Genomic DNA, 72,089 nt, shown 5'->3' with positions numbered 1-72,089 from the left:
TTTCCTAATGCTTTCAACTATTTTGCTTTTAGTGGTAGCCTTGCCAAAGTATATGTTTGAATAATATTTTGTGTATTTCCAGTGTGTTTTTTCACTGTTTGTGCTCTGCTTACTGTTAGTAGTTCCTCTGTGATTTAATAAAACCGTCCTTTTTCAGTTTTGCTGTAATTTGTGGTTTCTAACATTTTATCTGAGTGTTTTCCAGTATAAAAGATATATATTATTGAAAAAAACCAATATGTGATGTTATATTTATTTGAATGTTGTCTTTACTTCATTTTAGTTGTAGATTTTTCCTTTGGAGGTTGGTATTGTGTAGGGCACAGCTTTGTTTGTTGCAGTCTGTTAAGAGGAAACATTTGACCTTGGTCACGGGATACAATGTATTTCTGGCCGATCTATGTTTAAAAAAAAAAGTCTGTCTCTTACGCTCAAACGCACATGGTGGTTTTGAGAAGTGTAGTTTTTCAAGGGCATATATGCACTAAAATATGAAAAAATATCTGTGAAAATTCATGAATTCTAAAACCCAATGCTGTAAAACTAGGTATTTGTTATATCTATTTATAGTTCTTTGTCATTTTATAAACAAGCAGTTACCTATGACATTTAGCACTATTAAATTGATTCCAGTGGCATTCTGGGATCAGTGGTGCTTTCTTAATTAATTCATCAATATCCTTTATTAAATATCAGTTTTTTACAATAAAGTTTTTAATCGATTCCACTAGACATTTATGTCAGCATTTTTGCCCACCAGTGGGCTTATTGTGATGAGGGGTGGGCGGAATATGCGAAATTCACTTTCGCAAATTATCGCGAAAATTTTAAAAATCTCCGCAAACACTCGGAAATATCGCGAAGATGCAGAAGATTTTTTCCCGCCCGTTCGCTGTATTTTCGGCGTGGTCGCGGCTTGCCAACCTACCCATGCGGTTGCTCGCAGGCGCGGCCATCTTGTTTTCACTTGTCTTGCAGTGCATAATCGCGAGAAGAAAGACGTGATCGCGCGACGCATGACTTTACTGCGGGCGCGAACTGTCACGAGACAGCGCAAATGGCTACCAACAATCCAACATCTCGTGGAGAACGTGACCGCATCGGAAAAGCTTGTCGGCGAACGCGGGGATTCAGGTAAGGCGATCGCGCGCACACGAGAATGTATTATTTTACAGCGCGAGCAAGAAACAAATTATCGCCAAGCTGCGGAATGCGGAAATTTTGACATTTTAGCCCTTTCCGCGGAATGCGAATATGCCAAATTATCGCAATTTCTGCGAACGGAACGGAATTTTGGCCCAGGCCTAATTGTGATCTGATATCCATGTAACTAACAACTGTTCTTAATTATAAAAGTTTTGATGTTCTTATAGTATACGTGATTATTTCCTTTGATTTCATCAATCAAGTCAGCTTTGGATCTATAAACTAAACTAAAGTGCTCAGTGTTTGTGCAAAACACGCACATTTTTACAATAAAACCCTACATTTATCCAAACCCTATTATAAATATCAAAGTCCATTGATCAAAGCAAACATAATTATTTTTTCTTTTATTTAAACATGTATATACAACTCCTCATCCTGATTTAATCCATTAGGTGCTAATTTTCTTAAGTTTAGTACGCGGCAAGATTCTCTTTGTCATAGCTTTTGTTCCTGATCTCCTCCTCATTAATTTTGTTCAATTTGCTCGATTGCATAACATTTTAATTTCTTCTAGTCCCTTTCATGATATATCACCATATGTTTTGCCACTGTGTTGCTCCGATCATTATTTGTGGTAGCTGTTACATGTTCTAATATTTGTTTCTTCAATTTACAGATAGTGCTTCCCACATGTTTGAGATTATATGGCCATTCTATTACATATATCACAAATTGACTTTCACAAGTGATGTGTTGTTTGATTTTCCATTTTTGCTTTGTTGCCATGATGCTTTTTAGTTTTTCTACTGCAATTTGGCACACTTTGCATTTATTGCATTTGCGGAAATCCTAAATGTGTGAGCCAATTCATTGAATTTTTTTCTTTTTAAAGTGTCTTTTAGATTCTTTGCTCTTTGAAAGTTAATATTTGGATGACTGCCCATTATTTTTTCCACTGTCTGGTCCAATTGGAAGATGTTCCAATGTTTCCTTTGAGGTTTTTTAACTTTTTTTTGCCTCAACTGAATATGTATTAATTAAACGTATAGGTCTTTCCTTTTTTAATTCCTATTCCTTATTTTTTAACGTCGATGATCTGGACATTTGTTTCATTTTAGTTAGTCCTGTTTTAATTACATGTTGCTTGTATCCTCTCATTTGGAATCTTTGTTTTGTTTCCTGGGTACAATTTCCATTTCTTTTTCCTGAGCACAGATTCTTCATATTCTTAGAATTTACCATATTGAATGCTGTTTATTAGACATTGTATAATGGAAACGTTTTGCATGTAAAATTGCATTTGTTGCAGTTTTCTTTCTGTGTACAGTTGTTTGAATTTTGTTGTCCTCAATGTAGATTGCATTATCTAGGAATGTTGCTTTTTAATTGCTTATTTCATACAAGAATCTCAGATTAGTTGATGTATTGTTCAGGATGTTAAAATATTGTCGAAATTTCTCTGCACTCTCAAATCATAAATGCATTGTCAATATATTGTAACCATATAATGGTCTTATTGAAATATTCTTCATTGCCTGGTATTCACGCCCCCTTCTGTTCGTACTGGCCCATTGTTAGACATGCATAACTAGGGTTAAGGAAAAGCACAGCACTCTGCCTTTTGTTTGTTTATACAATTCCTTTACAAACATGAATACATTTTGGGTTAAACACATCTTTATAATCGCAAGTAACATCTCATTTTAACGGAAAAATTGAATGTTTCTCTTCTTTAAAAAGTATTCATAAGCTTGTAATCCAATTCATTATCAATATTGGTGTATAGTGCTGTCACATCCATGGTTATTAATGTATATGTCAATTTCTGTGGAATTTACTGTGGATGTTTCAAAAGATCACTTGAATCTCTTAAGCATGGTGCTGAGGAGAAATTGATGTAATTTGCACTAAAGGAATTGTAGCTAAAGAAATGTCAAGTCTTACTGAAACGTCTATACAGTCAAATTCACCCAACAGCCATGGGAACAAGTCTGAATACTTTGAACCCCAAACCGAGGAATGCTTCCAAACTATTGCCATGTCTACTTCAACAGGACCACCACTTGACCCTCTACCTCATAGGATTTAGTAGCAGCCGGTAGATACATTATTCCTGCCTCTATTGCAAATATGCAATGAGTTGCTTGAATCTGGCAGTGTACCCCAGGCTTAGAAAAAGGTCATAGTTACCTCTATGTAAAAAAAATCCTCCCTGGACCCATTGATCCATTGTAATTATAGGTCTATATCTCTCCCGCCTACCCAATTAAGCTATTGGAATGTTTTGTTAGTAAAAAACTGTCTCAATATGTTGAAGACCACATCCTTCTAGAGGAGGAGTAGTTTGGTTTTAGAGCTGGACACAGGACTGAATCTGCCCTGCTCCTGGCCATGGACAAACTTAGGAAACTGGTAGATGGAGTACATTCATCATTTGATACGGTTAACCACAAAACACTCCTGGATAGATTTGCCTCAATCAGAGTATGTGGCACCATATTTACCTGGATTTGCTCTTTTTTTTTGGGAAGGTGTCAAGCAGTTGCTCCTTCACCTTGCCACTCTGACTTCAAGATTATGAAACATGGAGTTCCGCGAGGATAAGCATTTAGCCCAATTCTTTCCAGCATATAAATGAGGCCACTAGGGACTTTCATCAAAACCCATAATATTAGATTAGTCAATTATGCTAATGACACTCAAATAATCTTGTCATTCAACAGCAACCAGCAGGCTGCCCTCAATACCTTTCATAATTGCATGAATTACATCATCAGCTGGCTGACCCATAGCTCCCTCAAATTTAACAAGAACAAAACCAAGGTTTTGTGCAGCTCAGCAAATAAAGTCAGTGTTATACTTCTGTTGAGCTTCCAGCCAGTGCCAACTGATCAAGAGCCGAAACAATCCAATTGGTCGGCAACTTGTATGTCACCTTTGACCGCAAGCTGTCCATGCAATTTCATGTGAACAAAGTTGCTGGCACATGCTTTTCGGTACTCTGGTACCTCCAGAAGCTACTTCTTCTGTTGCTTCCCACTGCTGCCAACACTCTAATTGTATTCTCTTAAGAAAGTTGGATTACTGCAATGCCATCCTGCTAGCAGCACTGGTTAAAAAGACTACATAGAGTCCATCTCTGCTGCAAAACGGACACTGAACAGACCATGGAGATTGTCAGCGTCTAATGCACTGAAGAATTGTCATTGGTTAACACTGCAAAAGAGAATAATTTTTAAACTACTATGCATAGTTTTTAAAGCACTTCAGGGTCATGGCCCAGTGCCCCTGCGAAACAGAAAAAAAGGATTCTCCCCAGGGAGCTGTCTCCCTTCCAAAACAGCCAATTTTATCTGTATTTCTGAATTAAGGAAAACAAGCCAAGATGGGCAAGCTTCTATGTCCATAGCAGTCCGCTTTGGAATAAGTTACCTGCCTTCCTCTGGTCCCTGTCTGATCTTTTGCACTTTAGAAAAACTTTTAAACCTTGGCTCTTCCCTAAATAATCCCCTTTGATTGTTAGTAGTCTTTAGTTGCAGCAGTCTTCTGTGTTAGTCCCGGTATAGGTTTTAGTGCCAAGATACCAGTATAGTGACAGTGTGAGCTGCAGCGCGGAAACCTGGGTAACAGGAATCAAGATGAAAACCCCGTACCTAATATTTATCCTCCCTTCGTCACAGACCAAATATCACATTAATACATTCACTAGTACAATCGTTTGGTGGGGCCAATAACACCAACATTCACACTCCACTTTCTTTTTGGCCTGTACTTACAGGAGGAATAACTGTTTCCAAGCGCTGACATGAAAGGAATACCTTATTACCTATAGTAAGAGAACTTATTTTCACTTAATACTCTTATTACTACACATCTTAATCTTAAACATCAAGATACTCCTTTCACATAGTCGACAGATCCAATTAGTTGTTTTGTATTTAGTGATTTAATCCAACTAAGCATTCTAAAATTCCTAATCTGTTCCCTTTCAATAGATGACAAAACACGTTTTCTTGTTAATCAATAATTTCATTTATCTAAATAATGTAAAATGTATTGAATCGTAATTCAAACCACAGAACACCATATTTACCTAATCTGTCAATTAGTCATCCTCTAAGTCAATCAAGTCGTCATACAGCACGCTACAGTCCCAAAGATTGGTTTGAGACCATAAGCGTGTATGCATCAATCAATGCCCATCAATTCAAAGAGTCTTCAGTTCATCAAGAAATTGGGCAGCAATTCAGTCTGTCAAAGATTTAGGGCAGCTGTCCTGCAGTGTCACCGTCCTCTCCGTCAGCATAACGTCAGGAAAAAGAAAAAGGTTCACGCAACTCGCTATTGTACCATCATTTTATAATGAAAGTAATGTCAAAATGTAATGAAAGTCAGTTTTGGCCACTTCTGATTGGTCGGCTGGGGTCGTCCGGTGAGGTTTCTCAGAGTTCGTAAGGTTAGCTCATCACACTTGCTTGTTCCGGATTTCATAACTGTCTTTTGTTTAAAGTTCTGGTTGTCATCCATCGCGACCTTGTATGGGTACAGAGAGTGTAGGTCATCTTGAGGCCACTGGTACAGGAGCCTGGGACATGCGCACTTGGTCTGAAACCTCGTGGAATGGTAGCCGTCCTGTCGTGTGTGTGGGTCGGCCCTCTTGTCTTAGGCGCTATCGGTCAACTTAAGCAAAACAAACACAAAAAGTAATTAAAACATAGAAATAACGAATAAAATGTTTAACCCTCACTAATTCCCCTATTTGTATGTAATTATCTAGCATAATAGCGACATTTAAAGCGTTCATATTCACCCAATGATGTCATCTGGTGCAACATACAATAACATCACAAGAGCAACATATATCATGCAATATTCTATTTTTCTAGTATTAGTATGCGTACGTATATTAGTTTACACATTATTTTAGCCATGCAAAATGCATATCCCACGTGTATTTCGTAAATTAGTAAAGTTGATTAAGTATCACTCAAACACATTAATATTATTACAATTAATAGATTATTTGAATTAGTATATACATGCAGAAATGGGGGGGTATGCAACATTTTGTACTACCCGCTCCATCATGTGCACAATAAATATTTAAAATAAATGTTACCTTATTATGTTTAGGAAATATTTCTTTCTTTTTTGTTAAGATATTGTTGTGTTTTAGATATTCTTTGCAATATTTTAGTCATCCATATTTGTTTATTGTTTAAGTATACGTTTTCAATAATATTGTTTCCAATATTTTATGTGTATGTATGTGTAGGTCTATATATTTCTGGACATAGTTTCATACAAATGAATAATGTAATGAAAATAATAAGTTATTACTTTATCAGACAGGTCTGATTTGTCTCCTTATATATTTTTCATATTGAGCATAAGCCTAAGTTTTCATTCTGTGTAATATCATATTACATAGATGAACTGATGCTTCTCCTATCCAAAAAACAAAACAATAGTGCTCCATTTCAATGTAAGCCTCTAAATAACCATGCCGATAACCTGCCAAATGTTGTGACAAAATGCCACATTTTTTTGCAATTGTTTCAAAATTAACTTGAGGGTGGGTGGTCAACACCCAGGAGCAAAATCATTCTCAGAAGGCAAGCACACAATTGGCTGCCTTGTACCACGCACATGCCCTTGAATCATATTGAAAAGGTGTCTGCATGATGTCTAGGGATTTTTTCTGGAAGGGTACATTTCTAGTGCACAATATTATGCTTAGAAATTATTAAAACGTATTTTAGTTTTGTATGTGTGCTGTACATTATAGGACACATGCAATAAGCAAACAGAAATATTTTGAGAAAAGAATGTTTTCTCATGTTACGCCTACCTCAAAGAGGTTTCATTTTCAAACACAAATCCCTTTCACCTTTCTAGTAGATGTGTCCCTTCCTGCACATAAACAATCATAAATGGTGATTTGAAACGTCTGTGTGTGCTGCACAATGTTGTACACATAGAAACAGCAAAAACAGGGAGAAATAAAGCATTTCTCATTTTTCAATGTTAAGACAAGGTTTTCCCTGGTCTTAATTTCGGTCCTGCCTCCTATTTACGCTCCTCTTGTAAATAGGGGGCAGTGTCAAAATCAATGGGTGCATTGTAAATAAAGCAAAACCCCTATCGCTACAGGAACATCGTTGAAAGTGATGTCCCTGTGGGGATATGGGCTTGCAATTATGCCCCGTCATTTTTGATCATCTTTCCCTTATATTTTTATTTAATAACAGCGATGAAAGGAAACACATTTTAATAGTTCAGTCGACCACTTACATGTGAACACTACTCTTTTGTTCCTACACTCAGCAGTCAGCTGAAGAAGACCTTGAGAGCATGTTTTTCTTTTAATAAAAAAAAGCAAACTCAGCTGCAAGGTTAAATGTTACATCAGCCTTCAGAAACTACTTTTTTGATGTGCTTCACTCTAGAAGCCAGAGACGAGTCTGCCCTGCATTGCATTATTTAAATCTTACTCAGAGCCAAGGCCTTCTGATGGTATCTGTAAGGCAGCAATATACTGATTGTTGGTCTCTCTTGCACCCAGGGATTGTTTTTTCACAAAATGTTCAATCAAACTGCAGTAGGATGTACTGCTGGTGATGAGCACTGCTGTGCTATCTGTAGGATTTTATAGCAGTGCTTGTGAACTCTGATACAGCATTTCTCCGCATATTTCACAAGCAGGACTCTAAAACACTAACTTGTAGGAGATTTACAGATATACATTCACTAGAAATTTTTCAAGTAAACAAAATCAAACTTCAGTTATTAAAACACATTGCTGATATCTACCTCATGAATAAATTTACCAGAAAGAGAAGGCTGAATGATGTCAAATGTTTTCCCTATGAATTTTCAGGCATCTATTTTTTTGACTTTTGATGAAAATTGATAAAAACTGCATTTTGTACTACTCAATAATTGAGAGACAGATAAAGTGTACAGTTTATTTTCCATTGCAAGGATGTGTCATGCTTCACTCTAGATTGGCCTTTTGACTATGTGTGAAATAATTGACTCCCTTGGTGATATAGTTTTGCTGCCTCATATACATATTTAAAGTGACATAGCTGGGCTTTTAGTACATGCATCAGCTGTAGGCACCTCAAGGCGGACACCTCTTTGATATCAACAGTTTTCAGTTGCAAATTTCCCTATAAATTCTCTTCTCTTCCCTTGCTGGGACAAGAGGTGCAGAGGTAGAGATGTCCGGGGAGATCAATGCACAACATGGCCCTGTCTGCTTAGGCATTCCTTAAAGTTCCTGGAGTGATGAAACCCTCAACAAACAGCTTCAGCTAATGCTGCCAATAAACAATTTTGGTGTTCTTATCACCACTATTAGGTTTACCCTCCCATTTTTCAATCTTAAAGAAAATACTTGCATCCTGCCTCCATCCATATCCTTCCTCACCAATACTCTCTTCTCACCCTTTCCCCCAATACAAACAAGGATTAGCAATGCCAGCTGGTCTACCTTATAACTGAAAGGTCTACGCAGTCACTGATGAGTTAGGTACTCTTACCTGTCCCTGCATTCTCCCCATGTGATGTTTTCCATCCTTCTTTCCTCTTTGTGTGTCCCTGTCTTCGTCTTGGTCAATATCTTATGAATATACTGGTGGGCCCCACCAGTAACTACTGTCTTAAATTAACTACTGCATATATCCATTCATTCACCCACTGACTCATTCTTGCGGCCACCCATGTACTCATCATAATAAAAGTGTCACAAAAACTTTACAAGCTATTGCAAGATACATGAAAAGCTGAAGGAAAAAAATCAAGCCAGCATTTAAACCTGGCAGGCATATATTTGCAATTTGAAAATCAAATCAAATATAGTACCCAGCCACCGTCTTGTAATAGTATTGTCCATTGCATAAATGTAATATAAATTTAACAACATAACTGCCGATTATTACAACAAAGTTTTGGCCATCTTGGATTGGTCAACAATGATACACTATGCACATTACCATTACAGGATGGCGGCCCAGTAAACATTGCACTAAACTTCAAATGGTAAATTATATAGTTTATCAATGCTATACTGACACAAGGTGGCCAACCTATTGATTCGTGTCATGGTGACCATTTTGGAACACCAAAACTATGATACACTGTTGTGAGAAATTGAGTTGTTGTTTGAATGAGGGGGGTGACCCCTGTTTAAGCAACAGCTACAATCCCTGTCAGGGGGAACCACAAAAGTCACTGTAGTGAACCCTCTGTAGCTTGGCACAAAAGCAGGTCAGGCTTTACTTAGAGGAAGTATTTATTCACCACACAAACAGTAATGAAGTGAAACAACAAAAGAAATATCATACACTAATTAGAGCAATAGAGTACATTTTAATACAGTTTTTAAACACCAAAATGACAAAAATCCAATCAAGAGAACTAAAGACAACGTCAAAGCACCAACCGCAGACTTCTAGTCGCATGACACAGGGTCAAAGTCGAAAAATATGGCCTACTGAGCTGGAACACTGGTCGTATGCAAAGAGTGGATTGGGCCCAATCAGCGCTTACCTTAAGACATAGGTGACATGTTTAAGAAAATGTTCTGAGAAGTTAAAGTTGAGCGGGGCAAGGCTGCAGGCAGTGTCTGAGGATGGATAGTTGCCATCAGGGAGCCGCTGGACGAAGTCACACTGAAGATTTCTACGTTCAGACTTAATCTCTATTTTGGAAGTGGAAAATCTCAAGTAGGACGAGGCTGGAGGCTGTAGCCACAGAGAATTCCACAAGGACAGATACTCCTTTGGCAAAGGACTGCTGAACAGTAGTTGCTACTGCAGAGAAGGACATAGCTGGAGCTGCCGTGAAGTCATGCCGACCGTCGATGTGCCTTGGATGGATTGATGAGAAGATTAGTCCCATTCTTTTCTTGGTTCTCAGAGAAGTTTTTAGCCAAAAATATTTTAATTCCCGAATTTTGCATTTTGGCTATGTGGGCACCTTTAGCACCATCACCAAGGGTCTAGGACAGGGGAGGCACCACCTGCGGGGCTTAGGACTCACTCAGGCTAGGTCTAGGTGCGGGCTCAAGATGGTTGGAGCTTTTTATGTCCCTGAAGCTCTGATCAGGAGGCCAGTCAACTAGCCCTTGGAGTCACTCTGGTAGTCGTGGGTTCAACAGCAGAAACAGGGCTCAATAGCAGGGCAGGACTCTGAGAGTTCATGGCAGCCACCAGGCAGCAAATAAGTCCTTCAAAGTGCAGCAAAGCAATTGTATGGAGTACACAGCAGACCATGCTCCTACAGATCCAGAAAGTGACCTGAAAAGTGAGTGTGAGGGTCCTACTTTTATATCTGGTGGCTTCTTTGACGTTGACATTTCTAGAGAATTCCCTATGAAGTGCTTAAAATGTCTTGAGTCCTGACTCCCCTTGCCTGGTTCAAAGCTGCCTCCATGAACAATTCAGGAGTGATAAGTCCTTTGTGTGAATCCTGACAGTTGAAGGCTCATCCAGGCACACCTAATCCCTTTATTATTTGGTTGTCTGAGAGCAATAAACAAAGTCCAACTGCCAACTACACCCAGCCACGTGACCCACGAACAGGCTACAGGCACCAAATGGTTAGGACAGGAAAATACCAACTTTATAAAAGTGGAATTTTCAGAATTGATACTGAACATATGACATTACCATTAAAGAAGATTTTAATAAAATATTTATCAGACACCTAACACAAAATGTTTACCTGTTCCCAATCAAAGTTTACCAATTATTAAATGTAATAATGTGACCCAATGTTATCTTACGGGAGATATAGGCCTCGTTTTTTACTACCACAACATGTAACAAGTTCAGCCTTTGAAGTACAATGCATACTGCCCTATAAGCTACTTAGGGTCTACCTTATGGGGTGACTTACATACAATAAAAGGGCAGTTTCAGGTTTTGCAAGGGGGATATAGGGCCAAGTCAAACTGACGGTTTAATACTGCATTCAGGCATGCAAAGTCAAGCCTGGGAAATGTTTTTAAGGGGCTACTGAAGTGAGTGGCACAATAGGTGCTGCAGGAACACTGGAAGCATTACATTTACAGGTACTAAATATATGGTATATCACTTCACAAGAAACTTCTCAGTAAACTAAATTTGCCAATCAGGTTTAAGCCAATTTTACAATGTTTAAGGAAGTGAGTCTTAAAACCAACAAAACAAATTTCACCAAAGTTGAGGGCAAAGGCAGAACGTTTAGGGCGAGAACCACCCTAAGGCTGATAGGACTAACAACAATGGACAATACCATTCAAAGATAGCTGCCTAGCTTAAAATAGTGGATGCAAAGGAAAAATACACTGCGGACAAAACAAATGACATGCAAGAGCTAGAAAGGACTGCCTGGGGACATCTAGGATGTTTTAGAAAAAGAGAGATTAGGAAAGAATTGGAAGGGTATCTATAAAAGACAAAAATGGACAAACTAATGAGCTGGTGATCTGCTCAGACACTCACGAGTATTACGTTTTCAGGCAGCTGTGTACAAGTGATGACAGCTACTCAGAAGGCAGAAATGGGCTAACTCATTGCCCCATACAGTATGCTGACATGGGGTGAGCAGAATGTGAATGAATCCTGAACAGACAGACGTGTGATTACCTAGCAGTCCTCTATATATGTACAGTGGTAGCAGGAGCGGGAATGATGGAGCCTTCAGGAGTGCACTCTTGGAAAAATTAAATTGATGAGGATGTCTGCATTAGAGGAGAAGGTCTAAAAAATGTTTTGGTGCCCAGAAACTGCAAGACTCAGGAGTTATTATGTGATGGACACATATTTGAAAAGGAGCTGTCCTATGCACCTGTTACACCCCTGAAGTAGACAGAGAATGAAAAGAAAAAGGACGTAACTAAAAAACAGAAAGCTTACCAAGAGTAGCAGAATTAAGGGAAGGGTGCTTAAAGTTCTGGAGATATCTCGGGCAGTACTTCTATTACCTCCTCTGCATGAACAGAAGTCCCTGATCACACAGAAAATATGACTGGGAAAACTATTCTCAGTGATGGCCAAATAAATGACTTCAATGATCAGAAGTAAAGGCAGAAATGCAATGACGAAAACCACAGCAAAAATTGGCTTGATACTTCTCAAAAGCAGCAAAAGTGAAAGTATTTACTTAAGAACCTGATAAATTGGTCTTGTAAGAGAAGTTCATTGCTACCCATACAGCACAGATTGTGTTGTGGGCATCACTCAGAAGGGTCATAGCGTATTAGGATAATCCTCTGCAGCAGACAAAATCAGCCACCCAGGAAGTAGCTGTTGACTTCTGTTAGAAAGGACTATCTTTTGTGTGATATTTAGTACAGATTTGTACCTTCACTACTCTTGTTCGTTGGCTATAAGACTACATATACATTACTCCTGCTAACCAATGGTAAAGTGATTGTGCTCTTCTTTCCAAAAACATGGTAAAGCTGGCAAACAGCTTAATGGTACCTTTAATTTACTCATAGGTCAATAGTTTATGGTACTACATGCACCCAGGGCCTGTATATTGAATGCTACTATTGGGCTGTGTTAGAAATTGGATCTCTAGTTGTCAGAGGTATACTTACTGTCCAAGTAGGGGCCACAATCATAGTCAGGATATGTCAGTTACACACCATAAATTAACCTCTGCTCCCCTGCTCGTAGCTTGGCACAGAGCAGGCATTCTTAACTTAGGAGGCAATGTGTAAAGTATTTGTGCAACACAACATGCAGTGATACAACAAAGACACTACATAAATATTTCACACAGGTTAGAACAATAGACACGATTTTTTAAAATACAATAAGACCAAAACAACAAAAATCCAATGAGTAGAAGTTGAGATATGAATTTTTAAAGAATAAAAATGCCTCCTAGCCCTTAGAAGCAATAAGAGCCATTAGGGTCGTCCTGGACCAGGGCAAAGTCAAGAGTTCAGGCAGACCATATGGAGCGAAGGCTGGATACAGGAGCCACGCAGGCCTGCTGAAACAGCATCTTGATCCTGGTTGCAACAGCAAGATGCAGGGTGCAGCAGAGCGATGTGTCATCGTCAATCCCTCAGTTGAGGTGATACTTCTATTTTCTTCATGCAGTGGTGGCAAGGCATTGGCTCCGAAGGCAATGCACCGAACTGAGTGGTGTTGGTTCCATAGAAGATGCAACGGGTTTCACCATGCAGTTGAGGAGATGTATCTATCTTCCCACACTGCAGCAGCGGAGATGTGTAGGTTCCAATGCATCAGTGTTTTAAGGCGATACGCTTGTTCTGACTGCAATGCACTAATTCTTCTCCTGCAACATGGTTGATGCACTGATTCGGCCACACATAGACTGGAGATGTGTCAATTTTACCAGAGCAAGCACCAGGGTCCACTTCTAATGGCCCAGGCACAGGAGCAGGTGATGAGACTTTGAGTTCCCTGAGTCTCAGGAACCAGGAGGCAGCTCAACAAGTCCTTGGAGATCACTCTTGGTTCAAGGCAGAGTCCAGCTCTCCCTAAGCAGGGTCAGAGAGTAGCAGGCAGAAGAGCAGCACAGTAGAAAAGCAGTTATTATAGAGCAGCAATCTAGCAGAGTGACAGTCCTTGTAGCAGCACAGCATTTTCTCTGACAGAGGATCTTTCAGGTCCAGAAGTGTCTTATTTGGTCTGACAGAGACTCAAAACGTATACCCACATGTGCCTTTGAAGTGGGGGTGACTTCAAAGAAGGGTCTTTGAAGTGCACAGAGGTCCTTCTTTTTCAGCCCATGCTCCAGACTCACTACAGGTGGTAAGGCAACCCTTTGTGTGGAAACAGGACACTGCCTATTCAGGTGTGTCAGGCCCTCCCTCCCATCCTGCCCAGGATGAGCCATCAGGATGCATTTGGGCGCTCAGGCACAACTCACCTTCCTTTGTGTTTGGCTTTGTAGAGGGAATGCACAAAGTCAAGCTGTGATCCACCCAAAACGTGTATTGGAGACAGGTTGCAGGCACACAGAGCTTTAAGAGCAGAGAAAAGCCCACTTTCCAAAAGTGGTGTTTCTAAAATAGTAATGTCAAATTCAACTTTACCGATAAAGAGGATTTGTCATTCCTATTCCAAAAACATAGAACATGACAGAGCTACTCCTTTCTAGTCAAGAATTACAACTTACAAGTGTAAGAATGAATTCCCAATATAACCATATGAGAAGAGTAGGCCTCACAGTAGTAAAAAACTATATTTTGAATTGTTTACTACCAGGAGATGCAAAATGTAAAACTACATGTACTACCTTGTACTTATACAGCACCCTGCCCAATGGGCTACCCAGGGCCTATCTTAGGGGTAACGTATGTGCAATAAAAGGTGAGCTTAAAGCTTGGCAAAAGGTTTTAAAGGGCAAGTCAAAAGTACAAGTACAGTTCCTACAGTGGCAGGCCTGAGACATGTTTAAAGGGTTACTTGTGTGGGTGGTACAATCAGTGATGCAGGCCTACTAGTAGCATTTAATTTACAGGCCATGGGCACAGGTAGTACACTCCGCTAGGGGTTCACAGATAAATTAAATATCCCCATTGTGGATAAACCAATGTAACAATGTTTAGGGGAGAAGCACATGCACGTTAGCACTGGTCAGCGGTGTTAAAGTGCTCATATTCCTAAGGCCAACAAAAAGAATCAGAAAAAAGAAGAGGTAAGCTTGCAAAAGGTTAATGGGGAGACCACCCCAAGTCTGACTGGTCTAACAGGCTGCATTACTCATTGTGCTTCCCACTAAAGTAACACTGTAAAAGATGTCTCAAGCAATGCAGCCTGGTGTACAGTTTTAAAATTGCCATTTCTAACTGGCAAAAACACTTTTACAAGGCCCAAATCTTACTTTTAATACCTACAAGTGACCCCTAAGGTAGACCCAAAAGGTTGATAGGGTAGGGAGCTTGGTATTTAAAAATAAGGACATGTGCACTTACGTTTCATAGGGCCTTGCAGTGGAAACTCCTCAAAGTCATTTTTCAATGTGACTAGTACAGGGTAACTTTAATATGTGATAGATTCTTTTTGGGAACAGCTAGAGAACTACTTATTCCACTTACTTTAATCATAATTTAGAATATTCTTTGAGAGTAAAGTCACATTTTAACTCATCATTTGGAAAAGGCAACTTTTAGAAAGTTTATACCAAGGGTTGGGCCTATTGAATCAGCAAGTTTAGACCACTGGAAAACCTTCATATACATATACAACAATATACCTTGTCTTGTCTGAAATTATTTGACACTATTAGTAATTCATTAGTGTTCCAGAAATGCAATTAACTCAACCACAGTCTCCAAACATAATACATTTCCAACCTTTTTTCTAACATGTTTTGCATATCACAGTCAGTCAATGCGGCTGACTGACATATCACAATCATAAACATTGGATAACATCCAGTGAGCTTGATTAGCCCACAGTTTATTCCTAGATGCTTTAAACATAAGCATGAATTATAAACATACGATTGTTTTAACAATGCGTGACACATTAAGTGTACCAGTACCCAACTTTCTTAGCAGTAGGAGTTGCAAATTTGTCTAGGTTGACCAATCTTTAAAAGCAACTAATTGATTACGCAGAAACAAGTCACCTTTTTTTCAGTGGGGTTGCCTTTGTTTGTAGTTGAAAGTCCAATAACTCCCAAATGCGTGGCTGTCGACGCGTTTCGCTCCCTGTTGGTTTGAATTCTCCTCAGTACCAAATACCGGATAACAACTGCGAAAAATTAAATACATTTTCATACATTCATCATTTGACTTAAAAACCCCTCAGGATCTTGCAAAATTTATCTCCATCCTCCTGTGTGTTCCGTCGGTGATATTATTTTTTACCAGGATGAAGCTGTGGTATCACAAACTAAAATGAACAAAACAACTTGTGGTACCAGTCGAATCTCTGTCTTAATGAAGCTCTTTAATTTGCAGGTTTTGTAGAAATGCGATTTACTTGGTTTGTTGGAGGATTTGCTGTAGTGTAGAACCTCATTTTTCTTGTGGGCAGAAACCATGGTTGGCTAAGGCTGTATATAAACAAGCCTTCAATCACTGTTTTTTACAAACAAAAGTCATTATTAGGAATTCCTGTCTTCTAATTAATGTTTTTGTAACTTAAAGATGAATTGGAGACTTACTTCCTCAGATTTAACAGTGTATCACAAGCACTAAAAAGTTAGATTAGTTTCTGTACTCCTTTGGCAACCTCCAATTAAGGGCCCGATTATGATGTCGGACGGACCGGAGTTTATCCGACATCATTTGGGAATTAGAACCTAACTGGTTCAAGCCCAGCAAGTAGGGTTCGGTCGTAATCCTATTCTTAACAATGGGAGCATGCATTCCGAACAGAATGCATGCTCTCATTATTAAGAGCAGAGGTGCAGTTCATCCCTGCTCCCCGTGGCAAGCACCTCAAGGTGCCTTCCACCGGACCCAAGGATCAACAGGGGGGCACGGCCACCATTTAGCGGCTTTGCACCCATGGGGCCCCTGCTGGGGGCCCCCAAAAACCGATTCCCACAGCCATTCTTTGTCGGATGGCTGGCACAGAAAGGCTGTGAAAATCTGCCATCATAATCCCTCAGCCGGAAAGAGCCGGCCGAGGGATTACTGAAGGCATTCCGAATGGCGGACAGGCTCTTCGAGCCCATCAGAGGCAATTCGGAAAACTGATTTGGATTCCCTCTTGACCGACCCCATCAAAATGGGTCGATCGGAAAAGAATTTGAATAGCAAATTTATGATGCGGTCTAAATGGCTCCGACCGATGGTCGGAGCTGTTTCAGACTGCATCGTAATTGGCCCCTAAGTCTGAAACACTGTTGTCACCTGAGAAAATTATTTCAAAAAGGAAAGTGGCATTCCAATCACCGTTTGTGGTGCGGCCGCAAGCATTTACTTTATCCGCTCATGTTGACATTCAAAATACTGCATGGTTAATTGTTTAGAAACTTTGGAAATGACTGATTAGCTGTTGGTTGCAAGTGAGGGTTTACAAATCACTCCATTTGGTAAATTGCATTAGTATGTGTATAATGTATGCTTATGTTTACAGAATCTAGGAATAAAAAGTGGGTTATTCCAGCCCACTGAATATTAAATGAATGTTACCCACCATTTATGATTTTGATACGCAAAATGTGTTAGGAAAAAAAGTTTGAAAATGTACTGTTTGAAGACTGAGGTCAAGTTAAGCAAATTCCTTGAATATGAATGAATGACTAATTGTGTTAAATAATTCCAGACAACGTACATTTTTGTACATGAAGAAATTTTAGAAGCTTTACACTTTCCTGCAAAAACTGAATGTGCCCTCCTGTCAGTGTCCAGGGTCTCTTGACTTTTAATGGTTCTCTTGTGGTGTGAAGCGCATTCCTTCCAGACAAGGGATAAATGGGCCTCGGTAGGGGGAAGGTTGTTCCTCTCCTGAGCAGGATAGCCTAGAGGGTTGTACCTAGCCCATTTTGTTGCTTCAAAAGATAACCTAAGGGCTGTACCCAACACCTTCCTGACTTCAGGAGATACATGCCCTGTCACTGAAAAAAATGCAGCTTTGCCCATTGTTTCCTTAGTCTGGCTGGAGTCAACCCAGGGGAAAAGGAGGAACTAACCATAACCAGTTTAAAGGTAGTCAAAGGGGGTGCCCTCCACTTACATGATGGCACTGAACCAAAAATGGTCAGTCCCAGAACCTCTCATCAGAAATCTCCTGGATCTCAGAAGATTCAGAAGAAGGACTGCCATGTATTTTAAAGAAGGAAAACATGACATGCTTGGTTTGAACCCAGAACCCCAAATATGACTCCAATGATCAGTTGACAGAATTTCTATTTGGGTTACATGGACACAACATGTTTTCAGGGGCATTGCCTACTTTCTAGCTAACCATACCCAACTGGACCTGACTTGGCCCTTTCTGCTAGCCTCTGTGTTGGTGTGTCCTAAATTCCCAAGTGCTGCCCTAAAGTTCCTAGATACCCGGATGGAGTCATAGTATGCTCCGCCCTGATCAACTGAATGTTTTACCAGATCTGACCAACAATCGTACTAGATCCAACATGGATGGATGGATTGAGATGCACCCGAGAGATTGCTACTGGCTGAGATTAACTCAAGCATTCCATCCATCACCTTTTTGTTTTTGCATTTGATACCGTAAGTGCGCAGGGTATGCCAGACGTGGGTCACAGGCTCACTGTGCCACTGAAACCAAGCTATACCTGGCTGAAGAGTCTGAACTAGGGCAAAACTGGTCCTAGATTGCTTGTGTACTGGTTCAGGGAGGACTTGGTTTGGCAGTTAGGGCATGGATGTTGTTATATAAGGAGCAGGGTCAACTGATTTGCATATAGCTTGGTCCAAACTGAGGTGGCATGGTGAGTGAAAACAATGGATTAGGATACAACTCTGCGCGATTGCCAATGGTTGATATTAATTCAAGCATTCTTATGGGGCACAGGCTGGGGCAGGACCTCAAAACACAGCACCTTGCAGCTCCTAAATGGCAGCTTCACTAGAACTAACAAAGAAGAGTGTAGACTGACAAAGGGCCTCTCATCACGGCTCTTCATAGCTCCTGATTGGTGACTTCAATGGATCAGACACAGAATTGCATAGGGCAATGCAGGGCATCACATTGCTGCACCTTGCAGATCCTGATCAGTCTCTCAATGGACTCGATGCACCGCAATGCAAAGGCTCACATCATAGGACTGCACAGTCTGTGCACCAAGGACTAAAGGTACACCCCATGTTGGAACACTTGGTCCCATACATGGACTACACTCCATCATGGTCAGCCTAAACTTTAGACTTTAGGCCTGATTTATATGTTGATGGAACCATGACGAAATTATGTTTTTGGCGGTATACCCACCCGCCACTCTGGCGGTCCGCTCACCCAATTTAGATGCTGGCTGCCAATGGGAGAGAAGACCAATGCGGTCCTATCGACTCCACCAGGACTTCACTCCCCACCCCTAGGGGGTATGGCCTGCAGCAGGCTGTGGCTGGACTCCAGCCTGGATTCCAGCCTTTCAGATTTGGATGTAGGTTGGTTTGAAGGAAATTCATCCCCCTCGCCTTTGCCGAGGTGCCCTCTTGGGGGGACCTGGGCCCGAAGGTAAGTGGACCTGAAGTGAAATGCTCGTGGTGTATGCAGCTATACATTACATGGTGTGTGTAGGTTGGTGGGGTGCAATGCAGAATGTACAAAATATGCTTACTACACATGAACTACATACACATATTGACACATGCACAACATATGTGTGTTTTACATTAATAAAAAAAATTCCCTTACCTGTCTCTACCACCACGGTCACCCCGTCAGTACTCCACTGACAGGACACCGCCAGTCCAACTGGAACATCCAAATCAAGTCAGCGGGGCCCCACCATCGAGACGACAACAGTGGGCGGTTTGCCAGCACAGAAGACCGCAGCTGTGGCGGTTTTCTGTGTGTTGCATGTAGGACTTACTGCAGGTAACAGGAGGGCTTGTTGGCCACCAAGGACACTCTAGAGCCAAGGGGACTTTATCCCCAACCAGTACTGTGACAGGAGGCACATTTGCACAGTGGGGGAGAAAGGGGGCATGGCCTCCAAAATCCTCTCAGCAATTGAGCCATGTTAGACTTACTGGAGGTAACAGAAGGACTTGTGGCCCCTAAGGACCCTCTGGAGCCAGTAGTGCACTGGGAGGCATGTTTGCAGAGTAGTGGAGAAAGAAGGTGTTGCCTCCGACAACCTCTCAGGAATCCCACTGGGTAGGAGGAGGGGTAGTTGGCCCGGAAGGACCCTCTGAAGGCAAGGGGACTTCATTCCCCAGCTAGTACTGCACCAGGAGGCGTGTTTGCAGAGTGGTGGTAAAGGTGGTGGGGCCTCCAGTTGCAGAGTAGTGGTAAAAGGGGGTGGAACTCCGATGACAGGTCTCTTTTTTGGGTGCCCTGGTCCGACTCGGGGCACCCAGTTATTTTTGTTGGGACTGATGGAGGAGCCTGAAGGCATCACTGTACTTGCTTGCTCTCTGCCTCCTCAGCATTGCTTTTACAGAGAAGGAGCTGCTTAATTGCTTGCTGAAAGGGGAGTACAGTTTGCTATTGCTTGGTGGGAGAGGTAAAGCTCCTGCCAAGCCATAGCAAGCAGCTATGTTCCAGGGGTGGGCACCCGGTAACATAGCAGGAGCTGGCCCTGGGTAGTGGCGGTCTACAGGGCCATCTTTGGCTCCAGGAGACAGGCTGTGCACCCCCTCTTTTCTTACAATTTTCCCCAGGGAGGTGGGGGCACTTGGGCTTGTGGGGGGGGGCATGCAGCCCCCGTATTCAAATTGACAAAATCCCCAGGGAGGTGCCGGTCCCTGGGGGTGCGAGGGGGTCTGGGTGGCCCCCCTGCATTCTTTAAGCAAAATGCCCCAGGAAGGTGGCACTCACCAGGGCTGGGGGGGTCCAAGTTGCCTCCCATTTTTAAATTAATAAGCCCTGTGGGGGTGGTCCCCAGGGCAGCAGACCACATTTTTTACTAAACAATCCCCAGGGAGGTGGTGGTCCCCAGATCATCAATAAACCCCCCTCCTTATTAAAATACCCCCAGGACCTGGTCTGCCCAGGGACTGATAATTAACGAAGCGCTGGAGACCGCGCTTCATATTTTTAAAAGTTTTGGTGGGATTCGCAGATCCAGAGCCGCTCCTGACCAAAAATGTAAAAAAAATGCTTAGTGACCCCTCAAGAGCTAAGGGTTGTCAGGGTGTTTCTACCCTGCCCCGTTTTCTTTTTAAAAATCTTTTTTCTGTGACTCGGTTCAAGCCGTGTCTCAAGATGTTTCCTGGTTTTCACATTCAGATCTCAGAACAAGATCAAGAGGGGTCGCGGATCCTCTTTGTCCCTGGATATACAACTGGAAATGTCTTTAAATAACTCTGCAACTACTGAACAAATTTATGCCAAATTACAAAATAGCGCTTCCCCGAACCACAAGATAACTTTTTGTCAATCTGCAGTTCGGGACATAGCTGTGTCTAAACTTCCTATGGAAATTAACATGTGGAAAACCTGTTTTGGGACCCCCTCCCCCCCCACTCGGCCCCCGCTTGAAAGGTCACCCAGAAATTTTCAAGACTGTAGCTGAAGTCAGTGGCAAACTATTTTTGAATATATTGTGAGGAATTGTCAAACTATGCCAAAGTTATTAGCAAATAAAAACACACTCTTCCTATGTACATTAGATCCCAACTATACCTAGCTACAGGCGACTGCATCCAAGCGAACAGAGTATTGATTTCCTGGATTGTAGACTAACGATACACAATGGGACCATTTGTACTGAACTAAATAGAAAGGAAACAGCAGGTGACTCCATACTGCATGCTTCTAGCTGCCATCCACTGAGGTTCAGGTAAAGTATTCCATATAGTGAGTTCCTCCGAGTCAAACACAACTGTAGCTCAGAGGAGAAGTACCAGAAAAGCAAAAGTGAGATGATGAGTAGGCTACAGGCCAGAAATTACCCATGCGGAGCACTGCAACAGGCAAACAAAAGAGAAGAATCTATAAGTGGAGAAGATGCCCTTGTACAGCCACCTTGTCCCAAGGCCCGGAATGAAGGTCAAGATTAACAAATCAGATTTGTGAACAGCCAAGCAGGACAGTTTAGGAAGATCTTAAAAGAAACATGGGGAATTCTTAGACAAGACACAAGTCATAGGAATACAATAGGAATGGCTCCCTCCCTAACTTATCAAGGGAATCTCTCACTTAGGGATATGTTGGTTCAGAGCCACCTTCCCCACCAGGAAACAAATTAGTTAAGACAAGGGAAGGGCTTTCGCAAATGTGAATGCTGTAAAGTTTGCAAACACAGTGATAATGTTAATGATGTTGCAATGCAGAGAATCCAGAAAAAATTGAAGATTTCAAACTTAATCACCTGTGGCAATGAATTTGAAAGCTATGCCATCACATGCCTGTGTGGTAAATAGTATATAGGTTCTATGAAGTTTCCTGTCAAAAGAAATATTCTGCAACTATCGAGCTATCACAAATAGAGACTTCTGGTACAGTACAGCAAAACATTTTCATGACAGCCACAGAGGTAAATGGATACAAGCCAAGTATTTTGGCTTTGCTATGGTCACCAAACACCAAAGAGGTGTTCCCTTACGGGGACAAGAATCACATTTGATTCTACAGGCTGACACAATCTTCCCACAAGGGATGAACAATGATGAGGAATTGTACTCACATTTTTAAATTAACATGAGGGTCTCCCTAAATCTATGATATAGAGTTTTCCATTTTTTTAATGAGTTTGTGACACATGTGGTTAAATAATTTTGGGTCAATCAAAAATTATAGTAGCTGCGAATCGATTGATATGACAATGTCCAAAGATAATCGTAAGTTGCCAGAATATATTAACATGTTGTAGATTGTATTTACCCTTATTCCAGATCACAAATGAACTGACTATTCTCTGTTCTAATTGCAGGATCAATGTGACATGTGTAACCTAAATAACAATAGTCACCATCGTAATGTATAACTTACTGGAGTTGAGGGATGTTTCAGACAACAGTCACCTCTCCCTAGTAACTGATCAAGTGACCAAGACTGTGTGCGGTCAAAACGCTTTATCCCTGTCAGCTGAATTAATACCTGTGAAACTGCTGATCGGTGTGGTTTGTGATTTTCAGACCAAAAAGTGAAGCTCTTTCAATAAAATGTGTGCATGTATACCGTCCTTCCATTTTGCACTAATGGTGTAGAGAAAAAATAAAAAATACCTCAAAGAAACTACTGTGGGCTCTCTGTGCCGTGGATACGTTGGTGTTGATTGCGCCAAATTTGTTCTGAAGATATATATATATATATATATATATATATATATATATATATATATATATATATATATATATATATATATATATATATATATATATATCTTCAGAACACCGTACGCGCATTAAAAAAAAAAACAAAAAAAAATCTATGTTATACTAATATATGTTACCTGTTTGGTAAAAAAAAAAAAAAAATTGATATATTGCAGATTTTTATTATAAAAAAACATAGTGTTTTAAGAGAATAAAAAGTAAAAAAAAAAAAATTGCTTTTTTTAAAAAAAAACACATTTAATATAAGAATTTATAATATAAAAAATCATACAAAATCAAAAAAAAACCATGGGAATCACATATGTTATAGGTAAGAATTAGCATTTAAAAATAATACAAATTCACTGAAAAAACCATGGGTTTCACACACGTGATAGTTAGAAATTAGCATTTAAAAAACCTTGCAAATTCACTGAAAAAACCATGGGTTTCACACACGTTATAGTTAGGAATTAGCATTTAAAAAACCTTGCAAATTCAATGAAGAAACCATAGGTTTCACACACGTTATAGTTAGGAATTAGCATTTAAAAAACCTTGCAAATTCAGTGAAAAAACCATAGGTTTCACACACGTTATAGTTAGGATTTAGCATTTAAAAAACCTTGCAAATTCAGTGAAAAAACCATAGGTTTCACACATGTTATAGTTAGCGGACATTTTACTCATAAAAAACCATTGAAATTCCCCCGTTATAGTTAGTTAAGCTAACTATAACTCGCGCACCCGCAATCCACTGCTGATGACGTAACATATTACATCACTCATGACATGGTCAGTGACATCACTCATGACATCACTGATGACATCTCAAATGACATCACTGATGACATCATCCTTGTGACAGAGTGGTAGACCTCCTCTCACCCTAATATAACCTTTTGATACAAACATTCAAAAATAGAGACTGAAATTTTCAAAAAAAAGGACATACCAATACCAATTACAACAACCTCTTCAATAATTATAAGATCCACATACACATCCACTCATTCACCAACAGTCCTGTACAGTCACTCATACGTGTACTCACTCATCATATGTACTCATACACCTATACATCCTGTTACACAATGCCTCTCATCCATAGAGTTACTCACCCACATAGTCACTCATGCTAATAAAGAATCAAACATACATTAACTTGCATATACAGTTATACACACACCACCACACTTACTCCTATGGAAACTTACACATACTTACTCTTTTAAACAATCACTTATAAAAACACATACTTATTCATACAGGAACTATTTCAATCTCTCACTCTCACACATATACACACTTATATACACCAATAGTCAAATATACTTATTTAAAACATATTTAGAAACTCATAAAGACACTATTGAGACAGTCATTCACTCACTAACACACCCATACACACACTCATCCAACCATACAGTCATGCACACATGCTGTCTTCAAAACATACAACCAGACAGACAATCATTCATGCACCTATGCACTACGTAATACCCCCCACCGAACCATGCAGACACTCACACTGAGACACAAAAAACAACCTAATATCCTATATAAATAGCCATGTAGCTACTCACCAACCCATGCAGACACTTATACACAAAGTAAGAGACTGATACAGATAATTACATATTTAAACATTACTCAGTAAGCCATGTATTCACTAAGATACACTTAATCAGTCAGTTACACAATCAATTTTTCAAAAACAAATCATCCTTTTAGACACTTATATACCTATTTATTCTTCCATCGACCTTGAGATATACATATATAAAACATATTTAATTTTTATAAAAACACACATTCACTGGATGATGTCATCAGTGATGTCATTTGAGATGTCATCAGTGATGTCATGAGTGATGTCACTGACCATGTCATGAGTGATGTAATATGTTACGTCATCAGCAGTGGATTGCGGGTGCGCGAGTTATAGTTAGCTTAACTAACTATAACGGGGGAATTTCAATGGTTTTTTATGTGTAAAATGTCCGCTAACTATAACATGTGTGAAACCTATGGTTTTTTCCCTGAATTTGCAAGGTTTTTTAAATGCTAAATCCTAACTATAACGTGTGTGAAACCTATGGTTTTTTCACTGAATATATATATATATATATATATGATTGTTATGCGCATGCGCGCGAGCGCGTGTCTTTTTTACGCGCATGCGCACTTTTACCGTAAGCGCACCGTAAGCGCACCGTAAGCGTAACGTAAGCGTAACGTACGCGCACGGTGGGTCATGTGATCATGAAACAAAACTTTTGATTGGTTCAAAGTAGTTTCAGTTCTAGAACTCTCCTACACCACACCCATTCCCCTCATTTCTGCTTGTGATCCCTTAGGTGAAGGAGCTGACTTGTCTTTGTGATACGATGGCAGACCAGCACTCTTCTGCTGAGAGTGAGTCTAGCAGCACCACCATCAGGCAGAGAAAGAGGAAACAGAAGAGCTCTTTTATATGGGAGTATTTTACTTTTCCTGAGGGTGAGAAAAAAGTCAATGCTGCCTTGGTGACTTGCAAGCTTGTGCAAGCGTGTACTTTCACGAGGTAATCCCAACAAGAAGTATTCCTTCGGGAATCACACTATGTTGAGACACCTTGAGGATGTACATCCTAGGACAAATGCCCGACATACTGGAGGAAACCCTTCTGTAAGTCAACCAAGCACATCCACAGCAGCTCAGCCGAGTCCTTCTTCGGAAGCTCAGCAGAGCCCTTCATCTGTGGGGGCAGATTCACCTTTTCTGATCCTGTGGAAACGAACCATCGGTTTGCGAGGGTTACTATGCGGTGTTCATTTTGCCATGGTCTAATTGTTCATAGGGAGACCAGTCTTCCCCTCATTATCAACAAAATAGACCAGCACATTTGTCCTACCAGCTAATGTTCCCATTGTTCCTTTCCTCTGTCCCTGCATGAACACAACGGCTCTTTTAAGAGCCAACCTTACCTCTCAACTTTTTTTTATTTTTTCTTTAAAACTTTTTTTTTTTTTTACCGTACGCGTACGGTAAGCGTATTTTTTTTTTTTTTTTAAATAAAAAAATAAAAATCAATTACCACATCTCAAGATCCTTGAGGAATTAATAACTAAATACTAAAATTCTGTTTGAGATAAAGTTGTAGAAAGGGACCATCTAATTTCTGACTTACCTGACCCACCCAACAATTTAATTTTTAAATAAAATGTAATTGAAATTACTTGAAAAAATGGTTGGTTTTTTTCGAAAATTTTCTTTCACAATCTGAAAAAAAAGAAAAAAGTATTAATATTTAATAAATCATTTTACAATACAGTACACGTATTTACATATTTTCCCCCCAAAAAATGTTGCCTTTTTTTTGCTGTTTTCAGAATATATTGCATTTCACTATAAATTGTGAAAACAATTGCATTCATCACTTAACAGCGGGCAAAAAAAAAATAACATTCTCAAAGATTGTTTTAAAAAAGGCCACAATCTCTTTTTGCTTAAACATAACATTATAGAAATGCTTAATATTCTAATAAAATATCATCTAATAACAATAATTATTTCTTTAAAATACCGTCTGACAATTTTGTTTCGGAAGCATAATCACAAAAATATTATATCTCAAATAACTCCACAATACATCTGGTTCCATTTCCTTTAGGCCAAATAGTAATTTTAAAATTCTTTTTTGATTAAATTTCCAATGGTAATCTAATAAAATTCCAAAATTTAAATTGTACAGATCTTACCGATTCTCTCTAACATTTTGGTTTCCGAAAGATTAATTAATAATTAAATAAGTCCACAATACAATTGTTTACCTTTCCTTATGGCCAAAAAGTAATAATAAAAATCTTTTTTGAATAAATTTCCAATGGTAATCCAATGACATTCCAAAATTTAAATTATGCAGATGTTACCGATTTTCTCTAAATTTTTGGTTTTCTAAAGTTTCATTAAGAATGAAAAAAGTCCACATTACAATTGGTTACCTTTCCATTAGGCCAAATTAGGAAAAATCTTTTTTTTTGAAAATTCCAATGGTAATCCAATAAAATTGTAAAATTGTTTTGTACAGATCTTGCCAAGTTTCTCTAAAATTTTGGTTTCAGGAAGATTAGATAGGAATTTGCTAAATCAAAAGGCAAACGTTGCTTGAAAATCAATTGGGAGTCATTACACCGTGTCCAGCCTTTTTCACATTTAAGATAAACTGTGTAATGTCCAGAAGTTACAGTAGGTCCTTCATGGAAAATTATTGCAACTGTTACAAAAGTTTTTCCTGAAATTGATAATTGCTGTCCTATAAACTTCTTTATTAAAGTATCCAATTTTGAACCATCTGTTCTACATCGTTGCATCATTAAAATTACATACTGTCCGTATTCCTTTAAAATTAACGTTGAAAACATGTCAGATTTACACTCACCGCATTCCATGCTATGATTAGCATCTTTAACTAATTTAGCAAAAGTGACTGTTTTACTGTCTGGCAATGTTAAATAAATAAACCTTTCAGAATCAACATTAGAGCCACATGTATTGAAACAGTTTTCACAACTATGTTCCCATTTATAAGAGACACCAAACATATTTTCAATGTGTACCCCTTCTTCTTCCAGTACCTGAAGAAAATTCATCAAGAATTCCTGTGCGTCTTGCTGTACATTTTGAGAAAACTGTGTTCGTCCTGAACATACATCTAAAAGTTTTCTAATTTCAGTAGCACTTTCTATTTGAGTTTTATCATTACTCAGCTTTTGAAAAATGAGACTCAACTCAGAACAGAATCTTTTTCCCTGATTTACTATTATCTGCTCTTGCAAATTTTCCAGATAAAATGCAACATTCAGCACTACATTAGCGTAGCAGTTGACACCAGAGCTATTTTCAAAATGACAACCTAAACCTCTTCAACATTTTCCTTCTACTTTTTGCTTGCAATTACATCACTCCTCTTTTTTTTTCTCATCTCTACATCCTCATTACAGATATTCTCAATTCTCCTTTTACGAGAAACTACACGTTTCTCTAACACAGGATACTGACCTAAATGAGGAGCATAGGTTCTTCTTAATCTATTATACTCCTTTACACAATTTGTATCAGCACTAACTTTTGAATCATCAAAGTCTATCATGAATAAACCAGATAATGTTTTCACTCGTGACAAAGCTACATAAGCCATACCTTCTTTGAACACAGTTGAACCAATGTTTACAAATGCACAATCTACAGTCAATCCTTGAGACTTGTGAATAGTTACAGCATATGCTAGAGAAAACGGAAACTGTTTCCTTTGTACATATAAGTCTTTCACAAGCATGAAACGAACTGTACAACGACAAATGTCTATAACTTCTTCTATCTGATCAAATTTTATTTTTAAACATTCAATTCCATCTTTTTTCTGATAATTAATAAAACCCACAACTCTTCCCATAGCTCCATTAACTAAACCTTTTTCAACATCCAAATTTCTCCTTAAAAATACTCTACAGTTCATGCAAACATATAGATTTTTTTCTAATCCAGCAGTTTTGGAAATGTTCTTCTCTAGTGAATCCAATTTATTTTTCAGTTTGCCTGTTAATGTGATAGTAATTCTTCCATCTTGAATTTTGTCCACTGCTTCCAATTTCAAGATATCTTCCTTTTCCAATTTCAAAAGCTCCTCATTGAATATTGAGCATTCACGTAGAGTTGGCATTAAGCAGATGACACTTTTCTTTTCTGCAATGTTCTTGTATATCTTCTCTGCAACTATTTCTTCCTTTGGAAATAAATTATGTAGCAACCGACTCTGTAATGCTTTTGTGCCAGCTTCAGTGAGTAGTCCAATTCTGATATCTTTCAGAATACTTCCATATTCTTCATCGTTTGCTTGCCTCATATTAATAGTAAGTTCCTTGTACTCAAAGAAGGACCAAACATTTGCATTACCAATGCTTCCCAATGACTTCTTTGTGTCTTCATGTGTCACAGTATTAAACACTGGTTGTGCTTTAACTGGAGTAAGCTGTAGAAGATCCCCAAAAACTATGACATGTTTTCCACCAAATAACACGTCATAGTCTGTCCTTAGAATTTGCTGCATTCTTAAATGCACAAAGGCAAGCATTAAGTTTGACACCATGCTCACCTCATCAATAATGAGAACTTGCATCTTCTTCAATACTCTTGAAACTTCCAAGCATGCTTCTCCAGTTAGCTTGTGGTATTGTATTTTGTTCTCATGCTCCACTGGTAACATTAGCAAACGATGTAAGGTGATTCCTTTTATGTTATATGCTGCTAACCCAGTTGGAGCAGTAACCACACAAGACAAAGTAGAATCCGTTTTTTGCTGTAGGTAGCTTCTGATGACTTTTATTAAGAAACTTTTTCCAGTTCCAGCTTGTCCGCTTACATACATCCTGATTGGATGAAATGATGTGCATGAGCACTCTTTTTTTTCATGTAGTAATCCGTGATCAATTTTGTTTCTGATCTCTTCATAAATTTGTTGCTGCTCTTCATTCAGTTGTCTTTCCAAATTTGGTAAGTCTATAAATTCTTCTTGAGCTTGATTCATAGCCGTTTCCACTTCATTCATGGCTATTGCAGCTTCATTTTCAACGATTGGTTGTCCTAGAGGATCTTGACTGAGTGTTCCTGAACTTTGGCTGTCTTGAGAACTGTCTCTAGCTACTTCAGCTGCAATTGTAGTTTCCTGTTCAATTTCTTCATTTAACATTTGCACATAAGTTGTGAATGTACTGCATTTTATGCTGTCTTTGCAAGCATTAAATGAATCTTCATAGCTTTGAAATTCTCCCAGTAGTTCATCCTCTGTACGCCATGGTTTAAACAGCTGTAAAAGAGCCAAGTAGTGAAATTCCTTTTTGTCAGTAGTGTCGCAACTCAGCTTCCTGTGATTTATCAAACTTCCTTTTGTTTGCTTCACCAAACATCCTTCCTCACCAATGACTTTATATTTTCCATTGTTGATGTCTTCTGCGGCTTTTCATGAATAAATGTAGTTCTGCAGCACTTCATAGAGACACATGTTCTCCAGATGATGACTTCTCTTGGGATAATATGTGTCCAACATGTTTGATTTCAAAATATCTGTACTTTCTGGGTCATTCTCGGCCAAATATTCAATTTCTCCAACAGATTTCAGTACCCGATTTATCATTGCTGCAAGGCCTAAACTTGCCCAAATTATTCTTCTTGATTTCGAGTAGAGACTTGCAGAAGATAACCTATCTGAACATTCGTAGGATCCAATTTCTCGATGCGATAACATCTTTAAACTGAAACTGTACAGCTTCTTACTGACAGTCTTCTCGTGAGAAATCTCTTCCCACATTTCCTTCAATTCAGTTTTTTCAGATTTAGTAATGTAAGACGTTACATATCGAGCAATGGAATTGTCAGCAACATACTGTATATCCATGTTAGCATTCCACATGGATAAAATGACTGGGTTGTAGTCATTTATATTTTTTGATTCTTCTTTTCTTTTAAGGTTGTAGGTATTCTTAGGTGATTTTCTTGTAATAGTATGTCTCACAGATGACATAAAACTGTTTACTCTTCCATTTGAAAGAACAGGTCTAGGAAATCCAAATCGAAATTTAGTGTAGTATTTATCTTTGCTCTTGTATTTCCGTCGACAGTATTTTCCACACCGATGACTTTGGAAACGTAAAACTTGCTCCTTTAACTTTTTCTCTTCTGTGCTTTTTGGTATAGCACATGTTGCATATTCTTCAATGAAAGATAACACTGCTTCATCAGTATCTGTTCCAAACTTTGGGGCATCCTTGATCCACAACAGCATATGAATATGAGGAGCACCTCTTGCCTGGTACTCTTTTCTCCAAAAGAAATCCTCTACTTCTCCAAGAGGTGGATTTTTTTTATTGCAGATGAAGGACATCATAGCCTCAAATCTATGATTGAAATATCTGCAAACATTAACCGGATCCAATGAGCACAGTTCTCCTGCTGTCTTGTATTCGATGTTTTTAATGTTTGAATTTGCCTCTCGTAGAAAATCCAGTAAATCATCCCAAGCGTACTCAGCACAGCTTAGGGTAAGGAACCATGTTGGTGTTCCTAAATTTCGTAACATGCATTTTAATTCACCATGGCGTCGGTACCAATATTCATTTGTCCCACGCTGACAAGCCATCAGATTGATCAGTTGTGTTTCCAAATGATCATCTCGGTGCTGCACTTTCTCCATAAAATCCTTAGCAGACACATTTTGTAAATGTACTCCACTTTTTAAAATGTGATTTACTGCATATGATAATGCAGACAAGTCGCTTTCAAATAAAAGATGGAATAAATAAGGAATACTTTGTCGAAATCTTGGATCTTCTGCATATAGTCTTGTAGTCCGATACTCAGAAGCTGAAATCTGTTCTGGACGTTCATCGTATCGTCCTCCTTTTCCTGTAGGAAACAGCTGGGGAAAACATCGAGCTTCCAAGCTCTCCTCCCATACACTCACGGGAGTTCCTTTTGCTTTCTTCATCTAAAACAGATCAATATTGTCTCCCATAACTTCTTTGGAATGAAGAGGATGTATGCTAAAATGTTCATAAATTTCTTCTTCCTTTGACTTGTCCACTTTTTCAATTTGTCCAGTTGGTGTTTCTGTGTCTTCTTCTAAATCTTCTTCTTCTTCTTCTATATAAATTGATTCATACCATTTGTTATTCCTTTTCAAATACAAATTTGCTATTTGTACTTTCCGTACATCTACCAGCTCCTGCCAAATCTTCTTATTCTTTGTAGGTACACCATTAACCAGAATAACTAATGGTTCAGTTTCCAAAGTATCTGCATCAATAGTTTCCATATTTTTTTTCAAATCCAAGGGCAAATACACCACTCTTCCTTTTAAACCTCTCAGTAAATCTGAAGGAGGTAATTTACCAGTTTTTGGCTCCATACGCACTATGGTCTGGAACGGATGAACACATTGAATAAGTATAGACTCATATGTATTTAATTCAGAAAGTTCGGCAGGAATAACATCCAATTCTAAATTATTATGTACAGCTCTGGTCGGCATTCTATTTTCCTCTAACTTGTTGTAACAGTATTTACAAATACGCTGATCTTCACCCAATTCAAAACAATTTTCAAGAAATATATATGTGGCAAAATCCTTCCACTTATAATTATCTTCATTTTCACTTTTTCTGTAGAGATCAACATTCCTAGTTTGTTTTCTATAATGAGTTCTGCGGCAACAAATACAAGTAATATTTGGTCTTTCATTAGAGATTATTGCAAATTTTGTTATGTGATCATTAAATGTCTTACTTACAGAGGGTTCTACATTCTCTTCCACTTCTTCCTCATTTACTGTGTCCTTTTCTGCACTGTCTTGTTCAGGACCAAAGTAACAAAACTGAATTTCATCACTAACCTTCTCTACATCTGATACCGATCCATGGAACGGAGCCCTATTCATTTCATCTAACTTTATTGCTGGACTTTTAGCAAAATACAACCGTCTCACAAACTTTCTCATTTCAGTATGATGAACAGCCAGCATCCTAAAATGATGAAAAACACTTTTACACACTTTTCTAGATAGACAAGCCAGAGAATGACCCTGCAAACCAGTATTCTCTCTCACTCTACATGGATCTAGACTTTGAAGCACCTTAATCTTATGTTTTACACTTTTTTTACTATATTCTCTTAGAAACTCACGAAATGTATCAATAGATTCCTGACGCACAGTGCAAATACTACTACAATTCCAAGTGTACACTGGGGCTTTAGGACGTCTCCCCATAGCCTCATCCGCCATCACTTGTACCTCATCTCTTGGAACCATTTTCTCCTTCTCCATTATACAACCATTTTTCACTTCATAAGCACGACCTCTGGTGTCAACTGCATGCAGCAAACTATTACTTTGAAAATAACTCTCTTCATTAAAAAAAGGTTCACTACTTGAACTATGCATCCATTCTCCTAAAAACACTTTACAAAAGTTTGTTCTTTTCACTTCTCTTTTCCTTTTGGTTTGTGATTTCAGTACATTAACCATTTTATCTAATGTACGCATCCTATTCAAAATTAAAATGAATAGTTTCCTTTTTAATTCTAATGCCTTTGCTGCAATGGCTTCAATTTCTTTTTTTCTCTTATAAAATTTAGCCTTTTGCTTATATTTCTTCACATCCTTTATCAAATTGAACATTACTCTTCTCTGAAACATTTTTCTACGTATCTCTTTAAACGCTGTTTTTCTGTTTAAGTTAATCTTTATTGTTTCTGAAGGTATATTTGCATTAACTAAATGCTCAATTTTTTCCTGTTCTTTTCTATTTAAAACATTCTTTCCAGTACAGACATTTTGTACATTTTTCCTTTTTTTGAAGATGTGCTTTAAAAAATCTTTTGTCTGCTTACCAGAAGACTTTCTCTTTTTCCCAACATGAGCATCTCCAACTAACTTAGGTCCTCCACTTGTCTTCAAATATAGTTTTGTTTTGTGGTTTTTCCTTAGTCTGGATTTTGTAGGCATCTTAAATTTTGTTCGCTGCTCTTCAGCAATTCCTGAAAAAAACTAAAAAAAAATTTCTTTATTTTATTTAAATATATTACTACATTTTTTATGATCTTTTCAAATCTTAAAATACTAATTACCCCTTTCCTACAAGTGAAAATCACAATAACACCTTCACAAATTAAATATCTAAAAACAATTCCTGTGTGCACACAGAGTCATGGTTTGAAATTAGGCAAAAAACGAAATTTCTTTGCCAATTGGAAAGCACACTTCCTACTGCTTTTTTGGCAAGTGATACGTACTTTTACAATCTGACACATTTCTAATCCACTTTTCAGATTCTCAAAAAAGCACATGTCCAAACAGCTTTTTGAGACCAGCAACATGTGTAACCTGGGTGACTGACTACACTCCAGCAAGGGCAACCAGCCTTAGTGATGCTGAATGTATTTGCATTACTGACTGCAACCTCAAACCCCACTCGGTTGTGAATACTGTGCATGATTCCACAGGATAAGCAGCTGGCTGTGTGCTAAGAGTCTGCATCTGCACAATAAAATAGCTCCCCCTTTCCTACTAATGCAACTGTAAAATTACCAGAGCAATACGCAATAAATCTCTGCCTGTAATTCCTCTTTGCACACAGAGTCATGTTTTCGTATTAGTCAGAAAACGAAATTTCTTTGCCAATTTGAAAGCACACTTACTACTCTTTTTTTTGGCAAGTGATAAGTACTTTTACAATCTGACACATTTCTAATCCACTTTTCAGATTCTCAAAAAAGCACATGTCCAAACAGCTTTTTGAGACCAGCAAATGTGTAACCTGGGTGACTGACTACACTCCAGCAAGGGCAACCAGCCTTAGTGATGCTGAATGTATTTGCATTACTGACTGCAACCTCAAACCCCACTCGGTTGTGAATACTGTGCATGATTCCACAGGATAAGCAGCTGGCTGTGTGCTAAGAGTCTGCTTCTGCACAAAAAAATAGCTCCCCCTTTCCTACTAATGCAACTGTAAAATTACCAGAGCAATACGCAATAAATCTCTGCCTGTAATTCCTCTTTGCACACAGAGTCATGTTTTCATATTAGTCAGAAAACGAAATTTCTTTGCCAATTTGAAAGCACACTTACTACTCTTTTTTTTGGCAAGTGATAAGTACTTTTACAGTCTGACACATTTTGAATCCACTTTTCAGATTCTTAAAAAAGCACATGTCCAAACAGCTTTTTGAGACCAGCAACATGTGTAACCTGGGTGACTGACTACACTCCAGCAAGGGCAACCAGCCTTAGTGATGCTGAATGTATTTGCATTACTGACTGCAACCTCATACCCCACTCGGTTGTGAATACTGTGCATGATTCCACAGGATAAGCAGCTGGGTGTGTGCTAAGAGTCTGCTTCTGCACAAAAAAATAGCTCCCCCTTTCCTACTAATGCAACTGTAAAATTACCAGAGCAATACGCAATAAATCTCTGCCTGTAATTCCTCTTTGCACACAGAGTCATGTTTTCATATTAGTCAGAAAACGAAATTTATTTGCCAATTTGAAAGCACACTTACTACTCTTTTTTTTGGCAAGTGATAAGTACTTTTACAGTCTGACACATTTTGAATCCACTTTTCAGATTCTTAAAAAAGCACATGTCCAAACAGCTTTTTGAGACCAGCAACATGTGTAACCTAGGTGACTGACTACACTCCAGCAAGGGCAACCAGTCTTAGTGATGCTGAATGTATTTGCATTACTGACTGCAACCTCAAACCCCCCTCGGTTGTGAATACTGTGCATGATTCCACAGGATAAGCAGCTGGGTGTGTGCTAAGAGTCTGCTTCTGCACAAAAAAATAGCTCCCCCTTTCCAACTAATGCAACTGTAAAATTACCAGAGCAATACGCAATAAATCTCTGCCTGTAATTCCTCTTTGCACACAGAGTCATGGTTTCATATTAGTCAGAAAACGAAATTTCTTTGCCAATTTGAAAGCACACTTACTACTCTTTTTTTTGGCAAGTGATAAGTACTTTTACAGTCTGACACATTTTGAATCCACTTTTCAGATTCTTAAAAAAGCACATGTCCAAACAGCTTTTTGAGACCAAGAACATGTATAACCTAGGTGACTGACTACACTCCAGCAAGGGCAACCAGCCTTAGTGATGCTGAATGTATTTGCATTACTAACTGCAACCTCAAACCCCACTCGGTTGTGAATACTGTGCATGATTCCACAGGATAAGCAGCTGGGTGTGTGCTAAGAGTGTGCTTCTGCATAAAAAAATAGCTCCCCCTTTCCATGTAATGCAAATGTAAAATCACCAGAGCAATACCAAACAGCTTTCTGAGACCAGCAACATGTGTAACCTGGGTGACTGACTACACTCCAGCAAGGGCAACCAGCCTTAGTGATGCTGAATGTATTTGCATTACTGACTGGAACCTCAAACCCTAAAAGTATTCCTTATTTATACCAGTACACCTTAATTTATGATGAAAACATAGTCCATATTATTTTACATGTTCCTCACATTTAAATTTCTCCCAAAACACAAAATGATAAACACAACTTCAACAAAAGGAATTCCAATTCTATTATTCATTTCTTAATTTACCATATACATCCCTTCTCAAACTCTTAACTCACCTTTAAAATTAGTTAGTTGTGAAAGAAATGTGGCACTCAAACAGCAGATTATCAGAGCCAGGATCTCTGTTCTGTACAGCTCTCTCCTCTCAGCAGAACCAGATAATGGCAAACTTTCCCTCTCTTTGTCCACACATATACATGTTAGTTTCAAATCTCAGTGCTTCCCCCTTTTTTCAAATGTAATCACACATTTCTATTGGTTGAAAACCAACCCTTTTCAAACAGTACCCTTCCCCCAACTTGACTTCAGCCTAGTACCCTTCCCCCAACTTGACTTCTGCCTGCTACCATAGCAACTGCTCTTGAAACACTGCTGTGTAGAGTTAGGTCAGAAGTTCACCACACAATGTTTCATTTCCAAAGAGCAGGAGTGCTTGACTTTTCAAACCTAACAGCAAATCCATAGTACTGTTCTTTGGTAACACATTTTTCTGTACCAATACAAAACATGCTTCTATAAATTTACACATACAGCCTAGTTTTTAGTTTAGAATGGTATGAAACAGCCAATCAGTTCTTTTAAAAAAAAAAATATGTATGCCTCCATTTCCAAACTGTCTTTCATTTCTTTTTACCATTCTACTGAATTACACCTCCTGAGTGCACCCCGATCTCCTTGGAAGATGTTCACAGTGTGGATTGTAGGACACAGCTATGTCTTCTGGAGTGAAAAGTATGCAGAGAAAACAGGTATGGTGAGAGACCTTGCTTTGCCAAATGTAGACATTAAATGGATTGGTCAGAGAGGGTTAAAGTGGCACCAATTGATGCCATTGGTGAAATCCTTCATGCAAATCCAACACCCTGACCTCATAATAGTGCACTGTGGTGGCAATGACCTAGGCACTTTGACTGGGGTAGGTCTGGAAATGCTTATGAAGGACACCTTTGCACAACTGTTTTCACTTTTCCCTAAAACTGCCTTTGTGTATTCTAACATATGCCAAAGGCAAAAATGGAACTGGTCCAATCAATTTTGTCCGCAGATTGACAAAGCAAGAAAGCACGTCAACAAATCTGTTTCTGCTTTCCTCCGAGACTATGGTATGGGTTCCATTTACAACAACAACTTGCGTTACGACATGCAAGACATTTATAGAGGAGATGGTGTACACTTCACTGATGAAGGGAACAGAGTCTTCCTCTAGAACCTTAGACTCTGCGTCAGTACTTACTTGTAGGTACCACTAAAAAATCAAATCACTTCATAAACACAACGGCTCTTTTTAGAGCCCCCTAATATCTAAACACTAAAATCTGAATTTTATTTATTTTTTTATTTTTTTTTCTACCGTACGCGTACGGTAAGCTTACCGTAAGCTTACCGTACGCGTACCCCGCGATTTTTTTTTAAAATCAATAAATGTTTTTTTTGTACTTTTCTGTCCTTCTTTGACCCCCTTTCAAATGTTAGGGGGTCTGTAACTCTCTTCCTTGCCCCCTTTTCAAGTTATCACCCTTTTTTTTCTGAGTGAAACACACAAAATGGCGGCCGCTGCTTCCTGGTTTCGACCGATTCGAATGTTTACTAAGATCTAACAGCCAATCAGAATCGCGCTCGCGCTCGCGCACGTCACCGTACGCGTACAGTAAGCTTACCGTAAGCGCACCGTAAGCGCACCGTAAGCTGCCACAGATATATATATTGATTTAAATGCTATTTTCTCAGGAACTACTGAACAGATTTACACCAGACCTACAAAAGGCACTTCCTTGACCTGAGGACTACCTCTCTGCCAAATTTCAAGTAACTCTGTTCAGCCGTTCGGGCTGTAGCTGTGTCTAAAGGTCCTATGGAAAAATGCATGGGAAAAACACGTTTTGGGACCCCCCTTTTATCTCAGCCCCCGCTTGACGAATCCCCCCGAGACTTTTAGGGTAGGAGCGGACCGTAGAGCCCCATTAGTTTTGAAAATTTCGCGAGGATTCGTCAACCGGCGCCAAAGTTATTCAAAATAGAATGTTGCGGATTTCCTATGGAAATAGGGTCCTAACTATAACTACCTACTGGCGTCTGCCAGTAGGTAATATATATATATATATATATATATATATATATATCACCCAAAGTTCGTCCACGAACGAAAGTGCACTCCAGACCAGAATACTTTACAAAAGCTTTTATGGTTGCAGGAGCAAAGATTGAACATTCATGTCAAGAATCATTTTCTGCGCCTTACGCGTTTCAAGCCTCCTGGCTCTTGATACGGCCACATCAGAACGGGTTTAAATGGATTGTGCATTCATGTGAGAGGCCCACTGGAGGGCTGAAATATTAATCTTTAAAATTGGCTCACGGAACAAACCCACTGAAGGGTGAAATTTAATTAGAAGCACTACAAATCCCAGAGTGCCCAGCGCAAATAAACTCACTGACGAGATCCCACTGGAGGGAATAAAATGCTGAGACTTTGTATATTCCGGTTTGCCAAGGATGCCTGTGATCAAGAGCTAGGAGGTTTGAAACGCATAAGGCGCAAAAAAAGATTCTTGACATGAATGTTCAATCTTTGCTCCTGCAACCATAAAAGCTTTTGTAAAGTATTCTGGTGTGGAGTGCACTTTCGTTCGTGGATGAACTTTGGGTGATTTATGACGGCTGTCCTGCCGTGAAAGTTGCACCGCCATCAAAATGTGTTTGTAGCCTTGGGGGCATAGAATTTTTCGCTGCCTCACTACGGCCACAAGCTTTTGTAAAGTATTCTGGTGTGGAGTGCACTTTCGTTCGTGGACGAACTGTTGGTGATATATATATATATATATATATATATATATATATATATATATATATATATATATTCATATACTATCTACTGGCGGTCACCAGTAGGTAGTTATAGTTAGGACCAAGTTTCCATAGGAAGAACATATTTTGTTTTGCTTATAACATTGGCGTCGCTTGATGAATCTTCATGAAAATTTCCAAACTAATTCTTTGTTCATATCAGCTCCTATGTGGGAAGTTTGGGGGGGATTCGTCAAGGGAGGGCCAAGAAAAAAGGGGTGTCCCAAAACATGTTTTCTCCTTGTTAATTTCCATAGGAAACTTTAGAAAAGGCTACAGGTCGAACGGGTGAACGGAGTTGCCCCAAATTTGGCAGGGGGAAGGGTCTTGGTCCAGAAAGCTCGGTTTTGTTTATTTGGTGTAAATCCGTTCAGTAGTTTTCGAAAAATATTGATATTTGGGAATTCTGTCATCTGATTGGCTGAGGCGTTACGAGCATGAGCTTCCTGCTTATTGGTTGTGAGCGCTGCAAGCGGTTGCAACTAGGAAGTGTTGGCCGCCACTTTGTGATTACATTGGAGCGAGTAAGGGGGAAAATGGGCAAAAAGAGTAGGAAACAGGAGGATAGGAGCACTGTAACCTGTGTGGGGGAGTAAAAAAATGAAGTAATCATACCCACCGGTCTGAAAGTGCGGTGTTGCTTAGAGTGACATGTTGTTGAGATGAAATGCTGCTACAATCAGGTATGAAACCTTGAGCCTAAACCAGGAGGTCATTGCTGTAAAGTGATGTACTCGGGTGCTTGAAGGATACCTGTGGAAGTAGTGTTAGTAGGCGTTTATACCATACAGGAAGTGGGAAGCGAACTACTGAGCTCTACCGTGCGTTTTTACTATACCGGAAGTGGGAAGCAAAGTACTACGCCTACCGGTGTGAAGACTCGGGGATCAAACCGAGCTGATTGTTGTAAAGTGATGGGCTGTGGGCGCTGTAGCATACTGGCCGCTGTAGTATAACTGTAAGTAGTGCTAGTATGTGTTTATACTATACAGGGAGTGGGACGCAAACTACTCACCCCTACTGGTCTGAAGACTCGGGGATTAAACTGTGAGCTCATTGCTGTAAAGTGATGTGCTCTGTGTACTATTTCAATGTAAGTCATAGTACAATGTTAGTATGTACTCATACTATAATGTAAGTATGTGATGTAGGGCTGTCATGAGGGGAATCTTGTGGAGTTTGTACACGGTGCTGGAGAAGACGGTTGCCTTGGTGTCTGGTCCTGTTGGTGGCTGTTTAAGCTGTCTTCTTTTCCTGCAATAAATCTACTTATCGGATCCACTGCTGTCTTCCAGTTCACTACATAAATTTGGCGACGAGCGGGAGAAGGTGAAAAGAAGGCAGCACTCACCAAGTTTTTGCTTTTGCTTGCGTTGTGCTGAAGGCCCGTTTTCTTGGTGAATCTGTTTCTACTCATCCCAGGGTCGTGTGCTGAAGACCCGTTTTCTTGGTGAATCTGTTTCTACTCATTCCAGGGTCGTCGGCTGATCGAACTATGTGATCATATCTCTGGTAGGATTCATATTTTTTGATTTTGGGCTTCTTCTGCCTCTTCACTACACTCTGGTTGCTGTACCACACATGTGCAAGTAGTGTTAGTATGCGTTTATACTAATTCTGTAGTTATGCATTAAATAAAGCATCATGGCCACCTCCCAGGCGCAGGTCATACAATGTCCCGGGGTGTGCAAGCGTGGGACATTTATGTTTGCTATTACAGGGCGGGAGCATTGCTTGCACCCTGTGATAGTAATTTCTTGTTTTCCTTGTTGAAGCGAGAGGAGGAAAACCTCGTATCGTTTCAATAAAGCTGAACCAGATGGTAAAAATGGAGAAAAAGAAAATTAAGCGGGGTCTCACTTGTTCATTTAAATGAGCCCACTGGTGGGTAATGTTCCGGGGTCAATCCTAATATTATATTGTGGGGTCTCTGCAGCACTGGGGATCTTAATCTCACATGTAAATTAGGCGCGGGAGGGCACAGAGACGTTTCGCAGACTAGGGGATCAACACCTCCCCGGGTATTGTTTACGAATTGTTCGGGGGGCTTCAAGGCCAACTCAAGACTGGGGATCGGCAACCTCCGGGGCTTTATTTAAATATGCAGTGTGGGCCTAGCCAGTCCTTGAAGCCTCGGTGGCCCTAGACAGTGCCTTATTGGTTCTGAAATCACACGAGCAGTACTCATGGTGTTATAAAGTGATACACTTATAGAACACTTGCCGTTGAACAATTACCCAGGTTTCATTTATACAATAGCCTGTTGGTTTATATTTGGTAGGTGCACCGGAAAATTAAACAGAATTTCCCTTATAACCTACTATCAACCGTCGATTTTCACAATAAACTACAGACAAGTGTTGTCAGAAAATGAAGACCCATACTCTCAATTATTTATTGGTAAAAAAAATAACTTTTATTAACACAACACAAATAAATGGAAATGTAACTGTATTCAAACAACAGTAAAACATGAAAGAAGTTGGTGGGACTCCTCCGGAAGCAGCGTACAAACCTGCAAGACAAAAAAGAAACATAAGTATGTGTGCCATGTCTAAGAGAAAAAGAAAGGTAGTGAGAATGAACGGAGGAAAGTGAGAATGGGACAGAGAGCGAGTGGGTGGAAGGGAGAAGGGGAGGGAGAGTGAAAAGAGCAGAGGGAGGAGGAGATAGAGTGCCGGCTTACTGCACCCAGCCCTCACTGTTCACCTCCTGTCACCCGTGTGTCTGGGATGCTGGGGTCCGCGAGAAAGAGTGCTGTCCAGCAAGTCCTTAAAATGAAACAGAGATATGAATGAGGCCAGAGATTACATTATTATCTATGGCAACATTGCTTGCCTGCACCTGTGCACCCAGGCTGCTGTACCCCAGCCCCTTTCTCCGCTCTGTGTCAATTGCAGCTCCTGCGTGCCGAGGCTTGACTGCTCACCTGCCACAACCGGTGTGCCCAAGGACGTGCCGGTTCGAGCTCCAACTCCGGGGTGCTGCTATCAGGGTGGCCCAGCAGGTCTCCGGTCAGAGACGGTGTCTTGATACCATGGTGGAAGGCGTCAGAATGCCTAGGGCATCATCACGGGGTGAGCTCCCGTTCCGCCAATTTTGGCTTCACTAACCCAGTGTCTGAAAAGGGAGAAAAAATATAATGTTGGAAACGTCTTGAGGTAAATGAAGGTTTCTTTCAACGTTAATAGAGAACACCAGTTGAGTGTATCCTTCCTTTTTGAAGTACGATCTACCAACTGTTAGTGGTAATCGAGTTTCAAAGAGGAGTTGGAGTGCACGAGAATACACAAGGTTAAATAATAATATGTTATGCCAACGTTCACATACAAAGGAACAGAGCGCATGCTAGAAGCATAACGTGCGTGTGTAATGCAGTGGCACAAGCCTGTGTGCATGTACACTTAGTAATCAGCTTACTACAGTGCCCCAAAAGCCAACGCCACATGTCTGTCGGGAGCACTGGCCACTGGCTCAGGCCTACAGTACGGTCCAGCAGGTTCCTAAAATGAGACAGAGATGTGACTGAATGAGGTCAGAGATCACATCGGTATGCAGGGTAACATCGGTTGTTCGCACCTTTACACACAGGCTGATGCACCCCACCCCTCCCGCAGCACTGTGCTCAACATGTGTCTGTAGGGCAGTGCTGCCCGCTGGCTCGGGCCTACAGTACGGTCCAGCAGGTCCTAAAAATGAGACAGACATGTGGCTGAATGAAGTCAGAGAACACATTATTAAGCAGGGCAATATCGCTTGTTTGTACCTGTGCACCCAGGTTGGTGCACCCCACCCCTCCCACAGAATCACGCTCAATTGCAGTCCCTGTGCACCCAGGCCCCACTGCTCACCTGCTGCCATTGTTGTGTGTCCAAACACGATGGGCAGCAGTGTTCACAATTCAGGTGCAGTGTTGATTGCGACGATGGTGTACACCTTATGGATCCCTTTTTTTATTGCGCATTGTGATATGCGAGGTGGATGCGGCCATTTCACCTGAGGCAGTGTAGAAGAACTGGGACATGTGGCGTCGTCGTTATCCTATTTATACGTACACAAAGTGGGCTGGGCTTGCCTACGCCAGGCGAGAGTAGGGGTGTGAATAATAGTTCCGGGGAACTGGGCGTTGTTCAGTTCCTGCCTGGCCAGGAAGTGTACTTATGTGTGTTTCTGTTGCAGATTTGATGTTGCAGAATGTGACATTTACATTAATGAGCATGTACCGGGAGGGCGGCAACTATAGCTAATGAGATGCTGTTCGAAAACATTGAATGGCCAACATCACATGTCAATGTCAAGGTTGTGGATATGCGCAGACACTCATGTCAATGGTGTGTGGTATTATTGAAAGTGTTGCTATCGCGAAGCGCACACATGTGAATGTGCTCGGATGGAGGGAGGATCATCAGTGAGGCTATGTCATAAATGGTGATAACGTTCATTATAGTCAAGCAATGCTTACCAAACGTGAATCTGAAAGTGTCACATATGACACACTACTATACTGGTAAAGCCTGACAACAGAGAATACAGCAATACAAATGTACACATTACTGTTTACTGTTTGTCACATGTGATCTAGGATGTGCAATCTGCCCATGGCTGATGATACCCCTTCGGGCCAGCAATACCCAGGCCGAAAGGCAGCACAATAACATGCACACACACACACCAGGTGCATCGTGTAACACACATTTGATTTTTGATGTAACATTTGAGATGCATGGTGATCACACGTGGAAGGCTAATGTACAGACCATGAATATTGATCAAGATGATCGTTCCATGTTGTGTGTAGTAGAAGATATGTGTACAGAGCAAAAAAACTTTTCAAAAAAGCTCTCTAAGCAGAAGGGGTGTGTCTCATCAAACGCTATAGAGAGAATGACTAAAATGGGTGGGGTCCTCCAACTGTTACAATGGGAAATGTTATGAACTAATCAAATGCTTTTTTTTAAGGTCACATGGCAATCGCGCAACGAGGGCGCAAGGAGGCCGCACCCAACAAGATTTTGAGAAAATATATTTATCATAATATAGTTTATTACAATTAGAAGTATATAAATGTTTAAAATATTTTAGATTATCGCTTGCTCTCATATACAGTTTAAAGATATTTAGATATAGTTTTGAGACATAAATAAAACCGAGGGAATGGCGTACCCGGCGCGACCCTATACGTACATGATGTAACGCGTGGCTTGGTACTGCGTACCCGTCGGATATCTATGTAGCAGCTCATACTAGACATTTGAAATGCCATCAGTGATGTCATCACTGATGTCCCTGACCATGTCATGAGTAATGTAATACGTGACATCATCAGCAGTGCATTGCGGGTGCGTGAGTTATAGTTAGCTCAACTAACTATAACAGGCGAATTTCTCTGGTTTTATATGAGTCAAATGTCCAACTAACTATACCGTCCCTGAAACCTATGTTTTTTTTTGTGAATTTCAAAGGTTTTTTAAATGCTAATTCCTAACTATAATGTCTGTAAAACCTATGGTTTTTTAAGTGAATATCTATATATATATATATCTATATATATATAGATATTCACTGAAAAAACCATAGGTTTCACACACGTTATAGTTAGGAATTAGCATTTAAAAAACCTTAGAAATTCAGTGAAAAAACCATAGGTTTCACACACGTTATAGTTAGGAATTAGCATTTAAAAAACCTTAGAAATTCAGTGAAAAAACCATAGGTTTCACACATGTTATAGTTAGCTGGACATTTTACTCGTAAAAAACCAATGAAATTGCCCCGTTATAGTTAGTTCAGCTAACTATAACTCGCGCGCCCGCAATGCACTGCTGATGACGTCACATATTACATCACTCATGACATGGTCAGTGACATCACTCATGACATCACTGATGACATCTCAAATGACATCACTGATGACCTCACTGATGACATCATCCAGTGAATGTGTGTTTTTCTGAAAATTAAATATGTTTTATATATGTATATCTCAAGGTCGATGGAAGAATAAATGGGTATATAAGTGTCTAAATGGATGATTTGTTTTTGAAAAATTGATTGTGTAACTGACTGATTAAGTGTATCTCTCACTTTGTGTATAAGTGGCTGCATGGGTTGGTGAGTAGCTACATGGGTGTCTATATAGGTTATTAGTTGTTTTTTTGAGTATCAGTCTGAGTGTCTGTATGGTACGGTGGGGGGTATTACGTAGTGCATAGATGCATGAATGAGTGACTCACTGTTTGTATGTGTTGAAGACAGCATGTGTGCAGGACTGTATGGGTGGATGAGTGTGTGTATGGGTGTGTTAGTGAGTGAATGACTGTCTCAATAGTGTCTTCAGGAGTAACTACATATGTTTTAAACTAGTATATGTGAGTATTGGTGTATATATGTGAGTATATATGAGAGGGAGAGATTGAAAGAGTTCCTGTATGAATAAGTATGTGTTTCTATAAGTGATTGTTTAAAAGACTAAGTATGTGTAAGTTTCCGTAGAAGTAAGTATGGTGGTGTGTGTATTACTGTATATGCAAGTAAATGTATGTTTTATTCTTTATTAGCATGAGTGACTATGTGTGTGAGTAACTCTATGGATGAGTGGCATTGTGTAACAGGATGTATAGATGTATGAGTACATATGATGAGTGAGTACATGTATGAGTGACTGTATAGGACTGTTGGTGAATGAGTGGATGTGTATGTGGATCTTAGAATTACTGAAGAGGTTGTTGTAACTGGTATTGGTATGTCCATTGTTTTGAAATTTTTAGTCTCTATTTTTGAATGTGTGTATCAAAGCTTATATTAAGGTGAGAGGAGGTCTGCCACTCTATCACAAGGATGATGTCATCAGTGATGTCATCAGTGATGTCATTTGAGATGTCATCAGTGATGTCATGAGTGATGTCACTGACCATGTCATGAGTGATGTAATATGTGACGTCATCAGCAGTGCATTGCGGGCGCGCGAGTTATAGTTAGCTGAACTAACTATAACGGGGCAATTTCATTGGTTTTTTACGAGTAAAATGTCCAGCTAACTATAACATGTGTGAAACCTATGGTTTTTTCACTGAATTTCTAAGGTTTTTTAAATGCTAATTCCTAACTATAACGTGTGTGAAACCTATGGTTTTTTCACTGAATTTCTAAGGTTTTTTAAATGCTAATTCCTAACTATAACGTGTGTGAAACCTATGGTTTTTTCAGTGAATTTCTAAGGTTTTTTAAATGCTAATTCCTAACTATAACGTGTGTGAAACCCATGTTTTTTTCAGTGAATTTGCAAGGTTTTTTAAATGCTATTTTTTTTTTTTTTTCTTCATTTTTTTCAAACATATTTTTAATTTAATTTTTTACCTTTTATAAAGACTATGCTTAATTTTTTAAAATCATTAAATATTTATTTTATATAAATTTTTTAAAATAAACAAGAAAAATTTATTTCCAGATTTTTTTTTTTTTTTTTTTTTTTTTTTTATAGTACGCGTACCGTAAGCTCACGGTAAGCGTACGGTTTACGCAACGTCCGTAATCTATCTACGCAGCTTGCGTATAGTTACGTACTTTGCGTAGCGCGCGTACTGCGCGTGGGACGCGTGCGCGCTTACGCAACACGCGCACGTTACGCGGAAGTGCCGGGAAATGACTGTTATGCGCATGCGCGCAAGCGCGTGTCTTTTTTACGCGCACGCGTACTTTTTGCCGTAAGCGTACCGTAAGCGTACCGTAAGCGTACGGTAGGTCATGTGATCTTGAAACACAACTTTTGATTGGTTGAAACTACTTTCAGTTCTAGAACTCTCCTACACCACACCCATTCCCCTCATTTCTGCTTGTGATCCCTTGGGAGAAGGAGCTGGTTTGTCTTTGGGATACGATGGCAGAACAGCAGAGCTCTTCTGAGAGTGAGGCTAGCACCAGCAGCACTGTCTTGAGGCAGAGAGCGAGGAAAGTAAAACCTTCTTATGTTTGGGATTATTTTACTTTTCCAGAAGGCCAGCAAAAGGTGAATGCACCCTTAGTTACTTGCAAGCTGTGTCAGCGTGTACTTTCTAGAGGTAATCCTGACAGGAAGTATTCCTTTGGGAATCACACCATGATGAGGCACCTCAAGGATGTACACAAAAGGACACATGCTCAACTTTTTGGAGGTAACTCTTCAGAAAGACGAGCCAGTACATCCACAGCAGCTCAGCCTGGACCATCACCTGCAGAGCTTACTCCTTCTTCTGCAGCTCAGGTGAGCCCTTCATCTGTGGGGGGAGAATCTCCTTTTGCTGGCCCTCTGGAAATGAACCCTCGATTTCGGAAGGTTGATATTCATTGCACATTTTGTAAAGCTCTAATTTGTTATAGGGAGACCAGTGTTTCCCTAGTGAATAACAAAATAGATCAGCACATTTGTAGCTTTGAATGATTTTCCCATGGTTCCTTTCCTCTGTCCCTGCATGAACACAACGGTTCTTTTAAGAGCCAACCTTATCTTTCATCTTTTTTTTACATTTTTTTTAAAAAACTTTTTTTTTTTTTTTTTACCGTACGCGTACGGTAAGCGTACCTTTTTTTTTATTTTTTAAAAAAAACACTAAAAATCATTTTTCACATTACAAGGTCCTTGAGAGACTACAATTATTACTATTGACTTACCATACTCACTGAAAAAAATATTTATTCATTTGTTTTTTAAAAAAATAGTTTTTAAAATGGTTGTAGTTTACGAAAATGTTCTATATCGATCTGAAAAAAAAGAAAAAAGTATTAATATCTTTAAACCATTTTATAATACAGTACACATATTTACATTTTTTACCAAAAAATATTTTTGCCTTATTTTTGCTGTTTTCAGAATATATTGCATTTCACTATAAATTGTGAAAGCAATTGCATTCATCATTTTACAGCGGGCAAAAAAAAATAACAATCTCAAAGATTGTATTAAAAAAGCCCAGAATCTCTTCTCACTTAAACTTATCATTACAGAAATGCATATTATTCTAAAAAAATATCATCTAAAAACAATACTTTTTTCTTTAAAATACCGTCTGATATTTTTGTTTCAGGAGTATAATCACAATATTATATCTCAAATAACTCCAAAATACATCTGATTTTATTTCCTTTAGGCCAAATTGTATTTTTTTTTTTTCCCTGGAATAAATTTCCAAGGGAAAACCATTAAAATTCTAAAGTTTAATCTGTCCAGATCTCACCGATTCTCTGTAACATTTTGGTTCACAAAAATTTTTTGAATAATTTATTTAGTCCACAATAGAATTGCTTACTTTTCCACATGGCCAAATAGTAATTTTTTAAATCATTTTTGTAAAAATTTCCAATGGCAGTCCAATAGCATTCCAAAATTTAAAATGTGCAGAAGTTACCGATTATCTCTAAATTATTGGTTTTTCAAAATTGCATTAAAAATTTAAAAAGTCCACATTACAATTGGTTATCTTTCCTTTAGGCCAAATGATAATTTTAAAAAATATTTTTTCTACAAAATTGCAATGGTAATCCAGTAAAATGGTAAAATTATTTTGTCCACATCTTGCCAAGTCTCTCTAAAATTTAGGTTTCAGAAAGATTAGATAGGAATTTGCTAAATCAAAAGGCAAACGTTGTTTGAAAATCAATTGGGAATCATTACACAGTGTCCAGCCTTTTTCACATTTAAGATAAACTGTGTAATGTCCAGAAGTAACAGTAGGTCCATCATGGAAAATTATTGCAACAGTTACAAAAGTTTTTCCTGAAATTGATAATTGCTGTCCTGTAAACTTCTTTATTAAAGTATCCAATTTTGAACCATCAGCTCTACATCGTTGCATCATTAAAATTACATACTGTCCGTATTCCCTTAAAATTAATGTTGAAAACATGTCAGAATTACACTCACCACATTTCATGCTATGATTAGCATCTTTAACTAATTTTGCAAAAGTGACTGTTTTACTCTCTGGCAATGTCAAATAAATAAACCTTTCATTATCAACAATAGAGCCACATATATTATAACAATTTTCACAACTATGTTCCCATTTATAAGAGAGACCAAAAAAAATGTCAATGGGAACTCCTTCTTCTTCCACTACCTGAAGAAAAAACAACAAGAATTCCTGTGCGTCTTGCTGTACATTTTGAGAAAACTGTGTTCGTCCTGAACATACATCTAAAAGTTTTCTAATGTCAGTAGCACTTTCTATTTGAGTTTTATCTTTACTCAGCTTTTGAAAAAGGAGACTGAGCTCTGAACAGAATCTTTTTCCCTGATTTACTATTATCTGCTCTTGCAAACTTTCCAGATAAAATACAACATTCAGCACTACATTAGCGTAGCAGTTGACACCAGAGCTATTTTCAAAATGACATCCTACAACCTGTTCTTCATTTTCCTTATTCTTTTTGCTTGCAATTACATCACTCCTCTTTTTTTTCCTCTTCTCTACATCTTCATTACAGATATTCTCATTTCTCCTTTTACGAGAAACTACACGTTTCTCCAACACAGGATACTGACCTAAATGAGGAGCATAGGTTCTTCTTAATCTATTATACTCCTTTACACAGTTTGTATCAGCACTAACTTTTGAATCATCAAAGTCAATCATGAATAAACCTGATAATGTTTTGACTCGTGACAAAGCTACATATGCCATACCTTCTTTGAACACAGTTGAACCAATGTTCACAAATGCACAATCTACAGTCAATCCTTGAGACTTGTGGATAGTTACAGCATATGCTAGTGAAAACGGAAACTGCTTCCTACGTACATATAAGTCTTTCACAAGCATGAAACGAACTGAACAACGACAAATGTCTTTAACTTCCTCTATCTGATCAAATTTTATTTTTAAACATTCAATTCCATCTTTTTTCTGATAATTAATAAAACCCACAACTCTTCCCATCGCTCCATTCACTAAGCCTTTTTCAACATCCAAATTTCTCCTTAAAAACACTCTACAGTTCATGCAAACATATAGATTTTTTTCTAATCCTGCTGTTTTGGAGATATTCTTCTCTAGTGAGTCCAATTTATTTTTCAGTTTGCCTGTTACTGTGACAGTAATTCTTCCATCCTCAATTTTGTCCACTGCTTCCAATTTCATGATGTCTTCATTTTCCAATTTCAAAAGCTCCTCATTAAATATTGAGCATTCACGTAGAGTTGGCATTAAGCAGATGACACTTTTGTTTCTGCAATATTCTTGTATATTTTCTCTGCAACTATTTCTTCCTTTGGAAATAAGTTATGTAGCAGCCGACTCTGTAATGCTTTTTTGCCAACTTCTGTGAGTAGTCCAATTCTGATATCTTTCAGAATACTTCCATATTCTTCATCGTTTGCTTGCCTCATATTAGTTGTAAGTTCCTTGTACTCAAAGAAGGACCAAATATTTGTATTTCCAATGCTTCCCAATGACTTCTTCGTGTCTTCATGTGTCACAGTATTAAACACTGGTTGTCCTTTAACTGGAGTAAGTTGCAAAAGATCCCCAAAAACTATGACGTGTTTTCCACCAAATAACACGTCATAGTCTGTCTTCAAAATTTGCTGCATTCTTAAATGCACAAAGGCAAGCATTAAGTTTGATACCATGCTCACCTCATCAATAATGAGAACTTGCATCTTCTTCAATACTCTTGACACTTCTAAGGATGCTTCAGTTAGCTTGTTGAATTGTATTTTGTTCTCATGCTCCACTGGTAACATTAGCAAACGATGTAAGGTGATTCCTTTTATGTTATATGCTGCTAACCCAGTTGGAGCAGTAACCACACAAGACAAAGTAGAATCCGTTTTTTGCTTTAGGTAGCTTCTGATGACTTTAATTAGGAAACTTTTTCCAGTGCCAGCTTGTCCGCTTACATACATCCTGATTGGATGAAATGATGTGCATGAGCACTCTTTTTTGATATGTAGAAATCCGTGATCAATTTTGTTTTTGATCTCTTCATAAATTTGTTGCTGCTCTTGATTCAGTTGTCTTTCCAAATTTTCTAAGTCTATAAATTCTTCTTGAGCTTGATTCATAGCCGTTTCCACTTCATTCATGGCTATTGATGCTTCATTTTCAACGATTGGTTGTCCTAGGGGATCTTGACTGTATGTTCCTGAACTTTGGCTGTCCTGAGAACTGTCTCTAGCTATTTCTGCTGCAATTGTAGTTTCCTGTTCAATTTCTTCATTTAACATTTGCAGATAAGTTGAGAATGTACTGCATTGTATGCTGTCTTTGCAAGCATTAAAAGAATCTTCATAGCTCTGGAATTCTCCCAGTAGTTCATCCTCTGTACGCCATGGTTTAAACAACTGTAAAAGAGCCAAGTAGTAAAATTCTTTCTTGTCGGTAGTGTCGCAACTCAGCTTCCGGTGATTTATCAAACTTCCTTTGGTTTGCTTCACCAAACATCCTTCTTCACCAACAACTTTATATTTTCCACTGTTGATGTCTTCTGCAGCTTTCCGTGAATAAATGTAGTTCTGCAGCACTTCATAGAGACACATGTTCTCCAGATGATGACTTCTCTTGGGATAATATGTGTCCAACATGTTTGTTTTCAATATGTCTGTACTTTCTGGGTCATTCTCAGCCAAATATTCAATTTCTCCAACAGATTTCAGTACCCGATTTCTCATTGCTGCAAGGCCTAAACTTGCCCAAATTATTCTTCTTGACTTCGAGTAGAGACTTGCAGAAGATAACCTATCTGAACATTCGTAGGATCCAATTTCTCGATGCGATAACATCTTCAAACTAAAACTGTACAGCTTCTTACTGACAGTCTTCTCGTGAGAAATCTCTTCCCACATTTCCTTCAATTCTGTTTTTTCTGATTTCGTAATGTAAGACGTTACATATCGAGCAACAGCAATGGAATTGTCAGCAACATACTGTATATCCATGTTAGCGTTCCACATGGATAAAATGACTGGGTTGTAGTCATTTATATTTTTTGATTCTTCTTTTCTTTTAAGGTTGTAGGTATTCTTAGGTGATTTTCTTGTGATAGTATGTCTCACAGCTGACATAAAACTGTTGACTCTTCCATTTGTAAGAACAGGTCTAGGAAATCCAAATCGACATTTAGTGTAGTATTTTTCTTTGCTCTTGTATTTCCGTCGACAGTATTTTCCACACCGATGACTTTGGAAACGTAGAACTTGCTCCTTTAACTTGTTCTCTTCTGTGTTTTTAGGTATAGCACATGTTGCATATTCTTCAATGTAAGATAACACTGCTTCATCAGTATCTGTTCCAAACTTTGGGGCATCCTTGATCCACAGCAGCATATGAATATGAGGAGCACCTCTTGCCTGGTACTCTTTTCTCCAAAAGAAATCCACTACTTCTCCAAGGGGTGGATTTTTTTTATTGCAGATGAAGGACATCATAGCCTCAAATCTATGATTGAAATATCTGCAAACATTAACCGGATCCAATGAGCACAGTTCTCCTGCTGTCTTGTATTCGATGTTTTCAATGTTTGAATTGGCCTCTCGTAGAAAATCCAGTAAATCATCCCAAGCGTACTCGGCGCAGCTTAGGGTAAGGAACCATGTTGGTGTTCCTAAGTTGCGTAACATGCATTTTAGTTCACCATGGCGTCAGTACCAATATTCATTTGTCCCACGCTGACAAGCCATCAGATTGATCAGTTGTGTTTCCAAATGATCATCTCGGTGCTGCACTTTCTCCATAAAATCCTTAGCAGACACATTTTGTAAATGTACTCCACTTTTTAAAATGTGATTTACTGCATAAGACAGTGCAGACAAGTCGCTTTCAAATAAAAGATGGAACAAATAAGGGATACTTTGTCGAAATCTGGGATCTTCAGCATATAGTCTTGTAGTCCGATACTCAGAAGCTGGAATCTGTTCCGGACGTTCATCGTATCGTCCTCCTTTTCCTTTAGGAAACAGCTGGGGAAAACATCGAGCTTCCAAGCTCTCCTCCCATACACTCACGGGATTTCCTTTTGCTTTCTTCATCTGAAAGAGATCAATATTGTCTCCCATAACTTCTTTCGAATGAGAGGATGTATGCTAAAATGTTCATAAATTTCTTCTTCCTTTGACTTGTCCACTTTTTCAATTTGTCCAGTTGGTGTTTCTGTGTCTCCTTGTAAATCTTCTTCTTCTTCTTCTTCTTCTATATAAATTGATTCATACCATTTGTTATTTTTTTTCAAATACAAATTTGCTCTTTGTACTTTCCGCACATCTACCAGCTCCTGCCAAATCTTCTTATTCTTTGTAGGGACACCATTAACCAGAATAATTAATGGTTCAGTTTCCAAAGTATCTGCATCAATAGTTTCCATATTTTTTTTCAAATCCAAGGGCAAATACACCACTCTACCTTTTAAACCTCTCAGTAAATCTGAAGGAGGTAATTTACCAGTTTTGGGCTCCATACGTACTATGGTCTGGAACGGATGAACACATTGAATGAGTATAGACTCATATGTATTTAATTCAGAAAGTTCAGCAGGAATAGCATCCAATTCTAAATTATTATGTACAGCTCTGGTCGGCATTCTATTTTCCTCTAACTTGTTGTAGCAGTATTTACAAATACGCTGATCTTCACCCAATTCAAAACAATTTTCAAGAAATATATATGTGGCAAAATCCATCCACTTATAATTATCTTCATTTTCACTCTTTCTGTAGAGATCAACATTCCTAGTTTGTTTTCTATAATGAGTTCTGCGGCAACAAATACAAGTAACATTTGGTCTTTCATTAGAGACTATTGCAAATTTTGTTATGTGATCATTAAATGTGTTACTTACAGAGGGTTCTACATTCTCTTCCACTTCTGCCTCATTTACTGTGTCCTTCTCTGCACTGTTTTGTTCAGGACCAAAGTAACAAAACTGAATTTCATCAACAACCTTCTCTACATCTGATACCGTTCCTCGGAACAGAGCCCTATTCAATTCATTTAACTTTATTGCTGGACTTTTGGCAAAATACAACCGTCTCACAAACTTTCTCATTTCAGTATGATGAACAGCCAGCATCCTAAAATGATGGAAAACACTATTGCACACTTTTCTAGATAGACAAGCAAGAGAATGACCCTGCAAACCAGTATTCTCTCTCACTCTGCATGGATCCAGACTTTGAAGCACCTTAATCTTTTGTTTTACACTTTTTTTACTATATTCTCTTAGAAACTCTCGAAATCTGTCAATAGATTCCTGACGCACAGTGCAAATACTACTACAATTCCAAGTGTACACTGGGGCTTTAGGACGTCTCCCCATTGCCTCATCTGCCATCACTTGTACCTCATCTCTTGGAACCATTATCTCCTTCTCCATTATGCAACCATTTTTTACTTCGTATGAACGACCTCTGGTGTCAACTGCATGCAGCAAACTATTACTTTGAAAATAGCTTTCTTCATTAAAAAAAGGTTCACTACTTGAACTATGCATCCACTTTCCTAAAAACACTTTACAAAAGTTTGTTCTGTTCACTACTCTTTTGCTTTTGCTTTGTGATTTCAGTACATTAACCATTTTATCTAATGTACGCATCCTATTCAAAATTAATATGAATAGTTTCCTTTTTAATTCTAATGCTTTTGCTGCAATGGCTTCAATTTCTTTTTTTCTCTTATAATATTTAGCCTTTTGCTTATATTTCTTTATATCCTTTATCAAATTGGACATAACTCTTCTCTGAAACATTTTTCTACGTATCTCTTTAAATGCTGTTTTTCTGTTTATGTTAAACTTTTCAATTGCAGAAGGTATATTTGCATTAACTAAATCCTCAATTTTTTGCTGTTCTGTAGGTTTTGTTACATTTTTCCGAGAACAGACATTTTGTACATTTTTGTTTGTTTTCAATATTTTGTTTAGGAATTGTTTTTTTTGCTTACCAGAAGATTTTTTCTTTTTCCCAACATCAGCATCTTCTACTAACTTTGGTCCTCCAGTTGTCCTCAAATATAGTTTTTTTTTTAGCGTTTTTTGAACTCGAGATTTTGTAGGCATCTTAAATTTTGTTCACTGTTCTTCAGCAATACCTGAAAAAAACTAAAAAAAAAATCCTTTATTGTATTTAAATATTTCTTTTCACAATAGTCACAAAACGAAATTTCTTTGCCAATTTGAAAGCACACTTACTGCTCTTTTTTTTTTGGGCCAAGTGAAAATCTCTTTTTACACTTTGAAATCACTTTTACAGACTGACACATTCTGAAACCTTTTTTTTAAATTTATTTAAATGCACATGTCCAAGCTGTTTTTTTTTCAGACCACCACCGTGTGTATTCTCTGTGACTGCCTACACTCCAGCAGGGGCAACCAGCCTTAGTGATGCTGAATGTATTTGCATTACAGACTTAAACCTGAAAACCCCACTCGCTTCTAATTACTGTGCATGACTATACATGGCAAGCACATGGGTGTGTGCTAAGCCTCTGCTTCTTCCCCCAAAAATTCGCTCCTCTTTTCCATCTACTGCAACTGTGAAATCACCAGAGCAAGACGCAATAAATTTCTGCCTATAATTCTTCTATGCACACAGAGTCATGTTTTCACATAAGTGCCAAAACGAAATTTCTTTGCCAATTTGAAAGCACACTTACTGCTCTTTTTTTTTTGGGCCAAGTGAAAATCTCTTTTTACACTTTGAAATCACTTTTACAGACTGACACATTCTGAAACCTTTTTTTTAAATTTATTTAAATGCACATGTCCAAGCTGTTTTTTTTTCAGACCACCACCGTGTGTATTCTCTGTGACTGCCTACACTCCAGCAGGAGCAACCAGCCTTAGTGATGCTGAATGTATTTGCATTACAGACTTAAACCTGAAAACCCCACTCGCTTCTAATTACTGTGCATGACTATACATGGCAAGCACATGGGTGTGTGCTAAGCCTCTGCTTCTTCCCCCAAAAATTCGCTCCTCTTTTCCATCTACTGCAACTGTGAAATCACCAGAGCAAGACGCAATAAATTTCTGCCTATAATTCTTCTATGCACACAGAGTCATGTTTTCACATTAGTGCCAAAACGAAATTTCTTTGCCAATTTGAAAGCACACTTACTGCTCTTTTTTTTCCGGGCCAAGTGAAAATCTCTTTTTACACTTTGAAATCACTTTTACAGACTGACACATTCTGAAACCTTTTTTTTAAATTTATTTAAATGCACATGTCCAAGCTGTTTTTTTTTCAGACCACCACCGTGTGTATTCTCTGTGACTGCCTACACTCCAGCAGGGGCAACCAGCCTTAGTGATGCTGAATGTATTTGCATTACAGACTTAAACCTGAAAACCCCACTCGCTTCTAATTACTGTGCATGACTATACATGGCAAGCACATGGGTGTGTGCTAAGCCTCTGCTTCTTCCCCCAAAAATTCGCTCCTCTTTTCCATCTACTGCAACTGTGAAATCACCAGAGCAAGACGCAATAAATTTCTGCCTATAATTCTTCTATGCACACAGAGTCATGTTTTCACATTAGTGCCAAAACGAAATTTCTTTGCCAATTTGAAAGCACACTTACTGCTCTTTTTTTTTTGGGCCAATTGAAAATCTCTTTTTACACTTTGAAATCACTTTTACAGACTGACACATTCTGAAACCTTTTTTTAAATTTATTTAAATGCACATGTCCAAGCTGTTTTTTTTTCAGACCACCACCGTGTGTATTCTCTGTGACTGCCTACACTCCAGCAGGGGCAACCAGCCTTAGTGATGCTGAATGTATTTGCATTACAGACTTAAACCTGAAAACCCCACTCGCTTCTAATTACTGTGCATGACTATACATGGCAAGCACATGGGTGTGTGCTAAGCCTCTGCTTCTTCCCCCAAAAATTCGCTCCTCTTTTCCATCTACTGCAACTGTGAAATCACCAGAGCAAGACGCAATAAATTTCTGCCTATAATTCTTCTATGCACACAGAGTCATGTTTTCACATTAGTGCCAAAACGAAATTTCTTTGCCAATTTGAAAGCACATTTTCTGCTCTTTTTTTTTTGGGCCAAGTGAAAATCTCTTTTTACACTTTGAAATCACTTTTACAGACTGACACATTCTGAAACCTTTTTTTTAAATTTATTTAAATGCACATGTCCAAGCTGTTTTTTTTTCAGACCACCACCGTGTGTATTCTCTGTGACTGCCTACACTCCAGCAGGAGCAACCAGCCTTAGTGATGCTGAATGTATTTGCATTACAGACTTAAACCTGAAAACCCCACTCGCTTCTAATTACTGTGCATGACTATACATGGCAAGCACATGGGTGTGTGCTAAGCCTCTGCTTCTTCCCCCAAAAATTCGCTCCTCTTTTCCATCTACTGCAACTGTGAAATCACCAGAGCAAGACGCAATAAATTTCTGCCTATAATTCTTCTATGGACACAGAGTCATGTTTTCACATTAGTGCCAAAACGAAATTTCTTTGCCAATTTGAAAGCACACTTACTGCTCTTTTTTTTTTGGGCCAAGTAAAAATCTCTTTTTACACTTTGAAATCACTTTTACAGACTGACACATTCTGAAACCTTTTTTTTAAATTTATTTAAATGCACATGTCCAAGCTGTTTTTTTTTCAGACCACCACCGTGTGTATTCTCTGTGACTGCCTACACTCCAGCAGGGGCAACCAGCCTTAGTGATGCTGAATGTATTTGCATTACAGACTTAAACCTGAAAACCCCACTCGCTTCTAATTACTGTGCATGACTATACATGGCAAGCACATGGGTGTGTGCTAAGCCTCTGCTTCTTCCCCCAAAAATTCGCTCCTCTTTTCCATCTACTGCAACTGTGAAATCACCAGAGCAAGACGCAATAAATTTCTGCCTATAATTCTTCTATGCACACAGAGTCATGTTTTCACATTAGTGCCAAAACGAAATTTCTTTGCCAATTTGAAAGCACACTTACTGCTCTTTTTTTTTTGGGCCAAGTGAAAATCTCTTTTTACACTTTGAAATCACTTTTACAGACTGACACATTCTGAAACCTTTTTTTTAAATTTATTTAAATGCACATGTCCAAGCTGTTTTTTTTTCAGACCACCACCGTGTGTATTCTCTGTGACTGCCTACACTCCAGCAGGAGCAACCAGCCTTAGTGATGCTGAATGTATTTGCATTACAGACTTAAACCTGAAAACCCCACTCGCTTCTAATTACTGTGCATGACTATACATGGCAAGCACATGGGTGTGTGCTAAGCCTCTGCTTCTTCCCCCAAAAATTCGCTCCTCTTTTCCATCTACTGCAACTGTGAAATCACCAGAGCAAGACGCAATAAATTTCTGCCTATAATTCTTCTATGGACACAGAGTCATGTTTTCACATTAGTGCCAAAACGAAATTTCTTTGCCAATTTGAAAGCACACTTACTGCTCTTTTTTTTTTGGGCCAAGTAAAAATCTCTTTTTACACTTTGAAATCACTTTTACAGACTGACACATTCTGAAACCTTTTTTTTAAATTTATTTAAATGCACATGTCCAAGCTGTTTTTTTTTCAGACCACCACCGTGTGTATTCTCTGTGACTGCCTACACTCCAGCAGGGGCAACCAGCCTTAGTGATGCTGAATGTATTTGCATTACAGACTTAAAACTGAAAACCCCACTCGCTTCTAATTACTGTGCATGACTATACATGGCAAGCACATGGGTGTGTGCTAAGCCTCTGCTTCTTCCCCCAAAAATTCGCTCCTCTTTTCCATCTACTGCAACTGTGAAATCACCAGAGCAAGACGCAATACATTTCTGCCTATAATTCTTCTATGCACACAGAGTCATGTTTTCACATTAGTGCCAAAACGAAATTTCTTTGCCAATTTGAAAGCACACTTACTGCTCTTTTTTTTTTGGGCCAAGTGAAAATCTCTTTTTACACTTTGAAATCACTTTTACAGACTGACACATTCTGAAACCTTTTTTTTTAATTTATTTAAATGCACATGACCAAGCTGTTTTTTTTTCAGACCACCACCGTGTGTATTCTCTGTGACTGCCTACACTCCAGCAGGGGCAACCAGCCTTAGTGATGCTGAATGTATTTGCATTACAGACTTAAACCTGAAAACCCCACTCGCTTCTAATTACTGTGCATGACTACACATGGCAAGCACATGGGTGTGTGCTAAGCCTCTGCTTCTTCCCCCAAAAATTCGCTCCTCTTTTCCATCTACTGCAACTGTGAAATCACCAGAGCAAGACGCAATAAATTTCTGCCTATAATTCTTCTATGCACACAGAGTCATGTTTTCACATTAGTGCCAAAACGAAATTTCTTTGCCAATTTGAAAGCACACTTACTGCTCTTTTTTTTTTGGGCCAAGTGAAAATCTCTTTTTACACTTTGAAATCACTTTTACAGACTGACACATTCTGAAACCTTTTTTTTAAATTTATTTAAATGCACATGTCCAAGCTGTTTTTTTTTCAGACCACCACCGTGTGTATTCTCTGTGACTGCCTACACTCCAGCAGGGGCAACCAGCCTTAGTGATGCTGAATGTATTTGCATTACAGACTTAAACCTGAAAACCCCACTCGCTTCTAATTACTGTGCATGACTATACATGGCAAGCACATGGGTGTGTGCTAAGCCTCTGCTTCTTCCCCCAAAAATTCGCTCCTCTTTTCCATCTACTGCAACTGTGAAATCACCAGAGCAAGACGCAATAAATTTCTGCCTATAATTCTTCTATGCACACAGAGTCATGTTTTCACATAAGTGCCAAAACGAAATTTCTTTGCCAATTTGAAAGCACACTTACTGCTCTTTTTTTTTTGGGCCAAGTGAAAATCTCTTTTTACACTTTGAAATCACTTTTACAGACTGACACATTCTGAAACCTTTTTTTTAAATTTATTTAAATGCACATGTCCAAGCTGTTTTTTTTTCAGACCACCACCGTGTGTATTCTCTGTGACTGCCTACACTCCAGCAGGAGCAACCAGCCTTAGTGATGCTGAATGTATTTGCATTACAGACTTAAACCTGAAAACCCCACTCGCTTCTAATTACTGTGCATGACTATACATGGCAAGCACATGGGTGTGTGCTAAGCCTCTGCTTCTTCCCCCAAAAATTCGCTCCTCTTTTCCATCTACTGCAACTGTGAAATCACCAGAGCAAGACGCAATAAATTTCTGCCTATAATTCTTCTATGCACACAGAGTCATGTTTTCACATAAGTGCCAAAACGAAATTTCTTTGCCAATTTGAAAGCACACTTACTGCTCTTTTTTTTTTGGGCCAAGTGAAAATCTCTTTTTACACTTTGAAATCACTTTTACAGACTGACACATTCTGAAACCTTTTTTTTAAATTTATTTAAATGCACATGTCCAAGCTGTTTTTTTTTCAGACCACCACCGTGTGTATTCTCTGTGACTGCCTACACTCCAGCAGGAGCAACCAGCCTTAGTGATGCTGAATGTATTTGCATTACAGACTTAAACCTGAAAACCCCACTCGCTTCTAATTACTGTGCATGACTATACATGGCAAGCACATGGGTGTGTGCTAAGCCTCTGCTTCTTCCCCCAAAAATTCGCTCCTCTTTTCCATCTACTGCAACTGTGAAATCACCAGAGCAAGACGCAATAAATTTCTGCCTATAATTCTTCTATGGACACAGAGTCATGTTTTCACATTAGTGCCAAAACGAAATTTCTTTGCCAATTTGAAAGCACACTTACTGCTCTTTTTTTTTTGGGCCAAGTAAAAATCTCTTTTTACACTTTGAAATCACTTTTACAGACTGACACATTCTGAAACCTTTTTTTTAAATTTATTTAAATGCACATGTCCAAGCTGTTTTTTTTTCAGACCACCACCGTGTGTATTCTCTGTGACTGCCTACACTCCAGCAGGGGCAACCAGCCTTAGTGATGCTGAATGTATTTGCATTACAGACTTAAACCTGAAAACCCCACTCGCTTCTAATTACTGTGCATGACTATACATGGCAAGCACATGGGTGTGTGCTAAGCCTCTGCTTCTTCCCCCAAAAATTCGCTCCTCTTTTCCATCTACTGCAACTGTGAAATCACCAGAGCAAGACGCAATAAATTTCTGCCTATAATTCTTCTATGCACACAGAGTCATGTTTTCACATTAGTGCCAAAACGAAATTTCTTTGCCAATTTGAAAGCACACTTACTGCTCTTTTTTTTTTGGGCCAAGTGAAAATCTCTTTTTACACTTTGAAATCACTTTTACAGACTGACACATTCTGAAACCTTTTTTTTAAATTTATTTAAATGCACATGTCCAAGCTGTTTTTTTTTCAGACCACCACCGTGTGTATTCTCTGTGACTGCCTACACTCCAGCAGGGGCAACCAGCCTTAGTGATGCTGAATGTATTTGCATTACAGACTTAAACCTGAAAACCCCACTCGCTTCTAATTACTGTGCATGACTATACATGGCAAGCACATGGGTGTGTGCTAACCCTCTGCTTCTTCCCCCAAAAATTCGCTCCTCTTTTCCATCTACTGCAACTGTGAAATCACCAGAGCAAGACGCAATAAATTTCTGCCTATAATTCTTCTATGGACACAGAGTCATGTTTTCACATTAGTCCCAAAACGAAATTTCTTTGCCAATTTGAAAGCACACTTACTGCTCTTTTTTTTTCGGGCCAAGTGAAAATCTCTTTTACAGACTGACACATTATGAATCCACCATGTGTAACTACAACAAAAACAATTCCCATTTCTATTATTCATTTCTTAAGTTACCACATACATCCCCTCTCAAACTGTAAACTCACCTTTAAATTTAGTTAGTTGTGAAAGAAATGTGTCACTCAAACAGCAGATTATCAGAGCCAGGATCTCTGTTCTGTACACCTCTCTCCTCTCAGCAGAACCAGATAATGGCAAACTTTCCCTCTATTTTTCCACACATATACATGTAAGTTTCAAATCTCAGTGCTTCCCCCTTTTTTTCAAATGTAATGACACATTTCTATTGGTTGAAAACCAACCCTTTTCCAAAAGTACCCTGCCCCCAACTTGACTTCTGCCTAGTACCCTTCCCCCAACTTGACTTCTGCCTGCTACCATAGCAACAGCTCATGGAACACTGCTGTGTGCAGTTAGGTCAGAAGTTCGACACACAATGTTTCAATTCCACAGAGCAAGAGTGCTTGACTTTTCAATCCTAACTGCAAATCCATAGTACTGTTCTTTGGTTACACATTTTTTTGTACCAATACAAAACATGCTTCTATTAATTTTCACATACAGCCTAGTTTTTTTTCTAGAATGGTATGAAACAGCCAATCAGTTCTTTTTGTTTTGTAAAAAATATGTATGCCTCCATTTCCAAACTGTCTTTCTTTTCATATTGCCATTCTACTGAAAGACACCTCCTGAGTGCATCCAGTTCTCCTTTGAAGATGTTCACAGTGTGGATTGTAGGGCACAGCTATGTCTTCTGGAGTGAAAAGTTTGCAGAGAAAACAGATATGGTGAGAGACCTTGCTTTGCCAAATGTAGACATTAAATGGATTGGTCAGAGAGGGTTAAAGTGGCACCAATTGATGCCATTGGTGAAATCCTTCATGCAAATCCAACACCCTGACCTCATAATAGTGCACTGTGGTGGCAATGACCTAGGCACTTTGACTGGGGTAGGTCTGGAAATGCTTATGAAGGACACCTTTGCACAACTGTTTACACTTTTCCCTAAAACTGCCTTTGTGTTTTCCAACATATGCCAAAGGCAAAAATGGAACTGGTCCAATCATTTCTGTCCACAGATTGACAAAGCAAGAAAGCACGTCAACAAATCTGTTTCTGCTTTCCTCCGTGACTATGGTATGGGTGCCATTTACCACAACAACTTGCGTTACGACATGCAAGACATTTATAGAGGAGATGGTGTGCACTTCAATGATGAAGGGAACAGAGTCTTCCTCTTGAACCTTAGACTCTGCATCGGTACTTACTTGTAGGTACCACTAAAAAAATGACTCCATAAACACAACAGCTCTTTTTAGAGCTCCCTAATTTCTAAACTCTTAAATCTGATTTTCATTTATTTATTTTTATTTTTTTTACCGTACGCTTACCGTGAGCTTACCGTACGCGTACCCCGTGATTTTTTTTAAAATCAATAAATGTTTTTTTTGTACTTTTCTGTCCTTCTTTGACCCCCTTACAATTGTTAGGGGGTCTGTAACTCTCCTCATTGCCCCCTTTCTTTGTTTTCACTCTTTTTTTTCAGAGTGAAATACACAAAATGGCGGCCGCCGCTTCCTGGTTTCGGCCGATTCGAATGTTTACTAAGATCTAAGAGCCAATCAGAATCGCGCTCGCGCACGCCACCGTACGCTTACCGTAAGCGTACGGTAAGCGTACCGTAAGCTGGCTCAGATATATATATTGATTTAAAGGCTATTTTCTCAGAATCTACTGAACTGATTTACACCAAACCTACAAAAGGCACTTCCTTGACCTAGGGACTACCTCTCTGCCAAATTTCTAGTAATTCTGTTCAGCCGTTCGGGCTGTAGGTCGTTCTAAAGGTCCTATGGAAAAATGCATGGGAAAAACGCGTTTTGGGACCCCCCTTTTATCTCAGCCCCCGCTTGACGGATCCCCCCGAGACTTTCAGGGTAGGAGCGGAGCGTAGCGCCCCACCTATTTTGAGAAATTCGCGAGGATTCGTCGACCGGCGCCAAAGTTATTCAAAATAGAATGTTGAGGTTTTCCTATGGAAACGTGGTCCTAACTATAACTACCTACTGGCGACCGCCAGTAGGTAATATATATATATATATTATATATATATATATATATATATAAAACCTACTGGCGGTCATCAGTAGGTAGTTATAGTTAGAACCTAGTTTCCATAGGAAAAGCGTTTTTTGATTTGCCAATATCTTTGGCGACATTTTGTGAAATGTTCAAAACTAATGGTGTGCTCGGGTCAGCTCCTGTCTTGAAAGTTTCGGGGTGATTCGTCAAGCGGGGGCCGAAAAAAAAGGGGGGGCTCAAAACACGTTTTGTCCATGTTAATTTCGATAGAAAACTTTGTCGCAGCTACAGCCCAAACTGCTGAACGGAATTGCACCACATTTGGCAGAGAGGTAGCACTTGGTTCAGAGTGCACTCTTTGCTTTAAATTGTGTAAATCCGTTCAGTAGTTTTTGAGAAGTTTAAAAATAAATTACGATTGATATTTGATGACCGCGGATCCGAGAACCCTCCGGAGCACTAAGGGTGGGCGATAATTTCCGTTCCGCTCGTGGAAATAGCGAAAATGTCAAAACTTCCGCGATCTGCGGTAGAACGGATACACGCAGGGCATGATTCATTTTGGCACGATGCTCCTGTCATTAAACCTCAACAGGAAGCCCTTACAGATATAAATAAAGCAGGTGCCCGAGTTGAAGGTCAAATTCATTTACGCATTTATCAGCACAAAAGATTTGTGAGCACGGTGGAGGCTAGGCAGGTGTGCTTTCTCCCCATATCTACCGTCAATAATTTGCTGTAATCCTTGATGGAGGTCTGTGCATCCATATGTTTCTTGAGTGCATTCCCCGTGTAGTTCCTGACACCAAGATGTTCTGTCTCCTCATCTGCTGCTCTGGTCGGTCTCTGACCCTTTATAAACAAGAGGCATGTGAACTGCATAGATGCCCCGCTCGTTTGGCCCCAGCCCACACACCAGCGGTGTGCAACGTCTTCCCGCCCTTTCCCCACTATGATGGACAGCTCACACGAGGGACCTCGGCGCCCATCGGCGCGGTGGCAAATGTTACAAACACACATGGTCGCTGGAGACAACTCTTCTGGCCCTTTACGCAGCTGTAGTGTAGGAAAAGCACTATACTTTTACCCACCGAGGTAGCACTTACTGATTAGCCAGTTGAAAGTACTCCAGTTGAGTAGAGGTATTGCACAAAACGGTGGCATCTTCTTGGATAAATATGCAGGGCAGGTTTCCTTCTGGCACGATGCTCATGTCACAAAAATTAAACCTCAACAGGAAGCACTTACAGATATAAATAAAGCAGGTGCCCGAGTTGAAGGTCAAATTCAGTAACGCATTAATCAGCCCAAAATCTCCGCAAGCACGCAAAATTTCGCGTGTTCGCGGAGATTTTTTGCCATTTCGTGAAATTTCGCGAAAGGCAATTTTGCAAATTCCACCCACCCTTACCGAGCACGAGCTTTATTTTTATTGACTGCCAACACTGCATACTCTATCATATGCTGTAACAAAAAAACCTTGTTTCTAATTCAAATGGCTCAAAAGTTACCAAAAATGCAGCAACAAGTGTTACAGCGTGGTGGAAGGCCCTTTGCAAACCTAGAATGGTCACCTCCTGTTACTTATTGCTAAATATAGGTATTAAATTGGTCCCAATGGTGAGCAAACCACTCTTGCTTTTTTCTGTGCCTCTCTTGCCTCTTTCTGGACCTCTGTTGCCTCTTACTGCACCTCACTTGCTTCTTTCTGTACCCATCTTGCCTCTTTCTGCATGTTTCTTCTCTCTTTTTGCACCTCTGTTACCTCTTTCTTTACCCCTGTTCCCTCTTTCTGCACCTCTTTGCCTCTTTTTGTACCCCTGTTCCCTCTTTCTGCACCTCACCTATCTGTTTCTGCACCTCTCTTGATTCTTTCTGCACTTCCCTTGCCTCTTTCTGCACCGGAGTTGCTTTTTTCTGCACTTCTGTTGCTTCTTTCTGAACCCCTCTTGCCTCTTTCGGCACCTCTTTTGCTTCTTTCTGCACTTCTCTTGACTCTTTCTGCACCCTTCTTCCCTCTTTGTGGATCTCTCTTGTCTCTTTCTACACCTCTTTCCCTCTTTCTGCACCCCTCTTGCCTCTTTCTACATCTCTGTTGGTTCTTTTATACTGCACTCGCTACTTTATGCACCTCTTGTGTAAATTTCAGCACCCCCTTCTCTGTTTCTGCACCCCTCTACCCTCTTTGTGCAACTCTCTTGCCTCTTTCTAGAGCTCTCTTCCCTAATTCTGCACCCATCTTGCCTCTTTCTGCACCTCTGCTCCTTCTTTCTGCACTTCTCTTGCCTCAGTCTGTACCCCTCTTGCCTCTTTCTGTACTTCTGTTGGTTCTTTTGCACTGCTCTGGCTTCTCTCTGCACCTCTCGCGCAAATTTCTGCACGCCTATTCCCTGTTTCTGCACCCTTCTTCTGTCTTTCTGCACCCCCTTTGCCTGTTTCTGCAACTTTCTTGCCTCTTTCTGCAGTTCTCTTGCCTCCTTCTGCACCTCTGTTGCTTCATTCTGTACTTCTTTTGCCTCCTTCTGCACCTCTCTTGCTTCTTTCTGCACACCTCTTGTCTCTTTCGTAACTTGTATTCCCTCTTCCTGCACCTCTCTTGCTTCTTTCTACAATTCTCTTTCTTCTTTCTGTACCTATCCTTTCTCTTTCTGCACCCTTCTTCCCTTTTTTGCATCCCGTGCCTCTTTCTGTAGTTCTCTTGCCATTTTCTCCACATCTCTTGCTTCTTTCTGCACCTCACTTGCCTCTTTCTGCACATCTGTCTCTTCTTTCCACACATCTCGTGCTTCTTTCAGCAATTCTCTTGCCTCTTTCTGCACTTTTCTTACTTGTTTCTGCACCTCTTGTGCATTTTTCTGCACCACTGTTGCCTCTTTCTGCACCTCACTTGCTTCTTTCTGCACCCCTCTTGACTCTTTCTGCACCCCTATTCTCTCTTTCTGTACCACTCTTTCCTCTTTCTGCATCCTCGTTCCCTCTTTCTGCACCTCTCCTGCCTGCTTCTGCACCTCTCTCGGCTCTTTCCGTACCTCTGTTGCTTCTTTCTGAAACCCTCTTGCCTCTTTCTGCACTCCTCTTCCCTCTTTGTGCACTTCTCTTGCTTCTTTCTGCACTGCTCTTGATTCTTTCTGTACCTCTCTTGCAAATTTCTATATCCCTCTTACCTCTTTCTGCACCCCAGTTCCCTCTTTCTACACTGTTCTTGACTGCTACTGTACTTCTCTTGCCTCTTTCTGTACCTTTGTTGCTTCTTTCTGAAACCCTCTTGCCTCTTTCTGCACTCCTCTTCCCTCTTTGTGCACTTCTCTTGCTTCTTACTGCACTGCTCTTGCTTCTTTCTGCACCCCAGTTCCCTCTTTCTACACTGTTCTTGCCTATTTATGCACCTCTCTTGCCTCTTTCGGCACCTCTGTTTCCTATTTCTGCACTTCTCTTGCCTCTTTCTGTATCCCTCTTGCCTCTTTTAGCACCTCTGCTGTTTCTTTCTGCATTTCTCTTACTTCTTTCTGCACATCTCTTGCTACTTTCTGCTCCCTTCTTCCTTTTTTTGCATCCCTTTTGCCTCTTTCTGCAGTTCTCTTGCATTGTCTGCAGCTCACTTGCCTCTGTCAGCAGCACTTCTCTTGCTTCTTTCTACTCCTCTGTTGCTTCTTTCAGAAATTCTCTTGCCTCTTTCTGCACTTCTCTTGCATGTTTCTGTACCTTTCTTGCCTGTTTCTGTACCTTTCTTGCCTCTTTCTGTAACTCACTTGCTTCTTTCTGTACCCCTCTTGCCTCTTTCTGTACCCCTCTTCCCTCTTTCTGCACCTCTCTTGCCTTTTTCTGTACCCCTCTTCCCTCGTTCTGCACCTTTCCTGCCTCTTTATGCACCTCTCTGGCTTCTTTGTGGACTTCTATTACTTCTTTCTGCATTGCTCTTGCTTCTTTCTGCACCTCTCTTGCCTCTTTGTGTACCCCTTTTGCCTCTTTGTGTACCCCTCGGCCTGTTACTGCACCTCTCTTGCTACTTTCGGCACCCTTCTTCCCTTTTTTGCATCCCTCATGCCTCTTTCTGCAGTTCTCTTGCCATGTTATGCACCCCTCTTCCCTCATTCTGCACCTTTCCTGCCTCTTTATGCACCTCTCTGGCTTCTTTGTAGACTTCTATTACTTCTTTCTGCACTTCTCTTGCTTCTTACTGCACTGCTCTTGCTTCTTTCTGCACCTCTCTTGCAAATTTCTATATCCCTCTTACCTCTTTCTGCACCCCAGTTCCCTCTTTCTACTCTGTTCTTGGCTGTTTATGCACCTCTATTGCCTCTTTTGGCACCTCTGTTTCTTATTTCTGCACTTCTCTTGCCTCTTTCTGTATCCCTCTTGCCTCTTTTAGCACCTCTGCTGTTTCTTTCTGCATTTCTCTTGCTTCTTTCTGCACATCTTTTGCTACTTTCTGCTCCCTTCTTCCTTTTTTTGCATCCCTTTTCCCTCTTTCTGCAGTTCTCTTGCATTGTCTGCACCTCACTTGCCTCTGTCAGCAGCACTTCTCTTGCTTCTTTCTACACCTCTGTTGCTTCTTTCAGCAATTCTCTTGCCTGTTTCTGCACTTCTCTTACCTGTTTCTACACCTCTCTTGCCTCATTCTGTACCTCTATTGCCTCTTTCTGCACATCACTTGCTTCTTTCTGCACCCCTCAAGCCTATCTCTGTACCCAGTTTCCCTCTTTCTGCACTTCCCTTGCCTCTTTCTGCACCTCAGTTGCTTTTTTCTGCACTTCTGTTGCTTCTTTCTGAACCCCTCTTGCCTCTTTCGGCACCTCTTTTGCTTCTTTCTGCACTTCTCTTGACTCTTTCTGCACCCTTCTTCCCTCTTTGTGCAACTCTCTTGTCTCTTTCTACACCCGTTTCCCTCTTTCTGCACCCCTCTTGCCTCTTTCTACACCTCTATTGTTTTTTTTATACTGCTCTCGCTCCTTTATGCACCTCTTGTGCAAATTTCAGCACCCCCTTGTCTGTTTCTGCACCCCTCTACCCTCTTTGTGCAACTCTCTTGCCTCTTTCTACAGCTCGCGTCCCTATTTCTGCACCCCTCGTGCCTCTTTCTGCACCTCTTTTCCTTCTTTCTGTACTTCTCTTGCCTCAGTCTGTACCCCTCTTGCCTCTTTCTGTACTTCTGTTGGCTCTTTTGCAGTGCTCTTGCTTCTTTCTGCACCTCTCGCGCACATTTCTGCATGCCTCTTGCCTCTTTCTGCACCCTTCTTCTGTCTTTCTACACCTCCTTTGCCTGTTTCTGCAACTTTTTTGCCTCTTTCTGCAGTTCTCTTGCCTCTTTCTGCACCTCACTTGCTTCTTTCTGCACCCCTCTTGACTCTTTCTGCACCCCTCTTCCTGTACCACTCTTTCCTCTTTCTGCATCCTCGTTCCCTCTTTCTGCACCTCTCCTGCCTGCTTCTGCTCTTTCTGTACCTCTGTTGCTTCTTTCTGAAACCCTCTTGCCTCTTTCCGCACTCCTCTTCCCTCTGTGTGCACTTCTCTTGCTTCTTTCTGCACTGCTTTTGCTTCTTTCTGTACCTCTCTTGCAAATTTCTATATCCCTCATACCGCTTTCTGCACCCCAGTTCCCTCTTTCTACACTGTTCTTGCCTGTTTCTGTACCTCTCTTGCCTCTTTCTGTACCTCTGTTGCTTCTTTCTGAAACCCTCTTGCCTCTTTCTGCACTCCTCTTCCCTCTTTGAGCACTTCTCTTGCTTCTTTCTGCACTGCTCTTGCTTCTTTCTGCACCTCTCTTGCAAATTTCTATATCCCTCTTACCTCTTTCTGCACCCCATTTCCCTCTTTCTACACTGTTCTTGCCTGTTTCTGCACCTCTCTTGCCTCTTTCGGCACCTATATTTCTTTTTTCTGTACTTCTCTTGCCTCTTTCTGCACCCCTCTTGCCTCTTTTAGCACCTCTGCTGCTTCTTTCTGCATTTCTCTTGCTTCTTTCTGCAGATCTCTTGCTACTTTCTGCACCCTTGTTCCCTTTTTTGCATCCCTTTTGCCTCTTTCTGCAGTTCTCTTGCATTGTCTGCACCTGACTTGCCTCTTTCAGCAGCACTTCTCTTGCTTCTTTCTACTCCTCTGTTGCTTCTTTCAGCAATTCTCTTGCCTCTTTCTGCACTTCTCTTGCATGTTTCTGTACCTTTCTTGCCTGTTTCTGTACCTTTCTTGCCTCTTTCTGTACCTCACTTGCTTCTTTCTGTACCTCTCTTGCTTCTTTCTGTAACCCTCTTCCCTCTTTCTGCACCTCTCTTGCCTTTTTCTGTACGCCTCTTCCCTCGTTCTGCATCTTTCCTGCCTCTTTATTTACCTCTCTGGATTCTTTGTGGACTTCTATTACTTCTTTCTGCACTGCTCTTGCTTCTTTCTGTACCTCTCTTGCCTCTTTCTGTACCCCTCGGCCTGTTTCTGCACCTCTAATGCCTTTTTTGCAGCTCTTGCCTCTTTCAGCACATCTTTTGCTTCTTTCTGCACTTTTCTTGCCTCTTTCTGTACCCTTCTTCCCTCTTTCTGCACCTCTGTTGGTTCTTTCTGCACTACCCTTCCTTGTTACTGCACCTCTCTTGCTACTTTCTGTACCCTTTTTTGCATCCCTCTTGCCTCTTTCTGCAGTTCTCTTGCCATTTTCTGCACCCCTCTTGCCTCTTTCTGCACCTCACCTGCCTCTTTCTGCTCTTCTCTCGCTTCTTTCTACACCTCTGTTACTACTTTCAGCAATTCTCTTGCCTGTTTCTGCACTTCTCTTGCCTGTTTCTACACCTCTCTTGCCTCATTCTGTACCTCTCTTGCCTCTTTCTGCACCCCTCAAGCCTATCTCTGTTAGGCCTGGGCGGTAAACTCCGTTCCGTTCGCGGAATTTGCGGAATTTGGGTAATTTCGCGTTCCGCAGAGAACGCGAAATTGCCCAAAAATCTGTGTTCCGCGACTTCGCGAAATTTTTTGCTTGTTCGCGTTCTCAATATGCGTGTTCGTGAGATATTTCACCCCGAGCACGCAAACAGCGATCGCGAACAGGAAAAAAATATCGCGAACAAGCAATTCCGCGTGTTCGCGGAATTTCTGCGTGTTCGCGGAGATTTTTTACCGTTTCGCGGAGATTTGCGTAACGCGATTACGCGAATTCCGCCCACCCCTAATCTCTGTACCCAGTTTCCCTCTTTCTGCACCCCTCTTCCTTCTTTCTGTACCCATCCTCCCTCTTTCTGTACCTTTCCTGCCTCTTTATGCACCTCTCCTGCTTCTTTGTGCACTTCTCTTGCTTCTTTATGCACTGCTCTAGCTTCTTTCTGCACCTCTCTTGCAAATTTCGATATCAGTTCAGTTCAACAAGCTTTATTTTGGCCAATATTGACCATAAAAAGCAGTGGTACAGTACATACATAGCCAAAATTCATCAGAACAAATTATAAAAAAGTTGCATATGTACATTTAAGATTAATCGTGGATCATTACAATAAAAATTCACAAGGTTAAAATAATAAACAAAAGAGTTAAAAAGATTAAAGATTTAAAAACAGTTGGGATAAAAAATGTGCAGTAGAATTTTTTTTTAAAATTGGTTAAGTGGATTTTAGCAATGCCCTACGCCTATGCAGCATAGCGTTAAGAAAACAGGACACTGCAAAGACTATAGGGGGTGTGTATCCAATCGAGCCAGCACCGCCTGGATAATTTATAGGCAAGGCAAAAAAAAAACATGTATGTCAGACTTGTCTTGACTGCTACATGCAGGGCACCCAAGAGAACTATCTTTTGACCATTTGTTTGTGAAACCACGCAGCGGCAAGGTCCCTAATCTAAGCTGGATATATAGTTTCCTTGTCATGGGTGGCTGTATTTCATCCAGAAAGGACTCAAAGAGGTACTGCGCTTTAATATTAAAAAAGTCAGCAGTTAGGGGCCCTAGTTTTATGTTTCTCTGGTTGTCAACTAATCTTAATTCTATATCACTCTTACCTCTTTCTGCACCCCTGTTCCCTCTTTCTGCACCTTTCTTGTCTGTTTCTGCACCTCTCTTGCCTCTTTTGGCACAGCTGTTGCTTCTTTCTGCACTTCTTTTGCCTCTTTCTGCACCTCTCTTTCCTTCCTCAGCACCTCTATTGCTTCACTCTGCACTTTTCTTGCTTCTTTCTGCACCCCTCTTGCTTCTTTCTGTACCCCTTGCGTCTCTTTGGTTACCTCTCCTGCCTCTTTCTTTACCCCTCTTGCCTCTTTCTGCACCTGTGTTGGTTCATTCTGCTCTGCTCTTGCTTCTTTCTGCACCTCTGTTGCACATA

Source organism: Triturus cristatus, chromosome 6 (genome assembly GCF_964204655.1).
Source record: "Triturus cristatus chromosome 6, aTriCri1.1, whole genome shotgun sequence".
Taxonomy (NCBI): Eukaryota; Metazoa; Chordata; class Amphibia; order Caudata; family Salamandridae; genus Triturus; species Triturus cristatus.
Note: the sequence above shows the minus strand (reverse complement) of the source record.